The following is a 60,529-nucleotide window of genomic DNA, read 5'->3' as shown; positions in this document are numbered from 1 at the left end:
TCTTGGGTTGCATAATCATATTCTATCAAAAGAATATTGTGTTAATATAAAATTAAGAACACGTTGTTCAATGAAATATATGACAATATAGTTGCACAGTTTTTTCCTTTTTTTTAATTTCTTTTACTTACTTTTGAATATCATAATTTTCATACAGTAAACACATACATCATTATAGCGTGAATTCTTAATTTCTTTTTTAATCAAAATTATTGTTTCAGAAATTATTTTCGGAATCATTTTATTTATATTGCATATATATGTATTTAAAAGAAAGGAACTCAAATATAATTTTACTTTTATTAAATAAAGAACTTTAAAATAGAGTTTACCTTTTATTTTCTAGTAAGCTTTAAAAAAATACACAAAGTATCACAAATATTTAAATTCTCAATGCAAATACAACTTAATAGAATTAAGATAGAGAAACTAAATACTGTCTTAAGTCATTTAATACTTATGACAGCTAATGAAATTTAGTTATACTACAGATTTTAAAGAAATCAGTATTATCGTTAACAAATCAACTAGATATAAAAATACGAGAGTAATTTTTTGTGATAAATATAAAATTCATTAAAAACAAAGTTAAAAATCGCAAATGGTAAAAATTTGATTAAAAGCCTTAAAGGATGTCCAAGCCAGAGATCACTGAGTGGAATAAAACAATAAATTGTCATTTGCACTATTCCTATTGAAAGATTCATATACAAATCCCAATCATAGAGTTGAAATACTGTTGACTACTATATCAACTCTTGATCCCAATAGAAACGCATTCTTGTGGGTCTGTCTTGCTGTGATCTGTTACTAATTGTTCATTGATGGTTTTTTTCTAGTGGGCAAGTAAGTAAAGCGATCTCAGCTTAGACATCTCCCTGCAATTTTTGGAGTTGCAATGGTACACCTTTCTCATTAAGATAAACGATGATTTTAGCCTACAAGTTACGTCCTCTTTAAGAGGTAAATAATCTCTTTAGTCAATTTAATGAAATTTTTATTTCATAACGTTTATTTAATAAAAATAAAGGTATTCAATAACAATTGTACCATTTGTGATTTCGAGAGCTGTTTTCGCTGAATTTTAAGTCAACTTCAGTAACAGTAGGGAAACATTGCAATTTTTCAAAAAGGAGTTGTTTTACGTGAGCTTAGGACTGGAAAAATATGCTATAAAATATGAAGAATCAGAACACAAAAGACTGATCAGAAAAATAAAACATTCATATTTGTTTGAGTTGAATTTAAAACAGATTATGTAATAAAATTTTGAAGACTTTCTTCTCGGAGCATCTAACAACGACACATCTAATTAACTCTGAAATTTTTATTTAAGAAGCGTAAATATACATCATTGATTGATGCATCAGCAAACAGTTTGCACTGCAAATATGATAATTTATTAAGTTTCCACTCAAATAAATTCGCTTCATTCTGAATAAAAAGTGCACCATAGACAAACAAATTGCGNTTATGTAATAAAATTTTGAAGACTTTTTTCTCGGAGCATCTAACAACGACACATCTAATTAACTCTGAAATTTTTATTTAAGAAGCGTAAATATACATCATTGATTAATGCATCAGCAAACAGTTTGCACTGCACATATGATAATTTATTAAGTTTCCACTCAAATAAATTTGCTTCATTCTGAATAAAAAGTGCTCCGAATTTACTGCTGAACACTCATTTTAACAAAATTTTTAAAGACAGTTTCCCTCTATATAAAGAAATTGTAAGCGCCACCGCTGTTTTAGGTGCTCATTAACTTAAAATTTCATTTTGTTTCGCTACCCGCACAAACTATTAGACTTAAAATTGCGATATATATATATATATATATATTGCGCAGAATGTATGATAATCCATAGATATACATAGAGAAATGTACAGGAAGTAACACAGAGATTGAAAAATATTTAAATTTAACATCCGATATTAGTTCGAGAGTGTTTGAATTACAGTAAAAAATTGCTGTGTTGGTAGATTTGTGTATTACTGAAATACAACGGCGGAGTTTCAATTTGAAATCATAAAAGGGGCAATTCGTGGATTATTTATTTTGGCAGTTTTTTTTTTAAAAAATATTGGCGATTTATTCATTGTTGTAGAGAAATTTGTTCATCATATCCAAACCCTTGCAAGACCCATTTCGCCAATGGGTAAAAAAAAACAATGATGATCGAATGAAAAGCAATTTCTGGGTTAAGGAGCGGAAATGCTATATCCCTACTTATGAAAATGAGCTAGCCGATCAGACTCGTCTTTTCTAGAACTGATCTCGTCTTTCTAAACAGTAGCTTTTGGAAATGCGCTTTTAAACAATTGGATGCTTGCAAGTTACGTAGGTAAATCGACGCATTGTTGATTCAAAAACTAATCACGTTCGAATCGCAGGAATGACGCTAGCTTACAGGAATCCAATAAAATCTAATTTAAATCACACGGTTAGGCATAATCATTTCTTCTTAATTAGTTGCAAATATCTAATTGCATTAATTGGTAAATACCATAAATCTGTTCTCTGCTACCAAAACGGGGGTGCCATCGCCTTGTCTCTAGAGAGGATCAAAATTTTAATAGCCTGTCTTTGGATTTTTCTCAGCGGCCATTCTTGCTACATGTGATTTATGCACTTTCCATTGCCATCAAAGCAAATTGAGAATTTGAATGGCAAGTTCATTGCAAGAAAATGTTTTTCAGTCTTCCTAGAAGGCAATTGGAAGTGAGAGAACCAATGATAGAGAGAATTACTCGTTAGAAATGTATTCTCTAACGTAATGTAATGAAATATAAATTGAGATTGAAAAATAAATAAATAACCAAACAAGCACAGCGCACATACGTTAATTTAAGTTGCAGTGCAATTGAGTCTTAAAATTTATTTATAATATAAATTAGTTGAACTGGCAACAGGAATTTCACTTTTTTTCTACTGCTTTTTGATCGCTGATTTGTTTACATTTTACACTGCTTTCCTGTCTGGTTTTTCCTTATAATTTTCAGATTTAATGACCATAACAACTTCAGTTTTCAATTCATCATGCTATTATTGCTTGAACTAATTTGATTTGCTATGCATCAGTTGCAGAAAATGTTCATAGTAAGCGTGACATGCATTCTGTAAAAGTTCATCAATATGCCTTTTTGCGGTATGGTAGGCGTTTTGTTATTGTATTTCGTGTTTTTTTCTTTATTTATGGTCAATTATTTTATTTCAACATTTCTTTCTGTCGCTTTTTATATTTTTTATTATATGCCAGTTTTTATTTAATTTTATTTCTGGTTTCTCTTCACCATATTGAACTCAAAATTAATTAAATCTTTATCTGGTGTTAGTCAATAACTTGGAAAAATATACTTAAAAACCACGAGCCTATTGGTTTTTCACTTTATAATCGATCACACAACATGCATTCACTGTTATATTAATAATGCATTTTATAATGCAAATAGGGAAACATTTATTTAAACAAATTATTTTTATGCTCGAAAATATTTACTGTCTCTATTACAGTTATGAAGTTATTGTTCAAACATTTGTGTTGAAGATTTACTTATTATCTACATTTTTTAAATGTATTTGCATGAAATATATTAAATTGAATATGCACTAGGAGCGTTAAAGTTAAAAATATCCTATTTAATTTATTTATGTTTAAGTGCGTTAGCTTAAAAATTAAATTAATTTTGTGTCATATTCACATAATTATAAATGACCTACTGCATCTTTACAATAATATATTATTTAGATGATTTGGAAAAACTTTTGGCTGTGGCTCATAATCGCTCTCTTCATTGCTTCATTTGGACCAGTTTTATTGATCACTTTAATCTTCAGCATTTTAATTCTAATTTTGAGGTAAGTAAGAAGCTTTAATTGTTTATTTACATGTCCACAATTTAAAAAGTTTTAGTAGTTTTTACGTGAAAGCTTTCTAAATTTTTTATTATAAAGTCAAGTTTTTTTCTCTCATTAAAAATTTCTATATATTACCTATTCTTGAATTTTATTGTATAAAGTCTGAAGTATGTTCTAATATTTGTTGTATCTTTCTGTGTAGTATATTTCTGATTACTCATGTCTATAGCCGAAGAATATCAGTTGAAAAAAATGATTTACATAGAAGAGTTGCTTATCCTACTCCACTTTTAAAGGTAAATGAAAAATATATTTGCTAAAGAGTTTTGTTGCAATTCTTTAAGTTTGTACTATCTACTAGGTATTTTTATTTTTGATATTTCTTTTATGCTTAGAATGATTTACTTTATATGGCACGTTATATTTTTGAAATGGATTGCGTTAAAACTTGTTTCTAGTTAAATTTTCCCTATCTATGCGTTTTAATATTTTTGATAGATTTTTATGCTTGAATTTATTAGGCATTTTTTTATTTTTGAAATTTAATGGGTTAAAACTTGTTTCTGGTTTCTAAAGCAGAAGATGCTAAAATTTTGATAGAAATAGCATTTTTATATTGGTGAGTTTTTCCTCTTTTTGATGGAATAATGCTCTTTTTCAATTTGATTAAAAGAAAAATTAAAAAAAATTTACTCTATTACGAATTTTTAAATAGGAATATTTTTTTAAGTTTTTTCTTACCCATGTAAACCTGATTTCAAATTACCCAATGTGATTTCTGTTTAAGTGATTTAAAATTACCCATCACAATTCAGATTCATACTCATTAAAATCACGTACTGTGTTTCATGTTCGTAAAATTTTAAATTTCACATTGTGAAAGATATTTGTTCTGATTTAAAATTCTATATTGTTATTCATATTCAAAAGATTTAAAAATCTCATATCTGGATTTCTATTATTCTGTTTTAAAAATCACACATCGAGATTTATATTCACGGTCATTTTAAGGTTTTTCTTACCCATGTCAACCTGATTTCAAATTACCCAGTGTGATTTCTGTTTAAGTGATTTAAAATTACCCATCACAATTCAGATTCATACACATTAAAATCACGTACTGTGTTTCATGTTCGTAAAATTTAAAATTTCACATTGTGAAAGATATTTGTTCTGATTTAAAATTCTATATTGTTATTCATATTCAAAAGATTTAAAAATCTCATATCTGGATTTCTATTATTCTGTTTTAAAAATCACACATCGAGATTTATATTCACTCGATTTAAAATCCTAAAGATCCAACTTTGATATTCATATAAATATGTATTCATGTAAATTTACACGGTTTTATATTTTAAAAAAATCCTGCATCAATATTTTTTATGAAAAAATTTATAATATTCTATGATTATATCCTTCAGCATGCTTTTTCTTGCTTTCATTTATTTTTTCAATTATTTCAAAAGTGTTTTGCACATAAAATTTTTGGATTTCTATTTTCAACTTTTTTGGATTTTTACTGATTTCATCCCTAAATTCAATCAAAGTCCTTGTTGAACAAATAATATTTTAAGTAGAACTATTAAGGTTCACTTTTTTGCAGAACAGTTTAAGTTCAAGACCTGTTGTATGTTTAGCAATTTTTGCTTCATCATGAGGGCATTAATTAATTTATTAATGTAAACTGTTCATAAATTAGTTCTTTAAGGTTTTTTAAGTTTGCATTGTAAAATTATTCATCTTATAAAAAATTGTGATTTTAAATAATGAGAATTGTTTATTTATCTTTGATGTTCCCCTCTCAACATTTCTAGTCTCGAAACAGTTGTATTTCTGTTTTAGGGTTTCTCATTTAAAAAATTCTTTGTGGTCTGAAGTTTGAGCACAAGTTTGTTATTTTCATGCTATCTTTTGTTTATTTATATTTTATCTTTTGTTTATTATTTAATTTTATTTTAAATAAAATTGTTTGACAACTGGCTGTGCAGTGTAAAAACTGTTTTTGTTTTTAAGCAAATAATCAATTTGTAACAATTGATCAATTTGAAACAAATGATCAATTTTTAAACAAATAATCATCTTTGAGCTCTTACTATTAACCAATAGTTTATTACAGAGTAAATTAACATTAAAACAGTTAAATTTTTATAAATTCAAATTTGATGGCCATTTTATTAGTTATCTGGCTGTTGTTTAACTGCAAAGTATATTTTTGTTTTTAATAATAGTTTCAGAGAAATATTTGATAAACAAAAAAGATAATCATGACACCAATACCTCATTAACAAATTATAGTTAATGTTTTTAATAAGTGCAAATTTTTCTGTGCACTTTGTCAAAAATAAATAGCTTAGCATTTGTCTAATAAACTAAAATTTTTAATTTTTAGCTGATAATTTCAATATTTTTCAGGGGTGATTGTATTAAAAATAATTTAACAATATATGAAATTATTATCAAGATTTGGTCATAAATTATTCAACTTGGATGACAACTTTGGATCTTATTACAGATTTAATTATTATTGCATTTATATAACTTATTAAGTGATGTAAAGAAGCTATAAGCATGTTCATGGTATTAATTTCAATAATTGTTACTTTTAGATGCATGGGCCTGGCTCTTCAAAGAAAAGTATCAAATATGACCAAAGATTAACAGGATCCAATATGATTGATGATCCTTTACAAGAGGTTTCAGTGATTTCTTTTGTATTTTACACTTTTATACCTAATTATATTTGTCTCAGTGTTTTTAATTTTTATGTTTTAATAATAGGAAAACCTGCCTTCATGATGGGTTTAGCATTACAACTTGCTACATATGCAAATCTGTAAAAAATGCAGCATATGCATATTTGAAATTATAAAAAATCATTTTTCTTGCTGAAGACCTTTTCACCCCTTCCATAAAGCAAAATAAATTTTTATTTTACGTCCATTTTTTGCTTCATATTTCTTGAAGTGAATTGTTTGAAGGCATATGAATCTTAGTGCTCTTTTATTACAGATCTTTTTATGGAGATTCCACCAAAAAAAAAAACATTTGTTGATTAAGGAGTAAAGAAAGATTTTCTATAAGCTTTTTTTTTTAAAGTTGTATTGTACTTTTTTATAAACTATGTTTTCATTTGAAGTAATGAAGTCTCTATCTGTTACTCTAGGTTCTTAATTATGCTTTTCGAGATTATATTGCAACTTGGTATAGCCATATTTCTAAAGATGAAGATTTTCTTTTAAGTTTAAAGGATCTTGTCAGAAAAGTGATTGTGGCATTTTCTGGCCGGTATGTTTACTTAATTTGTTAAAATTTTAGTAATATTAGTTAATGTTATGTTCACAACATTAACAAATTTAACTGTTGAATTACTTTGAAGTATTAATTAGTTTTGGTAGCAAATATTGAAAAATATTAAGTTTATCTCCTAAATCATGTTAGTTAAATTTATTACTTTCTTTCCCATATAAAGTTACTTTGTTTATACATCATTACTTTTAAATTTTAGGTTTAAAGATGTTGAATGGGTTAATTATTTAACAACAAAGTTAGTTGATGATTTTACATCCCATCTTCATATCTTTCGTAGAGCACATTCTCGTTTAAAAGATTTTCAGAAGAAAGGTAAGCATTCAATTTGTGTTGCTTAAATAATATTTCCTTAATTGTTTTGTTAATAAATCAGTTTAAAAATAATTGCAGTGGTAAGTTGGCAAACAATATTTTTAAATCATAATATTTTTAAGTTATGTTGTTAGGCATGTCTCATTAAATTGTAGCCACCTTGTCTGTTTTCTATTACTGGACATCCCAGAAGCAGAATATTTTCAAATGTTCTGCAACAGGACTTATTAATTTATACAAATGTTCTGCAAGCATTTCACAGCAAAAAAAAGTCAATTTTACGTTAAAATACTATATTTTCATTTATAAAAATAAATAATCATACACAGATACACTACATTATTTTTTAAACCAAGGCAAACATTCTTGATTTGTTACCTTCTCAATCACTTTTGAAGTTAAAAATTCTGTTAATGACGATGATGATGATGAAGTATTAATAAAATACCTATGATATGAAGGTCCAAACATTAAAATAAAAATCTTTCGCAGGGACAAGTGCCCAGATGGTGCACCACTTGCAAACATGAACCTTCGCCGGTCTGTTGTTAAAACAACTTCTTCATCTCCATCGAAAGCATTTGATCTTTTAGAAACAATTCTGTCAATCGTAGATCCCTACGATTCACAAATTGCTTCTGGAATGGGAATAGAAAATATAAAAAGTCATAAACTTTATGAAATTTGAAATCTCTGAATTTAATACTTTTACGACTTGCTTTAGAAGCTCTCTTGATAAAAATGGTTACAGAAGTATTAAAGATACAAATTGTTCTGCAGGACTTCATTTGTTCTGCGACGTACGTCACAGTTGTAGGCACTTTCTGCTTCTGGGCTGGACATAAATGTATATATTAACTTTAATGGCTATATTTCATCCGGATAGTTGCACCCTTTTTGACTTATTATTTGGAGCAGGAAGTGAGTTAATGTAAATATGCATATTTTAAAACACTTTCATAACATGTATGTTTATTTGTCATTGGTTTTCTTTATTTCACTTACAACATAAAATTATGGTGGCTTTATTTGGACATTTATTAAATTAAAGATGTTTTTTAATGTAGATAATATTTTTCAGATCCAGCAACAAATATGAATCTACTGTCTTTGTTTTTTAAACTTGAAGGTTCCTCTGAAGATAATCTAAGTCATAGTTTAGTTTGTACTTCTAAAAAACATGAACAAGGTATGTCAAGAGTTTGTTTGTTATATTATTTTTAAGTATTCTTATGATTTGAAATAGATAATATCTATTAAAAAAGTGTGCAGTGTATGTAAATGCAGTTTTTTATTTTATTTTGTGAAATTTATTATTTTTCTTTTTAAAATCTATATCTCCAATTAAGGTTTCAATTTAAAAATTTTGTATGACATTTTGTTGCTCTATTAAATACGAAATATGTAATGACATATTGAATATTTTTCTACTCAATATCATTTGATTGTCTTTGAATTCATTAAATTATGTTCAAAATTTTCTGTTATGAAAAAATGAAGCTGCATAAAAAGCGTATCGTGGAATAATAATTTTAAGAATTTCAAATTTGTTTAAATTTATAAAATTTTTAGTTTGAAAATTTTTATGATATTAAGCTTCAGTCTTCATTATGTTATGAATTTTATTAGATAAACTCATTGAGTTCTGCAATTAAAATTATTTATTTTATGAAATTTGTAAGTAGTGCACTGCTTATAATCAATTATAAATTAATGTAAATTCATTGAATTCTTCATTTTGAAATATACACCTAGCTTAATAATGCTGCATTTTGTTGCTTTTAATTTTAAACACTGCATTTGGAATAAAAGAATTGTTGATCAATAATCTTGACCTTTTAAATTCTTTAAACTAAAAATCTGAAATGTTTTTGCTTAATGTTCAAATCTAATTACATGCTTTCATAGTTCGATTTTTTTTATTTTATTTTCTTTCCACATTTTTGTGAAATATATATATCTTTTTTTTAATTGCTTTTGTATTTCTAATAGTTATGCAATTAATTACTTTTAATTATTTTCATTTAATTTGATTTTCTACTCAAAAATTAAATTTAAAAAATTGATGTGTTAAATATATAGTTTCAACTTTAAAATAAGAAATGTGTTTTATCAGACATGTTTTATTGAAAGTTTAATTTAAAATTAATCCGTTTTAGAAAATGCTTAACTTTTGAACCTTCAAAAGTAAGTTAATAAAGCATTTTTTTTTAAAAATAAATAAATAAATTTTCAACGGAAAAAAATGCTTATTATTGAAAAATTCATGAAAAAAAAAAGACAGCCAGAGGAATAAATAGATTTTTCAAAAAAAAAAAAAAGAAAGAGAGAGGGAGTAAAATTAACATGTAATATTAAAGACATTCAAATATTAGCACACATTGATATATAAAGAAATATATTTTTACAATGAATATTTTTGTTTAATCTCAAGTTATGAAGTGTTTTTGTGTTTTATGTCAATACTTTGGTATATTCTGTTTCTTAAGGCTATAAATCAGCATTAATAGAATTGATTTTTCTTTCTTTTAAAGTCAAATGAAAATAATTTTATTGCTTTTAAGCAAAGAATGTTATTAGAAATAGTTTATTTTGACTATAGTTGTTTTTATATCATTCTTTTAGAATATTTGGAGGAATTATGTGAAGTCATTATGTACATTATTTTACCATTTGAAGATTTCCAAAATTTAGTTTCTAGGCTTATCTTAAGGGTAATTATAGAAACTTTATTCCTTTTTTTTAATTTTGTTTTAGTTTCTAAATTCTTAGCTTTAAAAATTGTTTTATTTTTCAGGAAATTATTGTCAATGCAGCAGTTTTACCTATTATTGATCTCGTATCTGACCCAGATTATATTAATCAAATTATTGTTTGGATGGTGTGTATAATGTTTTTATGAATAATATTTTCATTGGTAATATTTTTATTATCATGTTTTGAATATCTAAGTTTTACAGAAGTTAAGTGAAATGGTTTATCTCATTTTTTGTTAATAAATAACTTTTTTTAGTACTACATAATTGTAAGCTGGCTGAAGGCAAGGTATTCTTTCAAGCCCTCAAAGTTGAATAGTATTATCTATCATATTAAATAATTTAATTTTGAAATTGAATTGAATTTAATTTAATTTAGAAATTGAAAACATGTCAATAATAAAAATATTAAAATAATTGTGGTAATAATTAAAATGACAAAGGTTTATTAATTTTTATGATGAATGGATAGAATTACTTTTTTTTGTTTAGGTGCTAATTTTTTTATTAGGAAATACTTGATTTGCTTGGTAGTGGCAATCATATTCTTTATTGACTTAATTTTTATTTTATTGACTTTATTTGTAACTCCCATTGATGAGGATGATACTTATTAAAGGGGTTTGTATCCATTTTTGATGCTTTATATGTTTTTTAATTTAATCTAGTTTTATTGTGTAGAATTTTTTTTAAAAATAGTATAACTGATGAAATTTCTTATGGTTTTAAGAGGTTAGTCATTCTTTTTGGAATTACTATTTTGGGTACATTAATTAATATGCAGCAATTCTGATAAAGTGTTTCGCTGAATTTTTTGTTGTTATAAATATAGAAATTGACAAATATCATCGATGTTGATACCCAACTCATGAAAGTGCTGTGTGCATGGAAAGTGCTGTGTGCATCAAAATGTATCACAATTATCATTAATTGTGATACATTTTGATTACTAATTGTTTGGAAATTATGTTAAAGCATTTATTTATTTTTTTGTCATCACTACTCAAATATTTCTACAATAACTAAATATTTTTGAAGTTTGTGCTTGACTTGCGTGGATCCCATCATGAATTTATATGTAATTACTCTTACCCCCCTCCCCTGCTCTTTTTCCGCAACTATGCTCTTGATTAAAATTGTCTACATAATTTTAGTTGATACCCAACTCAATCATAACCAATCATATCTTTCAATTCTCAACCACATTTGTTCGATTTTGCATCGATTTGATATAGTTTTCGGTCACCATTCCATAGTTATCGCTACGAATTTCCACATGATTTTATGTGTCCTATATTTTTTACAGGCTATTATTAAAAAATGCCAAAAGAGAGATTTAAAGAAAACATAGCAATGCAAAGATATGAGAGAAATAAAAAGAAATATAATAATTAAAACTCGTTTCTCAGGTTGATTTTTTGATTGATTAAAATGTAACAAATATAACATTCAAAAGCTGAAAACTTATGAGAAACATGGCAATAAAATTTTGTGCTGCTGAGTCCTGTACATGAAAATATTTTATGTATATTTAAAATCTAGTATGAGAAGCTCAAAAAATTTATTTTTAGTGCAAAGAAACAACTTTTACCACTGATGGATTTCTACTTGTTATTAGATGTACTGATAACATTGCAGAATTGCAAGCAGTTCAAGAAATGGTGAACCATGAAATAGCTGTTTTAAGATCCAGAGACTCTGGTGGAAATGATGGTAAAATCTTATTTATCATAATTGGACTGATTTTTTATTGTGCTTTACTTGGCTTATTGTTATTATGTTTTATTGGCTTATTCAAAAGAATTCATACAATTTATTTTACTGGTGACAGAAAATCTGAAATTTTTGTTGTTGCTCATTCTTGTTTTTCTTAGAAGTGTCAGCTCTAAACCACTGAGTATTGCAAACTGTTTGCTGTTTCTCTACTCCCACATTATTTCTTCTGTGTTCAACACCTTAGTTTACATAGCATTTAGTATTTGTTCTTATCTTGAGCTGAACTATGAAATTAATTACATTAAAGCTATTGCCTAAGATAGCATTTTTTATTTTTAATTTCTAAATAGACTTTTTTACTAATTAAAAAGAAAAAAACTGTAGGAAAGCTTTTTAATCCACATTTTACAATAGTTTAAAAATCGAGATTTGCTGCAAAACCAGGTTAGCTTTAAAGTTGGCTATCTGATTAATGGTGTTTTTGGTCTGGTTTCCAATATAGGCTTATAACAGTTGATAAATTGTGACTAAATGCTTAGCGTTCCTGTGTTTTAGCTTGTGACTGTGCACATAAGTTTCTAATTGAGTTTCATGTTTTTCTCTACTATTAGTTTCATGTTTTTCTCTACTACTGTAGAAGCAGTGTCTCCTAATAAATCAAAATAAAAAGGAAAAGTGATATGGTATGTCATGGTGAAAAAAAAAGCCAAAATTCTTTTCTGAGTATGTGAGATATGAATTGGAAAGTTGACTAAAGATTAAGAAAATTATAATGAACCGCAAGCTTGTGGCAATTTCTCTGGGTATTGCAACTAAAATTATCAAAACTTAATGATATAAGATTTCAGGTTGAATTGGGATACTGCCATGGGTTAATATTTTCAAAAACTTTTTTGCAAGGACTTCAAAAGACAAAGAAAGAAACAATGAGGTTGAAGTCTTAGAATAAGGTGACTTTTAGGATAAACCATTATCTTCACAAAAATATATATGATTTTTAATTTTTTTTAAAGTCATAAAAATTCAATAATTTTTAAATCTCATATATCAATATTTATCAATATTAATCTCATATATCTTTTATCTTGAAGTTCTGATCAATATATGTGTGACTAATATCGTTCAATTTTAATAAGATTTCAGTTTTTATTAAATTAAATTTAATTAAAATAAACATTTGTCTATTTGCAGTCTTAAAAGCTCATATTTGAGCATTAAATTTAGCCAAATTTAAGTTTTGGCTATAAGCAAAAGTAGCTAACTCCAGGAAAAAAACAACTTTTTAACTCCCATCTTTCACATGCCTCTACCACCTAATATGGTGTTTTAAAACACACTGTCCTAATCCGTCAAAAACCTGAGTTTTGTTACCTATTTCAGAATGTATTTTTTATAAATGATCTGTTATACAACTAAAAACAATTTTTTCCTATTATTAATTTTAAGTTGATTTGTTTCTATATTTGTCAGTCTTAATTTAAATTGCTTGTGTGACTTTACTTTACCTATTAACAAAACATGCACAATCACTCTATCAGTTCTAAATGAACAAAACAATTACAAAATTAAAGTGAAGAAAATAATAAAACAAAATTTTTAAAAACTATGTTCTTCAAATGAACTAGAAAGAAGATTGTAATTTTGTTTTAGTTTAACAGAAATTGAAAATGTAGGTTACATAAAGAGCAATTTTGTTGGTAATAAAAGTTTAGTATAAAAGTAATATGCTGTATGATTTCACTTTAAATCTGACAAAAACTGAATTGTTTTCTCTTTTCTAGTTCCAATCAAAAACATAGTTTTTTTAAAATCAATTTTGTTTTATTATATAATATATGAACACTTAATAGTAATACATTTTCATCTGCAAGTTCTGTTTTTTATTTTGCATTTCACTTAAAATTTTCATTTTGAAGATTTAAACTATCTATGTTAAAAATTTGTTCGTTTGCTTAAATTCTATCTGTTAGAAAATTTTAAGTTTAAAAATGTCTGTCTAAAAATATTTTTTTGGAAATGCTGAAAATATTTAATTTTCTTATACCTAAGTATATTATTAAACATTACTATTTGTTATCTTTTTATTGTTTGCTTATTTAGGAATTTTGTGAAAAAAATTTAAACTAAAATTTTGGTATGGACATTTTAGATACTGAAATAAAGCAACAGTTGAGTAGTTTGTCTTATGTTCGTAAAGTTGTCGAAACACAAATGCGAAGACTCAGTGATGGGAGTGTCGATACTGATTCAACTGGAATGCCTACAGTAAGAAATTAATATATTTGCGAGTTACTATGTTATCTTTAAGCTAGTAAGTCAATCATTTGCTTTCTTGTCCTTCGTTAAATTTTATATTTTCTTTTTTATACTATACCATATTACAGAATTACCTATACTTGAGAAACAAAAAGTGCTTGTTTCATGGGCTCCATCATTAAATCCAAATTCATAGTTAACACCAAAACTAAACATAAAAACTCACAAAAAATGCTTTTATATTCTTTATTTTAATCTTATTTTTTAATTTCAACTTTTTCTATTAGGGATAAAAAAATTTTTATCAAGGTTTTAAGTGGCTGAATGAAAGACAGTTTCTACAAATTGTTATTTCCAGAAAAGAGTGCTTTTTACATGTGATTGAAACTGGATATGCTTCTATAACTGTACTCATTTCTGATGATATTCATGCCTTCTAAAAATTTACTTATTTTCTGGAAACGAGAAAATTTTCAGTCTGGCTGGCATTTCACATTTCTTTGAAAGTCACAATTGCTGTTAATAATTTCGAAAAAATCTTCCATTGTTTCGAAATGACACCAAAACATATTTTAGAATAATTAAGTTCTAAAATACCTTTAATAGTTTTAAACAATCAATCATGTACAATGCTTTTTCTTTATAATTTTTCATTATTTCTGATATTATTTCATGCTTTTCAAACTAATTCTCTTGCCTGTTAAATCCAAAAAAACTGGAAAAAATTATTTTCTGAAAGAGTATGTTCTGCATTTATAATGTATCAAGCGTAGCAGTCTATTTCACTCTTAAAATCAGGAATCTCATTAAATGTAGGCTTGTTATAAATACGTTCTACTGTATAAAAATTCTTATTTGTTTCTGTGCTATTTTCTTTAACAATCAATTTAGGAAACAACTCGGGAAAAGTATCTATTGAATTATTTAAATAGATGTGTAAATTATCTTTTTAGGGCATTGATTGGAAGGTTTTGACAGAGCCGGGTGTGAAGCTTTTCCCTCTACATTTTGATGTTGTTCTGACTAATAATATAGCCCTTCATTATTTTACTGGTCAGTGGTTATAATTTTTTTCCATTTAAAGAAGCTAAAACTTGTGATCTGTTATGTGAGAAAAAATATTTAACTATTAAGTTTCATATAACTCTTTAATTATTTTTTGGTTCTTTTTGAAATCCATAGGCTGAGCGCTAGCTGCTTTTGCTTTCCTCAATGAAATAGATGTTCCACAAAAACAAATCGATAATTTGTAAGCTACAAATCGTTTGTGGTGGCCCCCTTTACATGGTGGACGCTAGAGGACCACTCGTCTGGTCAGCAGAAGGGGAGATAAGGAGTGATAGATTTATGAGGAATTGGAATGTAGAACCCCTTATCTTATCAATTTGTTTTTGTGGGAAGTCTATTTCACTGAGGAAAGCAAAAGCAGCTAGCATTCAGACTTACTGGTTAGCCTTTGTGCTAGATCCATTCCATGAGAATGTAATTAGCAAATAATTTAAAAACACGAAACCCAACTCTCACATTTTTGATCTACGTTTGTTCCATGTATTTAATTTTATTGTTAGTATAAATAACTGTGCCATCTTTTACTTTAACTCGTGCGCTCGAATTAATTTGAGCACGCTAAACAGGCCAAACTGTGCAGACTCGAGACAATTCGAGCGGCATTGTATTTTATGCTGCCATAATTTTTCCCACTAGAATATAATCGAGAATTGAAAATAACAATGTGAAAGCTAAGAAAAAAATCGTTTTATTGATATTTATCATTTACATAAGATTGTAAGCTATAACACTTATTTATTCAAGAATAAAATAAAGCCTTTTTCCATGGAACAAAAGCGCAGTATTTCAAAATTGTTCACCAAAAGAATAGTTGAGCCAGGACAATGTTTCAAAGTGTGTTGTTTTACATTAAAAAAATAGATTTTTTTGGCAGTTTTTTTTTCTTTGAAAAATCTGTACATTAAGGGGTTAAACAGGCACTCTTTTCAGTGCAGAATCTGCTAACATTTTTTATTTGTTTTTACATTTATGATGAACTGCTTCTGATCAAACGTTATCTAGAGATGGGGAAAAGGAAAAGGCTTCACATTCAAAGTCATAATCAAGCATTCAAACTCATTCTAGTCATAAATTATTATTATTTTTTTTAAAAAATTGTGTTATTTCTTTGAATATATATATAGATGCATTATTTTAAAACTAAGGAGTTTTTTTTTTCATAACTTAAAAGCTACATGGAAGCACCATGTCTGTGTTTATTCTTTATTTTTGCATTTATATTTTTTAAAAAAAATTAATTCAAAGGAATATAAGTGCTCTTGTTGTCCATATCAATCCAATTTAATTTATTTCAACATAAATTTTTCCTTTTAATTAATGTTATTTTTTGTTAATATTTATATCTCTTTCAGATTTTATGAGTGCTTTGTCAGCACAAGGTTATATTTTCTTCTATCATTCTGTTGAGGTAAGTTGAAATATTGTGTAAATGAATAAAAGACTTTCTCCTCATGTATTGTAACATTTTTATTTATTTTTTTTATTTTTTGGTTTAGCATTTTAAATGAATTCTCAATTTATTTTTTAAATTTTTATTTTTTTGTTGAAATTTTATATTCCCCCCTCATTTTTAGCAGTACTCATTTAGATTATTTGTTCATTTGTGTGTTTTTTAGAATTGTTAAATTAGTTTTATTAGGTTAGGTTCAGAAGATTTTTTAAAATACCTTAAGTAAGCTGAATTATCCCTAAAATAATGTCATCAAGTTATCCTTTCGAGAAAAATCCGGATGGTTTACTGGTTTACCACCTGAAGTTGAGAGTTACCCTAATCAAGTTACCTTAAAGTAACCAATTTAATAAGTTGAGGATTTTATCTCAGCCGTTATCTAAAACTTCTTGTATGTTCAGTACACTTTCATACTTTATATCGCAAAGGTTTCCTATTTTCTGATAAAATTAGAGAAAGTCTTATTTACTATTCGGGTTAAGTTTGATGGAAAAGGGGTAATTTGGATTTTATTTTCACTTGCAAAAGATTTATTATAGTTCTATACTTTCATATTTTACATAGTTTGATACTTTCATATTTTACATAGTTCTATAATTCAGGTGTAAAAATTTTTTAAAAGTGCATTTTTTATCAGTTGCATCACATGAGTCACTCATTTTCTGATAAGAAGACTGCTTATCTTAATCATTCTTATGAGAAGGCGAATGTAATGGCATCTTTTTTAAAAGCAGCTGCATTTTGTGTTTTTAACACTTTCAGAAAAAGGATCCCTATATTTTATCATATTCATCTATATTTCATCAGTTAAATCCATTAAAATTTTCATGTAAATATTTAGGATTTGAAAGATTTAGAAAACAAAGATTTAAGTAATTTGATTGCATAATACTTTCTTCAATATATTTGTGATAAAATTTGTGGTTGTTCATCAAACATGCAAAAGAATACTATAAGAGTGTGAGAATCTTTATATTAATGTACTTAATGTGTAACATACTTGATTGGAAATTTTAAAATTCATATTATTCAAATATTCAAATATGATTCTTTTAATGAACGGTAACATGATCAGAATCTCAAATATAATTTTATTATGTTTTCAACTACATGGCTTATCAGTATGTTATCTACAATAAATCTATTTTCCATTCCTCTTTTTCATGAATTTTTCAGACTTTAAAAATCAGAAATTGGCCTTTTTTATCAAAGTGAAATGCTAATGTGAAATGATATCCATCTTTTATAATTGACCTTTTTTATCAAAGCGAAATGCTAATGTGAGATGATATCCATCTTTTATAATTAGATAAAGTGTATTTTAATTTTTTAAGACCTATAAACTTATTTGGAAAAAATATGCACTGTAATTGTCCATTTTTTTTTTCATAGTTGAAATCATATAGAAGTTAAAATTTGTATAATATTTCTTTCTTCAGAGTTATAAAGTTTCTGCTGAACAAATGCTATCTCAAAGTAAAATCAATGAGAATACCCAATCACCAACTCCCCCAGACATGGAATGTTTGAGAGAAGCTGCTGTTCATATTTTTGATTTATATTTATCTGAAAAAGTAAGTTAAATGAATATCCAAATTATGTAATTAATTTATTGTTAATTGTTCTAATTTCATGTGTTAAAATTTAATTTTGTCTATCTTAGATGGTTTTTAAAACTCTTGTTATAATTTACCCAGATATTTTTAATAATAAGATTAAATTATTTAAAGTGTAAGCTATAGTTATCCAAGCCAATCAGCTAAATCCTTTCACTTTAACTATAAAGATTGAAATATAAAATATGTTATTGGGCTTATCACCTATGTTTATTGCTATTTCTAACTTAGATCTGTTTAATGATAATATTGTTTAATATACAGGCAACTCTTAGAGTTAGACTAGATGAATCTCTTTTAAAGAAGTTACTATGTCGAATACGCACAGAAACACCTAGTAGCACCTGGTTTGATGAAGCTCAGTGGAAAGTAAGTTTATTGACTACATGTCATGAATTTTGTTTCATAAATAAATATTTTGGCATATTGCTATTTTTTTTCATTGCTCATGCCTTAGAGATGGGTAAATGCAAATATTTTTTTCTTAGTTGTTGCATATTGAAACTGATACAACTGAATATTAAGTTATAAAAAGCTGATACTTCTTGTACCATATGCTTATAAATACTAATTTATATTTTATCTAATGGAGGGGAAAATAAATTATGAATTGAATATTCCATTGTTTCTATTAAAAAGTAATTTTAATTTTTTTTATTTTTTTAAAATACAAGATTGAAAATAATTTTGTCCCAAAAGTTTAATGGCACTTGCTCTAAATCAAATTTGTTAAAATAAATAAGTAAGCATTTTCAAGTATAATGAAAAATTTTAATTGTGAAAGCTATAAAAAATTCATGTATTATTTATGACAAAATGATGAACTGAATGTGATACCAAACAAATTTTTTTCATATCTATTTTATGGTAACTAGCTGTTAAAAGAATATCATTCCTTCAGCTTGTGAGAAAATATTCTGAGAATGAAATTAAATTTTGTTATCCTAAATTGCTTTTAAAAATCATTTAATCAACAGTAAAAAAAAGTTTTTTTTTGTTCTTAATTTAAAGAAGGAAATGTAAATGGTTTGTAACTCTTTATCAAATGTATTTTTTTTTAAAAAATCCTTCGTATAATGAAAGCTTCTAAAATATTTATAATAATTGACCTTTCAATTACTGCTTGTGGAACCTTTTATTTCAATTTTGCTTGTTGAACAAAACAATTATTAAAATATGATACACTAATTTAATATATCATAAAAATGTAATAATATAATGTAAGAAACTCAATATAAATGTCTGTAAGGAAGGGAAATTGTTGTGTCAATCTTCAAACATTAGATCCTTTGCATTAGTTCAAAAAGTGATATGATTTGGAATCAATTTTAACTGCATTAGTAGATAGCTGTGAGTTCATTGAACTTATACCAAAGTGTAACCATTTCTTCTTTGAGTTAGTACCTTCTAACTGATATGAGTGGACTAGCTACTCAGTGGAACTGATATTGAAATCAGTTCCACTGATCATTCACATTAGAATAGTATACAAATATTATGATAAATTATACAAATAAATGTGGTTTTCTGGTTACAAGATTTTAAATTTAAAATTTGTTACCATCTAGAAGTAAAATTTAAACGATATTTTTATAAGATTTTTAGCAGATAATTTGAAGAATAAATTTAAAGGAGAGGGAAAGTTATAGGGGATTTTAACGATTCTATTCTACGATACAACGAAGATAATTCCTTTAAATATTTTGAAGGTTTTACACTTCTTTATGTTTTGACGATAAATTGGTACAAAGTGTACTGAATTTTATGATGTAGCTTTCATTCAAAATATATGGTTAAGTACAATATATCAAATGAACAGACTCATCTCTACCCTGTTTTTATTTACTTCTTATCATTACAGTTTTTTTTTCTTTCCAAAAAAGATGTGTGATTTGTTAAAGCTTATACTTTGTATCAATTGTAACTTTTTACATAAACAAGAAAAAAGTGTATTTTTTTAAAAAGTCTGAGTCACAATATGTAATTGTATATCAGTTTGTCTTAAAATGTTTTTTTTAATTGTATTATTAGGTTTATGAAATAATGCAAGATGAGCAATATTTTCCTGCATTTAAAAACAGTCAAAGTTATATTAAGTTGCTTGCAGAATTGGATCTGTTAAAAGAAGGGAACATTAAAACTGAAGAAGATAGTAAGTTTTCTATTTTATCATTGAAAATCGCCGGTCGAATTGAAATGCATTTTTAAACATATTAATACTCAATCGTGACTGTAGAATGTTGTTGTTTGCCGCTTATTCGCAATTTGTTGAATACTTTGTTTGATAATCATTTCTATTACACCTAAATCTCTTTATCTGATTCTAAACTTTTAAAATACACTAGCTTTTTTGTGCTATGTTTTTGTTTCCTATGTTCTTAGTACTTGTTTATGATCGTGTTAGTACTATGTTCTAATGTCCTATGTACAACTAGTTTTTAAATCTTCAGAACTCCTCAAACTTTCAAACAAGATTTTATGCCAAAGTAAATAAATGACTTACTAGCTAAATTTTCAACAAAGTAATTGTGATTTAATACAACTATAAGAATCAGAGTAATTGTGGTTGCATGTAATCCAGCAATCTATTCTTGCATTTAAATTAAATTATTTTGCTCTGTGCAAGTATGTGAATTTAGTTCAGGCTTCCTTTTCATTTAAATTGAGGACAATTTTAAAATATTAATTTAGACTCTTCTCAAAGTCATAGGACTGAAAATTGATAGGACTGAAAAATATTGACTCTTAATGGTCTTATTGTAGCTTTCAGCCACAAATTTTTGTTTGAAATAATCTGGATATTACTGCAAAGGGTTAAGTGAATGTTATATTTTTTAGTTGTTATTATAGTATGCTAATGTAAATTATATTTTTTATTAGTTTTTTTTCTCAGTTCCATCTCATCTATTGAAAATATTTGATAATCTTAGTAATTTTTTATTGAAACTTTTTTAGTTATTATTTTAAATGTATTTTTCATGATTTCATTGTTGTTTTCAGATATTTTCCTGAGTCCTAAATTGGCAAGCAAAGATGTAAGTGAAAAATGATAATATTTTTAATAACAGTTGAACCTCGATCAATCGTTCCTCAATGGACTATTTAATGAGAAAAGGACCAATATGAATCAGCATAAAATATCATATAATGTCCAGAAAACATATGGAAGTTAATAAAATTGAAATTGGCTTGACAATTAGTAACTTTGCAATAAATATAAAAATTTTAATTAAGAAAAGATATGTACTTATTGTAAAAATAATTATGAAGCAAAAGAAGGGTGAATACACACATTTATGTAGTTCGAACACACTCTTGTCTTTTCAGAGCAAACAAATAAATTTTCACCGTAAGTGACAGAGTGCTCTTCATTTTCTGTAACTTCACGTGAATACAGAGAGTTTCTCATTATTTTAAAGCCTACGAGGCTTTCCGCAAATGTCGGTGCTAGTTGTTCTGTTTCTTTGTCTTCATTGGTATCACTTTGTGTTTCTTCAGCTATTGCAACAATTTCTTGAACTGACAACAGCAAATATTTTAAACATTTTCATCAACTGAATCAGAAACATCAAACTTGATTAAGGTTTTTCATCCAACCAGCAATGAATCCTCCTGTATTTCTTCATCATTAGTGGGAGTTAGTATTTTTCTTTTCAAAACAAAATTACCTCAATATTTTTTTAAAAAATGTTAGAAGAATTTCTAAACGATATACGGAAGAATAACTAATTCCAAAAGGAATAGAAATGGATATTAATGTTGTAAGAATAACATTTGTGACAGGAGCGTTAAATCAAGACAAAGCATAGAGAAAACAAGAGATGCAGAAATGATTGATCGAGGTTCGACTGTATTTCCTGCAGAACTTTTATAAGAACTCTAAAAGGCACTTTGTAAAATAGTCGCTGTTCTGTTTTCTGTTTATGTTTGTTGCACTGAACCTTTACAAATTTCACTCAAAAAGAACAATTCTATGATTAAAATAACTTGGAAAAACTACTATTTTTAGATATAATAAATGACGTTTCAAAGAAAAAATAATACCGTAATTTCGTGAAAATACCCCACAGCGTTATTGAGTTAAAATTGGAAAATTTAGTTGGAAGACTTATCTAATCGGGTGGTGTACATAGAGTACCTCTTTTTCTACTTTAGAAAATTTACTCTTTAGAAGTCGGGTTGGAAATTTCATCATAATTTTTCCACCTATAACTAGTGCCTTTTATTTATTTTTTCATGCTTAATGTTACTTCAAAGAATGGTCAATTCACCTGGAATTGTCCCCTCCCCCACTACTGCTGGCATCCTTTCTTGGAATCACTTTCTGGGGACCACTATCCTCAAGAGAACAAAGTCTCTCTTTCCCTTCAGCTGTACAAACAGCTGTTGAGTATAGGGAACAGGCGTGAAGTGAAGAAGCACAAGACCTGACTGTCAACTGGGTTTTCAAGCAAGAAGTGAGGCCGTTGTGGAAGAACTGAATGGAGGGCATCATCCACTCCTACACATGCGACAGACAATTTATGAGGAGGTCGCCGCACGGGTGTTCCAAGTTTGGAAGGCTGTTAAAAAAAACTGTGATAAATGGCTTCAAAGATGCGAAAGTTATCCCTTGGATAAAACAAAACTGAAGGTGATACTGAAAGTGTGAGTGACTGGGATGAACCTAAAATAAACAATGAACTAATAAACCTAGTTAGCTCTGATACAGAGAGTTCTGATTTTGAAGGTTCTTAAGTGCAGTGATTTGTATATATAGTGATATGTGATATTTAAATAGATTAATTTTTAGTTTTTCTTTAAACAAAATTTGTTTGGATTTATCGTTTATGACTTAAACAAGATTTTGGATTGCTGATTTAAAAGTAACATTGTTTCATTTTTATTTTTAACAATTTTAATACTTATTTTAATGGTTACTTCAACTTAAACTTAGGAAGTACTTAATTTTACTTAGAAAGTTATTGAAATACATTTTATACACTATGACTGCTTCTATTTTTTGTGTATTCAATATTCTTTCATTGGTTTTTATTTAACTATTTAAATTATACATAAATGCATGCATATTTAGAACACGTGTTAAGTCTGTCATGAATACCTGCGTTAGTATAGTAAAATTCGGCACGGTGTATCCAGTGAAAAGCTTTCTTTTTTATCCGATATTTGAGGGCGTCGCATATATACTAGAGCGGTGTTTCTCTGTGAAATTATGGTATTATTTTTCGTTTTTAAATTTGTATTAAGAGAAAAAACACTAAGTTGATGTTCACATTTGTATTATTTTAAATTAGTTTAGTGAATCACCAAAATAAATATTCATGAACAACAGTAGCAGCATTCTATCATATTTTTGTGGCTTTTTATTTTTCTCAGGCTAAAGTTTAAAATTTTGATTTTTTCCCCTTTCATTAAAGGAAACAGCTTGATTGAATAACTTATTTGTTGTATTAATGAAATTTTATATTGGTGGATGAAGTTCATGACTCTTTAATTAATTACTTATGTTATATAAAATAAACAATTGTACAGTGCCTTAAGGTGTAGGCATTCAAATTAATCTCAAATTAAAGTTATCTTTATTTCTAGGCAACTCAGAGGGGTTTGATAAATTCTTAGTAAAATTCCAGTTAAAGAATGATGGTCCTATTTGTAATTTTTATATCATCAAGTTTTGTAAAACATTTATTGGACTGAAATTTAGAATTATTAAAATGAAAAAAAACTAATAATTAATACTCTTTGGACTATTTTTCACAATGAGAGTTTTGTACGATGAATAAGTTACATTTTTATTGATATCCATTTTTTTAAACGTAGTTATTATATGTTTTGTTTATTTTCGATTTTCAGTAAATGACACTTATATGTTCTTAATAATTTTGCTTTTAGGTGTATGATTTCATTAAATGTGTGAATTTCTATTTCCAGAGCTCTGATGATATTTCTTTATCAGATAGCATTAGTCTTAATTCTTTAGAGCAAGAAGATTATGGTATTGATTATCCAGTCACAGATGCTTCTCAAAGTGTTGTTTCATCATTAGTCTTGTCAGATGAAATCAATACTGAAGATTGTGAAATATCAGCACAAATTTACAACACAGGTTTGTTTAAAACAGTTTTAATTTCTTTGCTTTAAGATAAGTACTTAACATTTTGTAACAAATTATGATATATTACAACTTAGTTTTAAAAATAAATTTATGTTATTTGAAAATATGTACTATTCATATTAAGTAGCTGAAATCGCATGTGGGAGTAAAATAAACAGTTAAGTATTTAGTCAAATATAAATTTTTGCTGCTTTTTCATGCTATTCTAATAATTTATTTTAATTCTATAAAGTATAAAAATATTTTTGCGTCGATATTTATTATTATTTTAATTTGTTATGGTGGTTATTATAAAATTGCTTGAATAGAGGAATTAATTTTTTTAAAGGAATATTTTCCCAACTTTTTTTCTTTTATTATATCTTTTGTATCACCATGTGCAAAGCTTTTTAAAACTGCCTTAAATTTGCCTCCAAAGGCTAGGATATCACTTTTACTGCCTTTCGTAGTGCCAGAATTTATATTTCTGATTTTATTTCGCAGTTTAACTTGATAAATATGAGTGAAAAAAATTAATCTACTAATCACTGGCGTGTATGAAGAAAAAAGTTGTATTTTATTAATCAAATGTTAAAATAAAATATATTGGCTTATTTTATATTGAAATAATATCTCTCTATTTGTGATTGAATTTGAAAATCTTTGTTTTTTGTCATAAAAATGATAGATAATTTAAATTTGTTTTGAGTAAGAATATTTTACCCTTAGTATCTAATTTTTCAAGTTTATTTCTTAATGTGTGAAAAATAACGCGGATGCATATGAAGGGATGTATGTTGAAAGTATGTTAGATTGCTGATTTATTTCTTGCATTTTTTTAAAGAACTCATTGAAATGTTTTATTTTTCAGGGATTGCATAAATTGAATAAAAATATGATGAGGCATTTTTTTTTCTTTTTATATTAATGTGGAAGTGTAATGTCTAACTAATAAATTTAAAATAAATTTTTCACCTTTGTTACATAATTTCTTGTAATTTTGACTAACATTCTCTTATTTATTAGAATATTTTTTCTCTTATAAATTTCAAGGATCGGGTATGGATTTTTTCTTATATAAATGTTGTATTTTTCTTTGTGAAAATTAATCAATTTTTAAAATTAATTCTTAAATACATATTGGGTAAAATAATAGCAAAAGAAATAGTAACTGTAAATAACATGTTAGTGTGTCTTGAATCTTTGGATAGAATCTTGTAAGATTTCTATATTTTTATTTTTTAAACATTTTTCTTCTTGTGATTTTAAGGAGTATGTATAGATAATCTGTTATACACCTGTTGTATTTTATGTTGCAAAAATCGATAACTTTTTAATTGATTATAAACATTTCTAATCTTGGCGTGAAGTTATTGCAATAAACTAATATGTAATAATTGCTAAGTATTTTTTGTGACGAAGTTTTAGAATCTTTGTAATAATATTTTTATTTCTTGTTTCATAGTATTAAATACATAAATTAGAGAACAGTTTTAGTTTGAAAAATCAATGTATTTTTTTTATTTGTTTTGTTTTATATGTTTATAATGCATGCCAAAACCAATGTATTTTGTTTTAATGTGCATCATTTTCTTTCTGTGCAATAATTTCTTTACTAATTTTCAGCCAATTTCATATTATATGATCCTCCATTCTCAATCTATTTTTAATTTATTTAAAAATGTTTATAAATTCTTCAGTATTTTAGATTTATTTATGCAGTATTTTGCATTTATTTTCAAACTGCAGAAAAATTTCTATCTTGCAAGTTTCAAAATGTGAAAAATCTAATAAAATTAAAATCTATTGATTGATTAATAGAGACTCTGATCAGGTGCTTGAAATTTGAATTTTTTATAGTTGCTTGCTAGTGTTTTATTTGCTAATAAATTTTTAGAAAAAGAGATATTTTGCCACTTTTACTGAGTTTGTTTTTTAATTTGCTCATTTGTTTAAAGGAAAGAGCAGCTTCTATGCAGCTTTTAGAATTTCAGAGCGCTAGATAGAGGAAAAAGTGTTAATGACAATTACATATCTGTTTTACTTTTGTTTTTAATTTATTTAGCTGTTTACAAAATGTATAAAAATTAACCAAAATTAAACTTTAATGCAAAAAAAATTAGTCGTATATCAATTTTCTCTTTAAAAGTTTATCAAACTTGGCATAATTAATTTGTTGATAAAGTTTAATGCTATTTATTTATATTTTGGGAGTATTTGTTTTAACTATGTATTGGAAGATTTTTAAAAATACCCTATTGTCAAATGATAGAAAGTGATTGATGTAATTACTTTTCAGTCATGTTATTTATTTTGCAATAATGTGATATTGCTTAGGTTTATGAAATGTTGTACAATTATTGCATTTACTAACCAATGGAATCAATAAAAGTTACAAGTTAATTGCTATATTTTCTGATCTAGAGTGTTCAAAAACACTTTTTTCATTTGTAACTAATTGCTAGTCTTCAAACCTTTGAAAGCTTTAAAATTTATTGATTAATGTGGGAAATTGTATGATATAAATGCCACTAAAGTTATGAAATAATCCTCTAATTATTTCTTGAGAAATTTAAAAAAAATTTGCCAGAAACCAAAAGTATTTTTTCTATTAATGCAGGGTAATTTAATTTACTACGAAATATCGAGTAACTGCAAAATAGTCGGATTTTGCAGTTACTTGATAATTTTAAAATCTATCAATCTTGGGATATATTGTTGTAGTATATTGTTTCCATATTATTCCATAGGTATCACAAATGAATCAGGTTCAACATTTGCTGTTTATGCTATAGCAGTATGTCGTAAAGATCCATCAGGCTCTGAAGATAAATGGAATGTTATCAGAAGATATAGTGATTTTCGGGATTTTCATTTTGCAATTATTCAGAAAGTAAGATGAATAATTTTATTTTATTTTGTATTGTTTTGATGTAGAATTCTTTTAAATTTGTTTACCTTTTTAGAAACTATAGTAATTTAATGTTCTGTTACGATAAGTTTATATTTAATTAAAGCTTATCAAGGTCAAGTTTTTAATAACTAACTTATATTTTGCTCAGTTGGCTGTTATAGTTTGAAAATATTTTGATATTTGTTTTAATTAATACTATTATAACTTTGAAACGATTTTTTTTATTTAAACATGAAGTTTGTAAACATGAATTGCCTAGTGTTAAAAGTTTGAAATTGAATTGAGAAAAGCATTCAAAATAATCATACTTCTTTAAAAGTGAATTGCTCCTCAGAGTGGCTATTTTTGTCTGTAGTTGTTAAAAACTGTGTCTCATGATAAACAGTTTTTTTTTTTTTGTAATTATCTCTAAATCTTTATTTACTTCATTATTTTTTTAATGAAAATAAAATTTTATTCAAATACATTGTTTATAATTTTGATTTAAAACATGCATAGTCTTGTTACTAATAAAAAAAATAGTTTGTTTTACGTTTTTTATGTATCTGAAAATTTTATTGTTGTGTAAAAAAAACAGATACTACTCAACTACAATCATATTAACAATTTATTTAATTTAAATTTCATACCATTAAAGCGTGAAAATTTTTGCTTATTAAAAATGGAAAGAAATTCTATCTCTCAATATGCTGCTGGTTTGTTAGCAAAATTATAAAACTGTATGCCTTTAAAACAATAAGGAAAATTTTTTTAGTGCAGGTTATGTATCATAAAATTATGAAAAAAAACTTTTGTGTGCATGTAAATATTTTTACAATCAATGTATTTTCTTTTTTTTTTTTATATAAAATTAGAGAAAAACATTGTCTGAGAAATTCCCTTATTTGTGATTTTTATGATATTGAAATAAGCATTATTTGCTGCAGAGTTTGCTTAATTGATTAAAAAATTTAACTGGTTGAGAGTCTGCAATAACAAGTCATTTACAGTCCATACTAACATTATTTATCATTATTCAATAATGTTTAGGAATATTTTGCAGCCTTTTTTCCGAATAGTATTTCATAAAATCTGTGGACAAATGGTAATAAATGCAGTAGAGATTTTCTAAGACTTTTATTGCAACTGTGAAATATTTTGTTCCCCATCATCTGTTATATATGGAGCAATTTAAAGTTTGTTGCTAGCTATTAACTAAATTTCTCGTTATTTTCGAATCACTGTGTAAGTTATTACAGATTTTCCCTCATTGTGATTGTTATGTATGCTTTAAAGTTTTTTTTTCGTTTATTGTTATAATTGCTCTTTTTTATTTTCAGTTTCCTCACCTTAGTCAGTTACAGTTCCCTGGTAAGAAGACTTTTAATAATTTGAGCCCCCAATTTTTAGAAAAACGCACAGGTCAGTTGTGTAATTATCTGCAGATTTTAACTAATCCTGACACTTTAGTAAACAGTCCCGGGTTGAAAACTGCATTATTGCAATTCCTGGAGCCTAAAGTGTATGAAAAAGGCAGAAAACCTTTAGCTAAAAAGGTGAGTTCTGTTATTTTGCATTTGTTTTCATTTTAATTTTTATTCTCTATGCTAAGTGTGATATGAAAGTTTAGGCACTTTTCATAAAAATTGGCTGAACCTTTGACTCAGAATTTATCTTAAACATGTTTCTCTACTTTTTTCAATATTTTGTATAAATTCAAGTCAAAATATTATATGTAGCATTTTAATAATTAATGTTTATGAAATACAGCTCAGTTTCAAAAAAGAATTTTTCAAATTTGTGCTTATTTAAAGCTATTCAGATCTATGAGAAACTATTATTCATCATTGAAAGTTGTTTTGTTAACAAAAAAAAAAAAAAAAAAAAAAAAAAAAAAAAAAAAAAAAAAAAAAAAAAAAAAAANATAATTGCAAATCATGCTTGAATATTATATCATTTTTTTAAACCTGCATATGTATGCTTAGGACAATAGAATTCAATGCGAATGGCCCTTAAAACCAAAACAAATAATATGGCTCCGGTGAATTATCTATAAATATTAATAAAATGTGAAAGAAAAAAAATTTAAATACACTTTAACAGACTTCCTAAATATGACTGGATCATTAAAATTGCAAAGAATAGAAATACAACTAGATTCGACTTTTATATACATTACACTCATAGCTAAATAAAAAAAATTTTTAAACCTAAATATATATATATATGTAACATAAAAAGCTTCAATTGATCTTTTTATGTTATTTCTTTTCTGTAAATCCTTTTCTTTATTTTATTATTCTAATCGAAACACTTTCTCACACTTCTAAATTCACATCCTGTCCTTTAATCTATTATTGGCTCAAGTATGCAATATTTAAAAGTAAGACATTTTTCCCTTTGCTCTTTGTGGGAATGATACGACCTATTTAATAAACCAATTACAATTACAAAGATTTCCCTTATTCCCTAATCTGAAACATTTTACGGATCTACTTTGCAAGATTTTCTCTAATTCATATCGAGGGGCACAACTTTTTCATGACCACTTTTATAGCTGTTATCTGTCTAATAATTAATAAATAAATTTTGTACTCTCCTTCTCTGCCCAAGTCCTGTTTTGATCCTTCCACTCGGCAACGACATTATATAGTAATATTACAGAAAAAATTAGAAAAATAATACCCTTAAGGAAAATATCTATTGTTATTTGCTTTGAACAATATTTGCATTTCTTTCATAAAAGATTATTTTTTTATTTTTCGGATTACAAGTATTTTGACTGAAAATATTGTTTTGCGTTATTGAGGTTTATTATTTATTATTATTATATATTTATGAAGGTTTATTATACGCTTAGTTTACTTAATGTTGTATGTTCACAATTGCAGTATATTCCTACTTTTACAGGTTGATGCACTTGTAAATCCATTGTCCTCTTCCATCAAATCTGTGGGTCATATGGTAAAGCAAGTTCCTGATTCTTTCATGGATGGCCTTAAGGATGGGATTGTAAAAGTGTTGGGAAATAGAGGATCATCGCCCGTTAATCAGCCAATACCAGAAATAAAGATCTCTACCACAATTGAAGAAGTACTCTAATTTATTTCATCATAGTTATGTGAAATGTTTTGAAAAAGTCTTATTTTAATAAAATCAATTATATATAACTAAATCATATACACTGTACAATGTTATTAATCTTGAAGCTCTTAGAGCAGTTTTATTCAGCATTAGTATGCAATAACATTTTAATTATGGTTTTGTTGTAACTTTAAGTTTTAGATAATTGAAAATAAAGATATTTAGATTATTTGAAATATAAGTAAAACACATAATTTTTTGTGAAACATTCTTGATATTTTTAATGTTATTTTATTATTTCTGTAAATTTATGTGCCATAAATATTTTCTAAAAACTACCTCTTAAGGCTCTTTTTTAAGGGCTCCATCACATGAAATGATTTTTTTTTGTTGTAAATAATATGCTATTTTCATAACTACTGTGTGATTTCAACAGTTACTCTTGGCAGTTAGATCAAATTTAGCCTATCTATAGCGAGTGCTGCTTGTGATTATTCTGAAAATGACCCGAAAAGTCAACATGGAGAAAAGCCACATTTTTGGGAAATTGAAAAGCATTTGTGACCAAATTTTTAACATTTAAAACTTACTCCAATGCTGCATTATCTGGGCTCATAAATTTTTCTAAAAACTGAGATAGGGCATTGATATTGATAATTTTCATCTGGGTGGAAAAATGTCACCCGATAGGCAATTTTTTAAGAAGTTTAATGACATTTAAAATACTTAAGTTATTTTTCCGTTCTAAAGCCTAGATGATTCTTCATGGCATGATTATATATATTGTTTAAAATTATACATTCACTACAAGTGTAAGACACTTAAATTGTAACTTTTTTATTTTCCTTTGCAAAACAGCTTTGAAAAACCATGCTAATAAGGTTACTATTTTTGTACAAAAATGATTTCTTTAAATGATTAATGATTAAATGATTTCTTTTAAAAAAGAAAGAATTATACTAATTGCATTAGATTATCATGATAACTCTCTAGTCTGGAAAGGAGTTAAAATTATGTGTATCCGATTTATTGTCTTATGTCTTTGTTTGACATTTATGTTATTAAATGTCTTTGTAAAATGACAATTTGCATTGAGCCTTTGAGTAAAATTTTCAGAAACTTCCTTACTACTCATTATTCTCCCATTTTGCAATATTATGGGGAAACCTGAGTTTCAGGAAAGCTAACTGTTGAAAGTTCCATAAAGATGGGAAAATTATCATAGGATTATTATATAAGTATTTACGTATAATTTTGCTATAATAACTAAACAACAAATAGATTCACTTTTATTTTGTTCACTTTTTTTTAATACAATTTTCCTTGCTTAAGTAATATTTTTCCATTGATTATTGTAGGAAAATCTAAGTGTTAGGAAAGATACCAGCTGAAAGTTTTGCAAAAAAGGACCTACTTTTTTTTTGTTTTTATTTGCTCACAAATGATCTTGATAAATGAGTTCTCTAGCATGGTTCCGATGGTGTGCCCTTTTAAACGTTTCGATCTGCAAGTTGTAAAGACTGCTCAATTGCCAAGTTTTTAAAAAATCCAACTTATATTTCACACGTAGCATCATGATTTTTTATTTGGTAACAATTGTTTCTGTAATTAAAATAATTTGTAAGAAAAACAACCTTACATAATTACAATTAGAACCCTATGTAATTATAGTTAAAACCCTAAATAATTATAATTGGAAATAATATCATTAGATTTTTTCACAAATTTATGAAACAAATTCACACTGCACCATTCAGGTTCTAAATTTTCTTATGCTTTTTTTTTTATATAAATTTTTATTCCTATGAAAAAGCTAATTTTTGAAATACAGTTGGTACAAAATTTCGAATAACTATCTGAGTATTAGTCTTTGTTTTTTCCAAATTTTCAGATTCTGATTTTCCTACATAAAAAAACTAGTTTTTTCCATGTTGTTCAGTGGGAAATAGTGTGAGAGAGAATTTCAGTACAATTTTTTCCATGGGCTCTACTTTTAGATTTTTATATTAATGTTCTCCTTTCTTTTATGTGTGCTTGTTAATTTTCTAGCTTTAGCATATATTTTTTTCTTCTAACAAAACTTATATGTTTATTTACTAGATTTATTCAATATTGCTTTGACTTTTAGGGGGAAGATAACATTCCACTTAGAATTTTAATTCTTCTAATGGATGAAGTGTTTGACCTAAAAAGCAAAGACCAATGGTTTCGAAAGCGAATTGTGATTCTTCTCCGTCAAATCATTAATGCAACATACGGTGATGCTATAAATAGGTAATTTTTTTATTTTTTAAGAAAACTTTTAAATGTATTATTAAAATAATCATTTGCAAGTTTATTAATATTGCATACCATTTATAGAATAAGCTTGGATTACGAGACTGAATTAAACAAAATTGGTCCTGAAAATACTTGTAATTCTTGCTGGAATGTAATAGCTAAAGCAAAATATTAAATACATTATTTCTGCCACAGTCAATGGGAACCATTTTAAATATTTTATGTGATCAGCAGTTCAATTCTTAAACAATTTTGCATTCTGTGTCAGTATGATACATTTTTTCCTGATTAATTGTATTGTGATCCATATATTTTCTTGTTTATTTTCAGTATAAAATCCAAATCATATATTTTTTGTGTCTATCATTGATTAATCATTTTTATCCTTATATTAAAATCATTAATTTTTATTAACATTAAAATGATGAATAGTTTTTAATCAAATTAATTAGTTTTGTTATGCCAGCATTTGTTATTCTTAATTAAATTATATTTTTTGCAGGAAAATAGTAGATTTTGTTCAAAAAAGTACATCTGCTGAGCAGATGGCAGAATACATTAAATCATTTAGGTAAATTATGACTATATTATTCATTTTAAAAGTTAAATTTTAATTCTTCATTCTTGATCTTTAAATATTAATCAATGTGTGAGTAATATCCTTAAACAATCATAAATTTTGTTGTTGTAGAGAAAATTTATGGCCTAGTGGAGCTCCTGCTGTACCCACACCTGAAAGAGAGTTAAAAACTAAGATGAGGACAAGAGTGGCAGCAAAGTTGTTAATGCTCTGTTCAATACCAGGTAAATAAGAATCATTTTTTAGTCATTTAGGTCATCCATCAAAAAAAAAATCACGTTTATCTTTTTTCTTCATGTAAAATTATGTATTATCAAAGTCAAGTGATTATTTTTTTTTAAGCTTTTAATTAGACATTTATTGATTCTTAATCCCATAAAGAAAGCTTAAACAAAGTTATCAGGGGTCTGTCTAGGCTTTTCTGAAAGGTCCCTATTTTGTGAAAATTTAGACTTAATTTTTGAAAAATAATAATTATATTAAAAAATCAACACAAAATATAGTAAAATTATGAATTTATCGTTTCTTATGGCATACAAAAATAAAAGTTTAAAAAAAAGTATTATGTGAAACTACTGTTTTCCCTAAAGTTGAATTTGTGAAGGTACCACTAAATGGTAGTAAATTTGGACTAGAGTGACCCCTGGTTATATTTAATAAAACTTGGGAATTCAAACTTTTAATACAAGGATGAAGATTTGCTTGAAAATTTGTTATGTATGTATGTTTTAATGTTATCGTTAAAGCTATATTTTCTTCTGGTCCAAAATCCTCTGCCTGCCACTAAAATCAGGTATCCAAATTGTATTGCCTGATAATTAAATTACAAGTTGCACTTAAGTCAGTTTTTATATGACAAAAAGCCACTTTATAGTTTTTATTTGCTTCATTATAATTATTCTAAAATATTGATTTATCAAAGCATTGCTCTTCTGAAGCAGGTGTTGGTCCTTAATATAACAGGTTATCAATCCTCCACTGCAGTTCATCGAATTATTCCAAATATACTTGAATCCAGGAATAATAAAACAATTATTCTTTTCCCATTTTTTAATTTGTTTGCCCTTACACAATACATCAAAATGGATTAAGTTATTAATATTGAAGTATAAAAATGTGCCAGAGTGTAAAGAATAAAAAGTGTTTGAGTTATATTGGACATCTGAATTTATCTGTCAAAAATATAAGACATGATATACAATTGGTGCCCGCTGACATAAAGGTTGATTGTCGTCCCAAATCTTCAATAATCACAGGTGCTATTATATCAGGACAATTTGTGTAATTTGAAATGTGATTGAAAGTGCTATTTATCTTTTTACTAAGAAAAATATAATTTTTTTTTTTTTAAAATTTTAAAAAAATAAAGTTTTTTGTAATTATTTATTTCTTTGAGAGACATAAAAAGTAAGCAATTTGTGTTATTTAACAAGAGGGATGCACAAAAGATAAGATAATTTTAATAAATTGAAAAAAAAAACTTGCATTATAATAAAACTTCAAAACAGAGGTGCTGACTCACGATGTCAAAAAATTTAAATCTTTTCAAATTTTAAAAATTTTTTCTCCTCGAGGAATATTTTCTATGTCCAAATGTAATTTATGAGTTTGCAGTTTATATACAATAAAAAGTTATAAAATTTTGCGATTGAGAAAATTAAAAACCTGCTGCCATTTAATTTAAAGAAGACAAGATGGACAAAATGTCATAAGTTTTTTTTTTAGATTAAAGATTACATACAGTAACTTGAAAAAATATACTAAATTTGATTTATATATAATTTTTAAGTCATGGTTATTTTTAATTTTGTACTAAAGAATAATTGAACTATTATCAATGCAATTGATATAAATAACTAAACTCACCATGGCCCCTCAAAAGCTCAGTTTATTTTCTTCTGCAAAAAATAAAATTACACTTCTTATCTACTACATATTATATTAAATTTTTATTGAAATCAATTTATTTTATAGAAAGGAACTAAATTCAATTAATTTCATAGAAAAGGGCAACCGAATTCAATGAATAGAATATGTATATTTCTTCAAAAGGCTATTCTTTAGCTATTTTTCGATTTCTTTTTTTTTCTCTTTCATCTATAATTCCAATCACGTGTGAAAGTGTTATTGTTACAGTTATCTTATTTTAGTTTTTATTGAAAGTTAAGTTTTTAGTCTTTAGTTTTAATTTGTATCTTTGTTTAAAGATCTATTTCAAAAAAATATGAGCATTTCTAGCCAAAAATTTATATTTGCTAATGGATTTAAAGCACACATTATCTTTGCAGAAAGATTTTTCATTTGGTTTTCCTTTCTGCATAATTTCTCGAAAAATGTTTTTTTTTCTGCAGAATTTTTTTTTAACCTTTTGGCTACGGCAACAAAGATGAAAAAATTCTCCTCTTACCACGGCGCTTTCTTACGGAAATTCTTCCCCCACTAAGTCAGTGGGAGGTAACTACTTTAAAAAGTTATGAATAGGAAATATTTTGTTGCAATTTGTACCTCAGGTTTCCTGGGGAGAGAAGAAGCAGGGTTGTAGACCAGTAGTTGTTTTTGGCATAGTTATACATATTTTGGCTTATTTTTTTTCTAATGTAAGCAAAATAAGTCTAAAAAATAATTTTTTAAACGTTTTTTTTTTAAATATATTAACAATTTCTCTAAAAAACAAGCAAGTTTTTTTACTAAATTATTTAAAATTTCTATTATTTAATAACAGGGTGTTTATTAGTGATCTAGATTCTTGAAGGATTATAAATAAACTTCGATAAAAGAAACCTTTATGCATAATTTTTTTCTAAGTATATTAACAATTTCACTATAAAAGAAGCAAACATTCTACATATTGTTCGAAATTTTTTTGTTTTTTTAAAAGGTGTATTTTGATGTTCTTGAAAAATTATAAATAGACCGCTACAAAAGGGGGGAAAAACACAATACTTTGATAAATAGAATCTTGTTTGAAGTTTTATTCTTGTCCTAAAGTTATAAACAAATTTATACTATTAGATATTGTTAAAAAAAGAAGCTTTCAAAACTGTTTGAAATGAGATGTGAATAAAACAGTTAACGGCATAATTTTTTTTTAATATTTTGAAGGTTTATTTCATGTATCGGTTTAAAAAGTGATACCAAATGCAAATTTTTATTATTCAGATTTTGTTTAACTATTTTACTTGTTTATGTCCTATAAGATCGCATGAAGTACACTCTTATAAAATTGAAAACAAATATCATAAGAGATAAAAAATTATATTTAAATCATTAATATTTTTATTACATAAAATTAATTTTGAAGTATTGTTTTGTGGACAAAATTGAATAAGTTTAATATTAATTATTTAATCCCTTTTAATAAACGGGAAAATAATCTGTAATAATATTTCGTATGTAGAACTTATCACTTATTCATTTAACTACATTATTTATTCCTCATTCTCGCACCTAACTATAAAAATATTTAGTTTTTTTCCTTTTTTTTAACAAAAAATACTGGTGACAAGAACAAAGCAATGTAGCTAATACTTATGAGATTACGTGCATATGGCAGTTTCTGTGTATATAATTGTAATCAATTTTGTCTTTATTTTTTCTCTATTAGAAAATGAACTTGTCATTTTTCGTAACAAAAATTCACGCCCATCTTTGTCTAAAAATTTTATGTCACATTAAAAATCAATAAAATAAATTTAAAAAATAAAAGAAATTCAAAACAAAATTCTCGTAGATTTGATATCTTTAAAATTTCAATAACGGTACATATTGTATGCTAAATGTTTCATTGCATCCAATATTAAAAAAGACTAAGATTTGATAATGTTTATTCTAGGATTTGATAATTTGTTTACAATATAATTAGAAGTTTTACTTATTTTTATTTCTGTTAAAAGCTACAAAGTTCAGTTCAAAAGAAAGCATCTGTTGATCTGAAATCTTTTACAACTAATACATTAAAAATAGAAAGTTTCAAGTCATCTATCAGACACATCCATACAAGCTCGATTGACATACTGAATGCAAAGCATGCATTTACTTTGGTAATTGTGTGGTCCTTTCCTCTGGTGTCGGGAATTAGCTATTGTTAAATTTTTTTAAAATGACAGACCCCGAAATATATTATCAATATTTCTGAAGATAAACAAAGAGGCAGAAAATGCCATTTTGCCTGTGGAAGAAGCAATACTGAAAGGTTGAAATGATTTCGATATCCTGTCTTTTTCAAAATAAGGGAAATAATTTATTTTGTGAGTAGTAAATTACATTGTGGCAAGCTGTGAAGGCACGGAAAGAAATATTTCCTGGAAACTTAGAAAGAAAAAGATGTTTCTCAGACAATAGAACGGGGGACAGGCAGATGCTCAATAGTTAACATGTGGGTGGCATTTTGAGAAATGGAGATTATTTCATTGAGAGTATTTTTGTTGTTCAAGGTCACATATTAAAAACAATTTATTGAGAATAGATGTTCTCTCCTTGTTCCATAAACATTCCATTTTTTTCCACTTGCGCAATATTTCCCCCCCGAATAAATATTAAAAAATCGTGCATAATATTAACGATAGAAAATGTTTTAATTTCCTATCTATATTAACACAGTAGATTCTGAGTTTGACATTTACAATTAGATGATATCTTTACCTCTTTGAAATTGTATTTTATTCGTTTGAAAAGATGCGCGTGAGTTTTAAAAATAACATGAATGAAATCGAAGATGAATATATGTGACTGTTCTATGAATTTAGGTTCATCTTTTTTAGCAACTAAGCAATGCAATGATATTTGCTCTTTTCAATGGACTTGATAATTAAATAAAATTTCAATATATTTACTTCTGTAAATCTTAATTAGATTGAGATAATTATTATAATTATTTAAGCAAAAACGTGCGTAGACAAACATATCACTTCAAAAAAAGTGCACTAATCACTAGAAAGATTGAAATAATAATGTATTTTTGCACAGTATTATTTCAGGTACAGTAGTAAAATTAAAAGTTAAATATGGTCCTTAAAAATTAAATGTAATCTATAATTTATATTTTGAATTTATAAAAAAAGTTTCTGCACTTACAGAAATTACTGAAATAATTTTTTTAATTCATCTAATTTATTGAAAGCTTAGATAACTTTCAAAATATATTTTTATAGTTTGAGTCATTTAAGTACTATTAAGCAAAAGATTTTATAATCTATAAGAGTTTGAAAAGAAATAATTCTAATATATAATACTTTCATTTCCACAATGGCTTAATGTCATCTTGCTTTTTATTACTTACTTAAATGCAACAACTTTTCCTTATATTTTTAAAGAAACATAGAATTTTCAACAAAGTTATTTTAAATAGAGGTACTGCTAATTTCTGATAAATAAAACAAGTTATCTGATAATCTAATATGCATTTTTTTTATTATTATTTCCCTGCCTAACGAAATATTTTTCTGTGTGCATTTAGCTCTCAGAATGTGATTCCTGCTCCATCAAATTAGCAGATGTTTTTAAATTACAATATGCTTAGTGTTACAATTTAAAGAAAATAATTTAAACTATTACAAAACAAAATATATCAGTTAATTGGAGAAAAAAAAGTGCTGAATACTTAAACAGATTTGATAATTTTTGTTACAAAATTTTTTATTCTATAACATATTTATAAAACATAAGCTGTGTTCTCAATAAAGATATTTCAATAAGAAAATAAAAGTTTCCAAGGATAAAATTTTTAGAGAAATCAGCAAATTTAAAATTATCATTTTTTTAATTCCGAATGAAAATTAAAGTCAAAGCACACACAGGGTTTACACGGTCCCTTAAAATTTAAAAAGTGGTAGCAAAAGTATGAAAATTAAATGTGTTTGAAATGTGTTAATTTGTATTTACCAATACGCAAAATATTTTCCAATAAATATAATTAATTGTGAAGTCAAGGATATGGTATTTTTGTTTTAAAGTTAATGCTATTAGAAGAAAATTTGTTACTTTTTTTATTGCAATATTGACACCACTTTTAAACGTTTGAAGGAATACTTGAACCCCGTTTCGTTGAAATAAAAAGAATCATGTAACACCCATACTAGTAATAAAAAATAATATCAATTAAATCATTTAAAATGTTGTGTGGTATTCCTCGAAGCAATTAAGGTCTATACATAAAGCAACATTACATGATTTGCATATTACTGTCGATCGTCTATATGTCCCTTTTTTTCGAACAGTTAACACATCTTCTTCTAGTGTTTTCTTTTATTGGCCGATGGTTATTTTCAGGCATTAACCGAGGTTTTTTTGATGTTGATGGAGATAATGTTAGACAATTGAGCACGTTTTCGTGAAGTAGACCTCGGATTAGATTTATCCTGAATTCTTTGTGGGACTCTTTCAATTCTGATACTAAGTATGTATTAAGAACAGAGAGATCCAGAAAATGAAAAAAAAGTTTTTTTGTCCATTTCAGTGTCCTTCGATTGAAAGAGTATCTGTTTGCCATTCTGTCGCTTTTGTCAACATATCCCATGTGTTTGTTGTAGGATCTGACGATTTCTGGTTTTTCACTAGAAACTTTGTTTTCTATTGGAGAATGTATGTTGGAAAGCATAAAAACGTGTTTCTTATCCTTCCAACATACAGCAACGAGGCCATTTCCCCATAAACAATTGGTTTCTCCTGCTTTCAATTTCTTTTTCCCCAATTCTTTAGGAAAATCTTTTCTGTTTATTCGTACAGTTCCACAAGAATTAATTTTTTTATTCTCAAGAAGATCGCAAAATAACTTCGGAGAGCTAAAAAAGTTAGTTGTCCATATATAATTTATGACCTTTCCCCTGTATGGTGTTTGCCATATTATAAACAACATTGTAAGAAACAGATAGATGCGGTTTATCTTTCTGTTTATCTTTTCCAAGATATACTTGCATATCGTAGGTATAGCCTCTTCTATCGGCTACTTTGTAAACTTTAATGCCCCATTGCTTTCTTTTTTTTGGTATGTATTGCCGAAAAATGACCATACCTTTGAATTTTATAATCACCTCATCTATAGATAGCTCCTCTGTAGGATCATACGCTTCCTTGAATGATTAATTTAATTTGTTAAAAACGCTTCTAATTTTCCACAATCGATCATAATTCTCGTCTTGCGAGCTTAATTTTTCCTCATTATTTGAGAAATGAAGAAATTTCAAAATCTGAAGGAATCGATCTCGTGGCATAGTTTTCCCAAATATGGGAGTTTCAAAAAGATCATCTTTAGACCAATAATCAGAAACATTATCTTTATCAATGTGACCCATTAATAATATCAATCCAAGAAATTTTAAAATTTCTTTGGGAGAAACTGGAATCCACTCTATGTAGTGTTTCCTTTCCTCGGATGTTTCTAACTTCAAAGATAATAGTTGGTTTGCGTATCGATTTGTTTCATCGCATAATAGATTGATTAAATCGTCCGAAAAAAAAAGCTTAAAAAAATCAGTTTCTTTTTCCAAGCATTGGAATTTTGGTTTAATTCCTACCCTTCCTGTAAAATTTAGAGGAACAATTTTGTCATTGGCTGTAGGAATTTCCCAATCGTATTGACGTTCCGTCTCTTCAATTTCATTAATGCTATCGTTTATATCATCATTTTTTTCATTTTCCAAACCTTCATCTTCCATTACCCGAATGTCATTAGCATCTTCATTTTCACATTCTGAGTCCGAATCATCGTAACATTCAGCATCAAGTTGATCCATCAAAACTTGTATTTCGGCATCTGTTAATCCTCTCTTAAGAGGCATGTTTAAGTATAATCAAGATTTTAAAAAAATTGAAAATGACTTCAATAATGGAAAGAAAAAAAATCACAATTTCGCAAGACAAAAAAATATATAATGAGTTCTGAAATGAACTCAAAATGAAAGTGAAGACAACGTTAAAATTTTCCACTTCAAAAAATATTGGACTTCTCAAAGAGCACNAAAAAAAAAAAAAAAAAAAAAAAAAAAAAAAAAAAAAAAAAAAAAAAAAAAAAAAAAACAGCAAAAAGTTTACAGCCTATCAAATTTGTTCTATTTACTATGTTTCCACAACTCATAATTCACATAATAACTTTTCTGCCTTCCAAACACATGACAACTACCAAGAATAGACACAGTGTGAATGATTTTATCTTTAGACTACAGTTCTTTTCATTAAGCCGCCTTTTTATATATACCGGCAACTCTATTGCCTGCTCAACCATTATTATTGAAGGTGGTCTTGTGCAGTAAAAATCTATATTGAACTCAATTTTCCATTCATATGTCAATTTTGCAGACCTCCAAAGTCTCGTCTGGTGCGTTATCGTTTTTATTTTTAAACACGAAGGATTCTGCATAATTTGAAAATGCATCATACCTGACGAAATTTGATAATTAATAATTTTTAAAAGGAGAATTCAAGCATTTTAAGTATTCATTGATCTTTAGTTATTTATAACTGTATGTGTTCCTTTTCAATACACCATTAAGAACTTACACTTGTTCTTTCACTCTTTTTTCTTAGGAATTCATTCAATTTACTGAAGTTGTTCGAATAAAATAAACTCATAATCCTACTTATGTTTGAATTTATATATAATCCTATTTATGTTTGAATTTATATATAATTATTTCGAATGAATTTGAATAGCTTTTTCCTGAGTCATTTCTCTGCCTAAAAATAGATAAGTGGTAGAAAAAGAAATGAATCATGTCTCCCCCAAGCAGAATATACTAAAAAGGGATATTTATAGTAATAATAATAGGATTTTAAATCCTTAAATCAGTGATTCTCAACTTTTTTTGTGTGGCGGCATACTTTTAACAATTTCGAAATTTAATGGCACACAATGAAAAAAATTAGTTTAAAAGTTGTTTACTTACCTATAATACACTGTGTTAAATAGTTTGTGATAATAATTTTGACTGTGAAATAAAATAATATGTACTACAAAAACACGTTTATTAAGGGATTAATTATTTCTTTCGATTGATTTTTTATTTGTTAGTAACAGTTATTTTTTTTTGCTAGTTATTAATTATTAGCTTGTTTTCTATAGTTATTATCTGTTAGTTTTTTTACATTAATTTTCCTTTTTTTGTGATTTCTTGTTGACTAGTGTTTTTGCAAATTATTAATTGTTAGCTTATTTTTTTTATTAGTTATCCTTTGTTAGTTTGTTTTTATAACTTATTATTGCATGGCTTACTTTATGATTAGCTTTCATTTCTGTTTGAAAGTTTATATTTAGTTTGCTTTCCTTTGTTAATTAATAATTTTAATAGTCATTAAATTTCCTACTTATTTCAAAAATTTTTTTAAATTGTCAAAGGCAATTTAAACACTTTCTTCTTATTTTAACTTATTTTAAAATTGTCAGCAACAAGACAATCGCCGACAAAGATGTTCAGACTGTTAAAGCGTGGAAAAATTATAAAAAGTGTATATATATACACTTTTCTTTATTTTAAACTTTACTCATAATAAAAAAAAGCATTATAATTTTTATTGCATCATTTCTAATATTTGGCGGCACATTTTTAAGAATTTGGCGGCACACAAAAGTGCCGCGGCACAGTGGTTGAGAATCACTGTAATAAGTAATGTTCGCATGTTTTGCTTTTTATCATTTTGCATATTTCGCCTGCTACACTTTTCGCCTTAAAGACATTTTGCATATTTCGCCTCCTGCACTTTTCGCCTTAAGACATTTTGCAATTATAAACTGCCAATGGACTTTTTTCACCTTAAACTTTTCGCAGTAAATATAAAATTTAATTGAAGTTAGCGATAGTTCATATTTTTTACTTTTTATTTTTACACTTGAACTTTGCACTTTTTAAAAAAAAATAATAAAAAAATTCTTTTTAGTTTAACACTTACATTACTTTTTTAAAATTGTTATTTTTCATAAACACAATTTCAATTCATGCATATGAAATTGTTTATCCCATTAAATTATAAAACCCATTTTACATGAAGCTAAACAAGTATAACTGTAAAATATATTAAGCCGCATTTTCGATTTTTTAATTGTGAATTTTTTCAGGTGTATTTTAGGTGCGTTTTTTGTGATTTTTTTTTCGATATTAATCCATCAATTTCGATATTAATTTTTTCGATTATTAAGTCCTGGAATTTTAATTTTTTTTCCATCTTAAAGCTAAGACGTTTTTCTTTGANTATCAAAATTTGGAACTAGGGAGAACTTCCACGGCATGAGATTGCACATAATTGCAAATCATGCTTGAATATTATATCATTTTTTTAAACCTGCATATGTATGCTTAGGACAATAGAATTCAATGCGAATGGCCCTTAAAACCAAAACAAATAATATGGCTCCGGTGAATTATCTATAAATATTAATAAAATGTGAAAGAAAAAAAATTTAAATACACTTTAACAGACTTCCTAAATATGACTGGATCATTAAAATTGCAAAGAATAGAAATACAACTAGATTCGACTTTTATATACATTACACTCATAGCTAAATAAAAAAAATTTTTAAACCTAAATATATATATATATGTAACATAAAAAGCTTCAATTGATCTTTTTATGTTATTTCTTTTCTGTAAATCCTTTTCTTTATTTTATTATTCTAATCGAAACACTTTCTCACACTTCTAAATTCACATCCTGTCCTTTAATCTATTATTGGCTCAAGTATGCAATATTTAAAAGTAAGACATTTTTCCCTTTGCTCTTTGTGGGAATGATACGACCTATTTAATAAACCAATTACAATTACAAAGATTTCCCTTATTCCCTAATCTGAAACATTTTACGGATCTACTTTGCAAGATTTTCTCTAATTCATATCGAGGGGCACAACTTTTTCATGACCACTTTTATAGCTGTTATCTGTCTAATAATTAATAAATAAATTTTGTACTCTCCTTCTCTGCCCAAGTCCTGTTTTGATCCTTCCACTCGGCAACGACATTATATAGTAATATTACAGAAAAAATTAGAAAAATAATACCCTTAAGGAAAATATCTATTGTTATTTGCTTTGAACAATATTTGCATTTCTTTCATAAAAGATTATTTTTTTATTTTTCGGATTACAAGTATTTTGACTGAAAATATTGTTTTGCGTTATTGAGGTTTATTATTTATTATTATTATATATTTATGAAGGTTTATTATACGCTTAGTTTACTTAATGTTGTATGTTCACAATTGCAGTATATTCCTACTTTTACAGGTTGATGCACTTGTAAATCCATTGTCCTCTTCCATCAAATCTGTGGGTCATATGGTAAAGCAAGTTCCTGATTCTTTCATGGATGGCCTTAAGGATGGGATTGTAAAAGTGTTGGGAAATAGAGGATCATCGCCCGTTAATCAACCAATACCAGAAATAAAGATCTCTACCACAATTGAAGAAGTACTCTAATTTATTTCATCATAGTTATTTGAAATGTTTTGAAAAAATCTTATTTTAATAAGATCAATTATATATAACTAAATCATGTACACTGTGCAATGTTATTAATGTTGAAGCTCTTAGAGCAGTTTTATTCAGCATTAGTACCCAAATAACATTTTAATTATGTTTTTGTTGTAAATTTAAGTTTTAGATAAATGAAAATAAAGATGTTAGAGTTATTTAAAATATAAGTAAAACACATAATTTTTTGTAAAACATTCTCAACATTTTTAATGTTATTTTATTATTTCTGTAGATTTATGTGTCATAAATATTATCTAAAAACTACCACTACCTCTTAAGTTTCTTTTATGAGGGCTCCATCGTCATATGAAATGATGCTTTTTGTATATAATATGCTATTTTCATATCTGCTGTGATGAGATTTCAACAGTTACTCATGGCTGTTATTTCAAATTTAGCCTACCTATAGCCAGTGCTCTTTGTAATTATTCTGAAAATGACCCAAAATGTAAACATGGAGAAAATCCACATTTTTGTGAAATTGAAAAACGTTTTTGACCAAGTTTTTAACATTTAAAACTTACTCCAATGCTGACTATATGGGCTCATTAAAATTTTCAAAATCTGAGATAAGGCAGGAATTTTGATAATTTTCATCTGGGTGGAAAAATGTCACTTGATATGCAGTTTTTTAAGAATATAATAACTTTTAAAATACTTAAGTTATTTTTCCATTCTAAAGCCTAGATGATTCTTCACAGCAAGATTGTATATATAGGGTGCGTACAGACTCCTTAAAAACTTCTTGGAAATAAAAAAAGTCTCCAAGGAGTACTTGGAGCTACTTAGATTTCTAAATTAGTCCTTAGAAACTCCTTAGTTGTGTTGCACAGATGAACTTACTAAGTACGCTGATGAATTTGCTGTCCAAACAGGGAAACTAAATGATATGACTTAGCTGTCAAAATCTAATAGTTTAAGAAAAACTTTAAAAGACAAAAAAATTGAATTGTAAGAGTTAGAAAAAAAATAACAACAGAAGAAAAAAGTAACAGCAAATAATTTTAATTTTACATGTTACAAGCAAACATAACTAATAATTTACTGTGATTTTTTTTTGTTTTGTTGTTGCATAAAATTCCTTAGATTTTCTTATGTATTCAAATTTAAAAATATAAGATTGGAAGGTTTTTATGTTAAATCTTGTTAAAGTACAAGTGTTAAAGATTATTAAAATATTTGAAACTGGAAAATGTGTTTACGTGTAAAAGCGATAACTTTATTTATTTTTCTTGATGAAGTTTGACAGAGTCAAAATTTATTTCAAAAGGGCTAGAAAAAAATATGCAAACTATACATTTTTGCGAGTTCCTTGTAATAATTGCTTTTTAATTAAAAAAGAAACTGTATAGTTATCTTTTACACAAAGTTTTTTAATTTTTGATAAGTCCTTAAAATTTAGGTCTCCTTGGATACTTCTTGGATTTCTTCTTCTGATCTCTGTATGAACCCTGTATGTAAAATTGTTAATAAATTATAGCTTCGCTACAAGTGTAAGACACTTAAATTGTTACTTTTTTTATTTTCTTTGGCAAAACAGCTTTGAAAAACCATGTTTATAGGGTTAAAATTTTTATACATATTCAATTAATTGATTTTTTTAAAAAAGGAAAATTGTTCTAATTGCATTAGATTATCATTATAACTTTCTAGTCAGGAAGGGAGTTAAAATTTGTGTATCCGATTGATTGACCTTACAAATGTCTTTGTAAAATGACAATTTGCATTGAGCCTTTGAGTAAGATTTTCAGAAACTTCCTTACTACTCATTATTCTCCCATTTCGCTATATTATGAGGAAACCTGAGTATCAGGAAAGCTAACAGTTGAAAGTTCCACAAAGATGGGACAAATTATCTTAGGGTTATTATATAAGTATTATTTTTTGTTTCCTCTCATTTCTTTGATACTTACTTATTTTATTTATTTATTTATTTATTTTTTGTTTGCACACAAATGATGATCTTAATAAATGAGTTCTCTTACATGGTTCCGATGGTGTGCCCTTTTAAACGTTTCAATGTGCAAGTTGTAAAGACTGCTCAGTTGCCAAGTTTTTAAAAAATCCAATTTATATTTTCCACGTAGCATCATTATTTTTTATTTAGTAACAATTCTTTCTGTAATTAAAATAATTTGTAACAAAACAACTCTATATAATTATAATTAGAGCCCTATATAATTATAATTAAAGCCCTATATAATTATAATTGGAAATAATATGATTGGATTTTTTCACAAAGTTATGAAAGAAATTCACCCTGCTCCAATCAGGTTCTAAATTTTCTTATGCTTATTTTTATAAATTTTTATTCTAATGAAAAAGTTAATTTTTGAAATGCACTTGGTACAAAATTTTGAATAACCATCTGAACATTAGTCTTGGTTTTTTCCAAATTTTCAGATTCTGACTTTCCTGCATAAAAAAAACTAGTTTTTTCCATGTTCAGTGGGAAATAATGTGAGAGGGAATTTCCGTAAACTTTTTCCCATGGGCCCAACTTTTAGATTTTTATATTAATGTTGTCCTTTCTTTTATATGTGCTTGTTAATTTTCTAGCTTTAACATATATATTTTTCTTCTTAAAAAACTGATATATTTATTTACTAGATTTATTCAATACCGGTTTTACTTTCAGGGGGAAGATAACATACCACTTAGAATTTTAATTCTTCTTATGGATGAAGTGTTTGACCTAAAAAGCAAAGACCAATGGTTTCGAAAGCGAATTGTGATTCTTCTCCGTCAAATCATTAATGCAACATACGGTGATGCTATAAATAGGTAATTTGTTCATTTTTTTAGGAAACTATTACATTTATCATTAAAATAATCATTTGAAAGTTTATTAATATTGCATACCATTTATAGAATAAGCTTGGATTACGAGACTGAACTAAACGAAATTAGTCTTGGAAAACAGTTGTAATTCTTGCTGCAATGTAATAGCTAAACAAAATATTAAATTCATTATTTCTGCCACAGTCAATGAGAACCATTTTAAATATTTTATGTGATCAGCAGTTCAATTCTTATACAATTTTGCATTCTGTGTCAGTATTATACATTTTTTCTTGATTAATTTTATCCTGATCCATATATTTTCTTGTGAAATAGAAAATATATGATCCATATATTTTCTTGTTTATTTTTACTATAAAATCCAAATCAAATATTTTTTGTGTTTATCATTAATTAATTATTTTTATCCTTATATTAAAATCGTTAATTTTTAATACCATTAAAATGGTTTTTAATCAAATTAATTAGTAGTTTTGATATGCCAGCATTTGTTATTCTTAATTAAATTATATTTTTTGCAGGAAAATAGTAGATTTTGTTCAAAAAAGTACATCTGCAGAGCAGATGGCAGAATACATTAAATCATTTAGGTAAATTGTGACTATATTATTCATTTTGAAAGTTAAATTTTAATTATGTGTCAGTAATATCCTTAAACAATCATAAATTTTGTTGTTGTAGAGAAAATTTATGGCCTAGTGGTGCTCCTGCTGTACCCACACCTGAAAGAGAGTTAAAAACTAAGATGAGGACAAGAGTGGCAGCAAAGTTATTAATGCTCTGTTCAATACCTGGTGAATAAATTTTTTTAGTCATTTATGCCATATATCAAGAAAAAAATCACATTTATTTTTTTTCTTCATGTAAAATAATGTATTATTATCAAAGTCAAGTGATTATTTTTTTTAAAACTTTTAATTAAACATTTATTGATTCTTGATCCCATAAAGAAAGCTTAAACAAATTTGAGTATCTCTTTTTTAAAGAGATACTCAATATGCACGTGACTCGTGACCTTTATTTTGGGAGTTACTTTGGGAGCTTTATTTGATTTTTGTACAAATTTTAATTTTCTATCGTTTAATTTATTTGCGAATTATAATTTGTGTAAAGATTTACAAAATTCGAAAGAGTAAATAATTAGTGCATTTTTCTGCCTACAAAATGCGAGAATATTGCATATAATATTAGAATTAAGATATTACTTTTATAATTAAAATTTTTTAAACATTTTTATTCTATACTTTCTTCTGAAAACACAATGTTTCTGTTATTTTAAATTAGTGATTGTTATAATTAAAATTATCTTAAAGCAAAATATTAGTTCTAGGGAAGTTTGTCGCTGAAAGCCTGAAAAAATTCTGCCATAGAGATTTTGAGTATTTTAAATATTTTGTACTCATATTGCTTGAAAAAAATAAATCTTTATATTTTTTATTTTACTCAATCAAATAAATATTGCTTTATTTCAGATGAATTGAAGCACGTTATCGGTAGTGAAACAACTCGTAAAGGTGTTTTGTGTGTGTTTGAAATGTTCCAAAGATCAGAATTGAATCGTAGACTTAGCTATGTTCTTCTTGAAGGAATATTAGAAATCTTATTTCCTGGATGCAATTTAACAACCATTATTCAGAGGCTACATTGCAGATCTCCCCAGAATATATTCGACCAAATGGATCGTATGCAAGTCAGTCCAGTTATTGAAAGAAAATCTCAGTTGAATAGGTGACAAACTCCAGATCAGTATTAATGGCATTTGTCTTATGTATATAATAGTGTCTATAATGTAAAGAAATTGTCATATTTGAAAGATTTTTATAAAATGTTGTGACTGTTCCTGCGCAATGGCTCTGAAACACCTGTTTTTTCTCTATTATGTTTTTAATCTGGGCTATTTACAACCATTAAATTAAGCTCTCAAATGATTATTCTTTTAGTAATCATAATTTATTGTATGATTAGCCTTCACTATCAGGAATGCTAATTGTACAGAGTTTTTTAAAACCTTGTCAGAATCTATTTTTTTTAATGATCTCTTATTTCTAGTATACATATTTTTATTTATGAATGATTTTGTATTTTATTTTTTTTCACCCAAATTTTGTGTTTGATTGAATTTATTTCATAAACTGAAATTAAAGCATCCTTCCCAGGGTTTTCAATATTTTGATTGCTGATCTACCTGATGAAAATGCACTATAACTCTTTTATTGATAGGGAAAATTCGACTCATGAAATTTCAATTATATGTTTTATTTAACATTTCATTGTTATTACAAAGTATAATAAATGCATCTGTTAATTGTTGAAAATTAGTTTTGTGAATATGGAGGAAGTTTTAAAAGTTGGCATTTCTACAGTAGTGTTTTATTTATTTCTATTTATTTATTTTTTCTATTGTATTGATTCTATGTCTTCAGTCATACATACTTAGTTATTTATTTTTAGTGCTAAGAAAATAATATAAATTGTATTTGTAATTGTTTGGCGTGTTAAATTTTTTAATCTATATTTTTAGTAATCATTAACACTACTATACCATGTTTTTTTTTAATATATATATATATTACAAGAAACTCTACTTTCTTAATTTTTATTTCTTTTTTTCTCCTTTTCTAGATGTAAGACTTAAAATTATTCTTAAATTTGTTTAATTTTCTTAAATAAAAATGAAAGTGTCCTTAATGGCCCTTTATTTTTTAAAAATTTTAGTAAATGTTCCAAAAATTTTGCCACTTTCCAAGTTTTTGTTGAAGTTTACCGAAAGAATAAATATTAAATTGTTTCTAAATAAGAATTGTATAAAATTTTTTAAAAAAATTATATATTTTGTTTCTACAAGACGTTTTCACATACCTTTCTTTAAAAAAAAATCATAACTTTCACAAAAATGTTTTGCTCAAGTGCGAGTGCTTCTAAAACTATCACCAATTGTGTAGCTGAGACAAATCGTACAAATTGCTTCCACTGGAGAATCAACGTCTTTAAATTTGGATATAATTAAATTCATAAATTTTATTTTTTAGGCTTCCGGTATTTTTCTTTGCATTTTTCATCCGAGTCTTTATTTATCTTTGTTTTAAAGTCTGTTATTAAAACACATATTATGTTTCTTTTACTTACTAATAAGAAATCACTTAGGATGTGTAACTGAAGGTAACTAGTTTTTATTTGAAAAAAATTTTTTAAGACATTCCTATTTAATAAAGTAATTGCATAAACACAAACATTGTATTCTTACTCATCATTCTCAAATTAAGTTCCTGTTATTTATTGTTAAAATATAAATTACCTATTGTGAGAAACAATTAAATTGTTAAGTATCATTCAACTGTTAAGTTTGCTAAGCATTTGAATAGTATGTTCCAAAATATATATATATATTGAAAACTTTAATGACATATAATTTGTAGCTGTTTAATGCATTGATTTTTGAGAAAGAATTCATTGTTAATGTATAGTTTTTAATAAAAAATTGTGTCTTTTAAATTTAGCTCAATTTATTGTTAATATTTTTTTTTTTTAAATCTTCTTATATTAAAGCTTGTAAATTGCAATTAGAGTATCATGTTAAATGTTAACAAAGAAACTATTATGAAGAATGCAATATGAATTGGTAGACTATTAGAACTATCTGATATATCTTGGTGTTAGTTCTGTGAAATATTTTATGCATGCGAAAAAAATAATTTATATCATTTACAAGATTATTTGTTTTACGCTTGTTAGAAATGGTTTTTAACAAGTAATATTTATTAGATATTTTACGTATATGAGATATTATGCACTAAAAGCAGCTGATGGCTACTTTGCTATTATCAACTAAATTATTACTTCTTTAGGATGGATTTTATAAATATTTTAATTTAAATGTTTTAAAGCCATTGCCGAAAAGTTTTATTAAAAGTAGATCTGATATTATGTCATATTATATTGTAAATACTTTTCGAATTTTATAATTTTTTGAATTCAAGGAAGTTCTATAATTATGAAAACAATTTGAAATTTATAATCTTACTGAAAGTGAACATTTTGTTTTTGAATTTCTCTTTTAATATTTTGATATAAAATGTATAGGCTCTATTTTCTATTTGTTAAAGAAAAAAAACCAACTCCTATTGATTTTTACTTATTGTTAGATTACTTCAATACTATTTGATAGATTAAGCCTTAAATAAAGAAATTCATGTAAATGTTTTTTCATAAAAAAATTGCTTTTAATGAATGACTCAAAACAGTGTGATTATTTGTTAAAATTAAAAACCTTTTTAAGATGCATCAAAAAGTTTAAGTTAGTTATGATGCATTTAATTGTGCTTGGGGGCAACATTTCTGTATTCATTAATTTATAAAATCTATTTTAAAGATTTTAAAAGAAATATTGTAAGCGTTTGTTTAAACAAATGAAATTTGAATAAAGCATTATGAAAACTTTCATTATAACATACATTTTAAAAAGTGTTTTAAAAGTTATAGGTGCATATAATTATTTGTAATTTATATTTTATGAAACTACTTATTTGTTAATTTCTAGAACAAATTTTTGAATTTTTTTATTTTATTTGAAAAGGAATATTAATTGAATCAAGGAATTTTATAAATTTATCTGGTGCTTGGAGTCTTTTGCATAGTTAGGTTTAAAGGAAATTATTTAATTTATGATGCTAAACTTGATATATTTGATTGTTTTTTTCTTTTTTAATATATATTTCTAGTCAGATTTCTTTTGATATATAATGTGATAACTATAGCATGTAAATACAAAAACCCATGTTTCATAACTTTTCTGCTGCTTAATAACTTGAATCATAAATCTTATAGCTTATGTTTTTTTTTTCTTCCAAGCTAGCAAATTTTCAGCATAATGCAAAAAAAAAAAAAAANTAATGCAAATAAAAATAAACAATGTAACATATCTTCATTTTCTTATAGTTCTAGGCATTTTTTTAAATCTTGTTTTAAGAATGGTTGGTTGAAACTGTTGATGATACTTGTTAGATTTGTGACAAATGTGTTGTCCATCGTTAATTATTATGTTGATCAAATTTTTGTTTAGAATTTAAACGAATATTTTTATTGAACAATTACATTAAAAATGAAAATAATCTTTGCATTTTTGAACAAATTTAATATATTTTTTATGTTTTCATAGTTTCAAACTTTTTTCTTCATGTGTCATTATAAGTACAAATCTGGTATAACCAAATGTATTTGACTAATTGTCTTTCATCCTGTTTATATTTTAATTTATCACTTTATTATAAAGCATTCTTTAAGTACAATGTAATAATTTCTTTGAACAAAATTATTTTTTCACTTGTTTCACTTTTGATTTTTAATTATATTTTTCATTTTTAGATGAACCATTTAAATTTAAAATAATCAAAGTAGTTTTACTGTTTTAAATACACTTAAGATTTTATTTAACTTTAAATTAAAAATTATAGTGTGTTATTAAATTGAAAATTAAATAACACATTACTGCAAAACAGCAAAATTTACATTTACAATGAATTTATTTTGAAATGTTAGGGAGGATTTTATAAAGAAAATTTACTGTGAAAACAGTTATGCCTTCTGAAAAATAAATTTATTCCTAAAAGTTAGCAGATAAACTGTTAAAATTGAATGTTAGGAATAACTTTAAAAATTGATGAATTAGAAATAATAATGATTTTATTCGAAAAACTTACTATGGAGACAGTAATGCTTACTGAAACATTAATATGCGATAAATAAAATAACGAAATTAAGGATAATTTTCAAAATAAATTTATAAAATTATCTTTCTAGTATATTATTTTATGAGTAAAATTTTTTTTTAAAGTTCAGTTATTTTTGAGCAGTTTTACCCAATAGTGGTTTAGCAAAAGGGCAAAATTGGGAGAATGTTTTTCCCCTATTTATTAACTTGAAAAAACCAGTTTTGCTATGAAGAGAAGACTGCAAGTTAAAATGAAACCTTTTACATGCAGAACCGTCAGAGGGTTAGGAATAAAGGAACAACTTTATTTTAGAAAATTGTGTTCATAATATTTCACTGTAATGTTTTTTTATTTGTTAGAAATTTACTATTCTTCATGAATTACTTATTAATAGAGAAAAATCAAATAGAAATGTTACTGTCTGAACACTTCAAAAAATTTATATTTTAAATAAATTAGTTATGAGAGAAATAGGAATTCTAAAATATTCTTAAAATTATAGTATTAACGCTTATTTGGTATTTAGAATCAAGTTATGGTGCTTTTGTCTTCGGATTTTTGACTTATAAAAGTTTTAAGGCTTTATAAAACTATAAATTTTTTAAAATAGTATTTATACTGCATTTTTTTCTTTTTTTGATTAGTTACAAAAATAGTTTTTATAAATGAATCATTTTAAAAACCCATAATTATTATTAGCAATTGTCAAAGTCACCAAATCTGTTTTTAAATATCTGTGATCAAACTCTTGATAATTAAATGTTCCATCGGTGCTTTATCTGTTAAATTTGAATTGCTGTTACAGTTTAAGATTAAAAATCTAAATCTTTGTAGATCATGTGTGTTTTCACATCTTTTATATAATTCGATTTATGATTTTTAAAGAGAATGAGGAATTTTTTCTATTCTCATTGTTCTATACAATCTATTTTTATGATAAATTCATAGAAAAGAAAACAAAAATAAATTTCAAAAAATTTAAAAATGTTAATTATTTCATTAATGCTCTGTGCCCAAAATAAAAAACGGACCACCCTGAATAACTTTTGATATAATGGTCGGATCTTCACATTCTAGGACTCAATCTTAATACTTTGGTGGACTGATCTCAAATATTCTAAATAATTAGTGCAGACAATATAACTTATGGAATCAAACATAAAAACATACTTTTTCTGAATTAACTTTTATTTCGACGGATTTGGATTTCTGACCCCCATAATGTAAGGGGTAGTCCCAATTTAGGAAATATGGTCCCCATAATTTGATTTGACGAGCAATCCTAAGTTTGCACCCCTTAATGTTAATTTTATTTTTTTGTGTATTTCACCAGATCTCAATAACTTCTTCAGTGAATTGAAAATGTTTTACACACAACTATAAAAAATTTTTATCCAAAGATAATTTTATGCAAAAAATTAGTAAAATTTTTTATTTAATTAATAATAGTTGACAACTCTTAAAAGTTGATTATTTAGAAACCATTTGACCGATTTCACTCTTAATTCTGGATTTTGCCACTTAAAATTAAATACTTCAAAATGACGTAAAAAATTTTATACTTTACCATTCAAAATTTTTTTGACTTATTAAATAAAATGATAAATATTTAAAAAATTTTTCTTCGTGAAACTATCTTAAGATAAATGATTGTAAGCAAAAATATTTCACTTCCCTTGAAAATTTCTCGAGATATAGTCAAATATGCGAAAAGTAAAATTAACAAGGGGTCCAAATTTTGGAGCTCTCCCCTAATCATATTCCGCAAATTGCAGCTACTCTATATTTTGGGGGTCAGAAATTTGGATTTATTGAAAAAAAGGTAATGATTAATTAGGGAAAATACGTTTTTGTGTCTGATTTTGTAACTTGATATATCGTTTGCACTAATTATCTTATTTGAGCTCAGCCCCTCGAACCATTAAGATTGAGTCCTAGAACGTGAAGATCCTATTGATCAAAAATTTTTCAGGGTTTATTTTTGTTTTGCCACTGTACATAAGTTGTGGAAACGAATTTGTTCTTAATTACATAAATTTTATATGGAACAATATTTTTTTTTGACTCACTCAAAATTATGAACAATTGTACATCGTTATGTTAATTGAATTATTATTTTTTGTAAATCTAATATTTCATACACTTATGTCCTTTTTTAAATATCAGAAAACAGTTTTTTTTTTATTATTTTGCATATATTTTTTTTATTTTAGAAGAAAATTACGAAAATTAGAACACATTTATTTTGAAAATCTCTTAACATATTATTTCAGTAATATTTTCTTATGTGATATAAATTATGAAATAAAAGATCTATGTAATTTTTTTGAAAACTTCTTTTGTGCATTTATTTTGAAAATTCAAATGATTCTATTTAATTATTTTATATTTTACTGTATTTTATTTATGCATGTAGTTATTTTCTGATATTAAATATATAATTGATTGATCTGGTTTTTGCATGTAATTTCTAAGAAGCTCTTGTAATTTTCATTGAATCTGTCACAATCAGCATTTTATTGTGGGGGACCAAGTGATTTAAAAATTTGTAGATTCTTAAAATTACCTATGATTATATTATTCTAGTGCCATATTCATGTCTTTGTTTTTTTATGGATGATTGAAAAATGTGCAATAAACACCTTCACTGTGTCACTTGAATTTAATTATTCATAAATATCTTTCAAACACCTTTTCACTTTTTCATTACTTAAATTTATAAATGATTTACTAATTTTTGAACGAAAAATACTTATTATAGCCAAATACAGCTTACAATAACTATTGTGGAATAAGAACTAATGGCGAACTGGGAGCTATTATTAAGCGTAGAAACATTGTAAAATTCTTGCATGGCTTAGTCACATTGAGAAATCACCTGACAGTCAAATGTTAAAAATCTTGCATTGGATGTGCAAGAGGCAGAACAAAAGAAAAGATAGATGGATCTTGTCTTGAGTGATTTAGAAACTTTAAAGATCTCCAACTGGAAGATTATGATCAAGGACAGAGCTGTCTGGAGAAATTTTGTGTGGCAAGCTATGCCACCCTGGGCTGTAGTGCCAATGAAGAAATTTTATAATTCAGTGTGCTCTGTTTTTATTTCCTTATTTATTTTATTTACTAGGTTATTTTATTAATATTTACTTGGCGCTCCAAAAATTGTTTTTAGGGATTAAAGAATGGCTTAAAATTAATCGCAAAGTTTGTCAGCAGGTGACGTGGCTGAATGAAAAGACCAAAGAATATTGTTTTCTGTTGTATTCCAACTGAAATATCGGAGGTAGAGCCGCCACAAAGTTTGCAAAATTTGGAAAAAATAAACTTCTTCTAAGCAGTATGCCACATATCATGTATTTCTGTCTCCTCTTTTTTTTTCTTCTTTAATTGATTATTTTACAAATCCTCCCTTCCTTTCGCAAAATCTATCTTTTATCTCAAAAATAATGAAAGTAAAAAAAAATTTAAAAAAGGATTTTAAACCTTATTTGCTGAAGGAACTTAAATCTTGTTCATTAGAAAGGAATTTGTTTGTTAATCTCTTAATGCACAATTTATTTTTCTGATAGTTAAAAGAAAAAAAATAGATGACTATTATTTTGTTTATTTTAACACACCTATAATGTATATATATTTCTTGTTTTTCCGCAGAATATTAAAAAATCTTTCCATAGCTTTTTATGTTATACAGTAATTTTAATAAGTTTGGAATCATAAACGCTTAAAGAATTGCCCTAACTCTTCCAAAAAACTCTGTTCCATACTCATTGAGTTGTTAAAAATGAATATTGTGAAGAAAAGTATATGTTTTTTTTTTTCTTAAATTGTGCAAATATTGCATAGTAAAGTCAAAGAATATTACTTGGTAGTAAATTTTAAATGCATTCACAAGAATGATGTTATTTCATTTATTATCTTTTTTTTGGTTCTGATAAGTTTATTTTTAATATTGAAAATAAGCACTTCGTCTCAAATTTCTAAAGATATGTAGTGAAAAAAAAACATTTTGTTTTGCTTATTAAAATAACAATATCAGCAATATTAGACTATAGAATTTTGGAATGCTGTAGATAAAAAATAAATGCTGAAGCATTGATTACTTTATTTGTCCATATCTTCCCAGAAAAATCATTAGGTTTGTAAACATTGAAATGATGCATTGAAATAAATTTTTTCATAGAGGAAACTTGGCTATAAATCATTAACTAGATTTTTTTTGCACCCTTTATAATACGAAATTCATTGATTTCTTTCCTAAAGTTAATAAAATTCAATTTGTTCTGTTGATTCATCAAATAGTAAATTCCATCTTTTATTGATAAAAAATGTGAAGTTATGAGAAGTTATAGGAAATTTAAATTCTTATAATGTTTTGCTATTTCCACAAGCAGTTTTTCACTTTTTTTTTTCATTCNTAAATGCTGAAGCATTGATAACTTTATTTGTCCATATCTTCCCAGAAAAATCATTAAGTTCGTAAACATTGAAATGATGTATTGAAATAAATTTTTTCATAGAGGAAACTAGGCTATAAATCATTAACTAGATTTTTTTTTTGCTCCCTTTATAATACGAAATTCATTGATTTCTTTCCTAAAGTTAATAAAATTCAATTTGTTCTGTTGATTCATCAAATAGTAAATTCCATCTTTTATTGATAAAAAATGTGAAGTTATTAGTAGTTATAGGAAATTTAAATTCTTATGTTTTGCTATTTCAACAAACAGTTTTTCAATTTTTTTTCCGCTTATATAATTTTGAACCAACTTCTTTTTTTTTTGTTTCAGGTTGAAATTTATATCACTTGTTAACATCTAAATTTACAATTTGTATATATATATTTTTTTAATCTTCCAGGGCATCTTAAATTTATGAATTCAATAAGCTGTTGAAAATATTGATTTAAAATAAATATTCTTAAAATAATTGTTTCTTTAAGAATAGAAATTTTAATTTTTCATTTTATCGCGATTTGAGCCTTATTTATCTAACTATTCTTATAAAACAGAAAATAAAAAATTATGAAGTTTTGAGGAAAGAATGAAAAACGATAGCAAATGTTCAATGAATTTTTTTAATTAAATTTCTTGTTTTCATTCTATTATTAAATGCAAATTTGAAAAGTATCTGACATTTTCGGGGGAAACTTTAATCATACTAATGTAGCCTTCGAAAATTTACTTCATACCTTCTCTTAAGTTACTCTAGAATTAAAACTTGGAGACAGATATCTACAAAATCTAACACCATCCAGCAGTTCTAGTTTCTTTTATTAACCCGTAAAACAAAGATGAACTTTTCAAAGTTGTTGAATAAACATGCAGGATAATAAAATAAGCTGTTTAGCATTTTTCTGCTTCTCTGTCTGCATTTCATATCAAGTTTGAATCTATCTTCGCTTTTATCTATAAAAATGTTTGTAACATAGTAGTTAATTTTTTAAGCAAATGAATTCCGATAACTATTTATTTTAGCTATTTTTGATATAATTATATAAATGGAACAAAACAATACCGTTACACTGCTTGCCAAAGTAACAAGCACATTCAAAATCAAAGGCTTAAAACTAAACAGATGTTTCTTTATTATGTTGTAAAATAATTATATGATTACTTAGCGTTGCTTAATAAACTTTATTACGCAGCATTTTTTGTTCAACTTTTTGAATCATTTTCCTATTATTTAATTCTCATTTAAATTTATTATGCATTTCGTTGGATCTAATTTTTGATAAGTTATATTTATCTCTATAATGCATTATATGTAAAATTATATACAGTTTACATATGCAAATAAAATAATTATGAAAAAGAAATAATTATTTAAAATTGCAAAGAAATGCTAGAAATTAATTTTCGCGCAATTGAGAAAGTAATTTTGAAAGCAACCGAATGTTAAAGGAGAATATTAATAAAGAAAAAGAATAAAAATCAAGTTTATGAATAATGAAGTTGCAAATATAATCAAACAAAATGTGTTAAATTTTATCCCAATACAATTGGATCTGATGAATTAAATTCGTGTTTAAATAGTAATTTTTGTAATAAAGAAACTATTTTTCGTATCACCTAATTTAATAATTTTTTTATTTTGATTTATATATCTGTTTATTATCAAAACTGATTGCGAAGCAAATATGGGGTTGACGAGCAGGGGCGAAACTCCATAATAACGGTAATAACGAATCATGGCATTTTTTTTCTTTTCAACTTATTAAATTCAATTCGGAAACTTTTTTCTCTCCCAAAGTTGCTATAACACTTTCGCCTTGTAAAGCATGCCGAGCTGTCTTAATATTTTGGCAAAATCTTAAGTAGTTTAAAACTTTTGACACTACTTTTTCTTCAAAAAACGAAGAAAAATACAATGGATTTTAAAGGATAATAAAAAAGTTTTCTCAAAACTTATTAAAGGCATTATACACCAGAAACTAATCTCTTAAAACTGAAGTTATTAGATTGAGCGTTTGATAGCATTTAGTTTTTAAATCTTAAAACTTTTGATTACTTGCATCTCACTAAGAATAACATTTTCTTCTTAATGAACCTGGATTACAGATTAAAAAATATTTTATTATAGGTTTGAAAAAAATTATTTTCATTTGAAAAATTTTCTAAACTTGGTCTGCTTGTTCACGGATTTCAGCCTAGGGTCTTTTTAATTTATTTTGATCACTATTCTCTGCCATTTATACCCCATCTTTTTTTAAAATTTCTCTTTCGATTGCGCCTGGAGATTTTCTTCCGCTATAATTCTTCTTATTGTTGGCTTCTTTCAAATTTAACATCTACTCGCCAATTTAGTTTTGATTCTGCAGCTTCGTCCAAATTTAATGGTGCCACGAATATTTCAAAAATCTTAGCGACTACTTGAGGAATTCATATCATTTTATACGCATTTAGCCTATGTTCCTTTGGCGATATCTATAGAAATTGGACGTTTAAATTCTGATCTTGGCTTTCATTTCTTCCTTAAACTATTTTCAATGATTCAACCTTACTTGAATTTAATGGCCTCGATTTGTGGCATATCTACAATAACGTTTTATCACTGAAATTTTCGGAATATATTTTACTTCGCATCTGTTGTAATCTTTCTCGTCTTTTCGTTATTATCCGGACCTAGTGCCAGATTCATGACTTATTATTGTGACTATATGGAATTTACATGAATAGGAATTTCTCGAGAAAAAAAACAGCAACATCGTTTTTCTTCCGATTTTGATCTAGATGTGATATTTAACTATTGAATCAATATAATAGCTTCTTAAAATATTAG

The 60,529-nt window shown here is 26.1% G+C and overlaps 1 protein-coding gene across 5 annotated transcripts; it reads left to right on the top strand.

Moving 5' to 3' along the window:
* The first annotated feature begins 2,904 nt into the window (after positions 1 to 2,904).
* LOC107457469 (sorting nexin-13) lies at positions 2,905 to 49,923 on the top strand. 5 transcript variants are annotated; one of them, XM_043045160.2, is made up of 25 exons: positions 2,905 to 3,153; positions 3,754 to 3,863; positions 4,066 to 4,159; positions 6,473 to 6,559; positions 7,030 to 7,151; positions 7,372 to 7,487; positions 8,569 to 8,676; positions 10,113 to 10,201; positions 10,285 to 10,368; positions 11,815 to 11,956; positions 14,109 to 14,224; positions 15,169 to 15,268; positions 16,636 to 16,691; positions 18,173 to 18,307; positions 18,614 to 18,718; positions 20,381 to 20,501; positions 21,350 to 21,384; positions 24,281 to 24,455; positions 27,194 to 27,336; positions 28,677 to 28,892; positions 30,247 to 30,429; positions 32,549 to 32,694; positions 33,203 to 33,271; positions 33,392 to 33,504; positions 49,016 to 49,923. In XM_043045160.2, exons 2-25 carry the CDS (start codon positions 3,754 to 3,756, stop codon positions 49,273 to 49,275), a joined length of 2,925 nt encoding a protein of 974 aa, XP_042901094.1. In that variant the 5' UTR covers positions 2,905 to 3,153; the 3' UTR covers positions 49,276 to 49,923. The 5 variants fall into 5 exon arrangements, with proteins under 5 accessions (XP_042901094.1, XP_042901096.1, XP_042901092.1 ...); XM_043045162.2 differs by having other exon boundaries at positions 2,936 to 3,153; positions 4,093 to 4,159; XM_043045158.2 differs by having other exon boundaries at positions 2,936 to 3,158.
* Positions 49,924 to 60,529: the final 10,606 nt, after the last annotated feature.

This window comes from Parasteatoda tepidariorum, chromosome 2 (assembly GCF_043381705.1).
Source record: "Parasteatoda tepidariorum isolate YZ-2023 chromosome 2, CAS_Ptep_4.0, whole genome shotgun sequence".
NCBI lineage: Eukaryota > Metazoa > Arthropoda > Arachnida > Araneae > Theridiidae > Parasteatoda > Parasteatoda tepidariorum.
Note: the sequence above shows the minus strand (reverse complement) of the source record. Positions and strands in the feature narration are given on the sequence as shown.

Bases quoted from the DNA above. Each gene is read 5' to 3' on its own strand.
- LOC107457469 (XM_043045158.2), top strand. The intron at 7,488-8,568 runs GTAAGCATTCAA...AATATTTTTCAG, and splicing joins AAAAGATTTTCAGAAGAAAG to ATCCAGCAACAAATATGAAT. The intron at 21,385-24,280 runs GTAAGTGAAAAA...TTCTATTTCCAG, and splicing joins CTAAATTGGCAAGCAAAGAT to AGCTCTGATGATATTTCTTT.